Source organism: Cucumis melo, chromosome 1 (genome assembly GCF_025177605.1).
Source record: "Cucumis melo cultivar AY chromosome 1, USDA_Cmelo_AY_1.0, whole genome shotgun sequence".
Lineage (NCBI taxonomy): Eukaryota > Viridiplantae > Streptophyta > Magnoliopsida > Cucurbitales > Cucurbitaceae > Cucumis > Cucumis melo.
This window is the reverse complement of record NC_066857.1, coordinates 16,422,658-16,477,805: the sequence shown is the minus strand read 5'-3', so window position 1 is coordinate 16,477,805 and position 55,148 is coordinate 16,422,658. Positions and strand designations below refer to the sequence as shown.

Sequence of the window (55,148 nt, the reverse complement as noted above, 5' to 3'; positions counted from 1 at the left end):
TAATAACTCTCTATATTTATAATTATGTGACGTGAGACTTTAATTTTCTATGTTTGTAGAAAAGAAAAAAAATATTGTAACGGGAACTTATATTATCCCTTTTTTCTTTCTTTTTAATAGAGTGCACCTAATATAGAAAGTTAAAGAATCCTTCTTCATTCATGATTCTATAATATCTCATGATGAGATACCATTATATATTCTAAAACTATGATTACATAAAATTGATATTTGTATTCTATCCCAACTATTTTGTATGAGCAAATAAAGATGCTATTTTTCTTAATTACTAGTTCATCCAAGAGTCTTTTTAATTTACTTAATTAACAAATTAAATGTAGATTATATCATTTTAAGCATCAATTATCTATCTCCTTGGTTAGAAAATGATAACTTTATTGAAGACAGGTAGATTTCAATCTTTTGAAAAGGCCCAAAAGACTCTTGTTGGGCCTTCATAAAACAAATGTGGCCCAATTATTGTCTAAGTTAGCCATGTATTTCCCTATCCCAAATATCAGATAATCTTTATTATCATAAGGAAACTTAGAATAAATATGAGTTAACACATCACAAAAATATTTAAATAGATAAATGCAAAAAAATAAAAATAAAACATTTTAACTATTAATAATAATTAACTTTAGTTTAGTAACCTAACGATAATCAAGACTTGTTTAATCTAAAGTAATGCTTATCATTTACCAAATGTTTATACCTAATACATATATGATCAATTCTTACATTTTCTTTTTCTAATTTAGTTGACACACTTTCTTTTAAACTATTTATATATAGTAATGCCGTGTATTTTTGAAATAAAAACTAAAAGCCAAAAGTTAAGAACTTGTATGCATCCATTCTCCAAAACAAATTCTAATACTGTTTCAAGTTTTCTCTCTTTTAAATGAAAATATTTTATTTTGTTACAAGTAAATTTCTCTATTTTAAATGATCAACGATTGAACATCTTAATCCTGTTAAGAAGTATATTATTGAAGTGGGTGTCAAGTTCAAACCCTCTTCTCTTGTAGTATTATGTTGATAGAGCTGACATATACACTTTGATGTCGAAATTAGAATACATAGTATTTAGTTAGACTCTGAAACTTTTTTTTAGTCTTTGAAGTTAATTATGTAGGAGCTGTACTTATGATTATTCTTGGACCATCACTTGGAATATGTACAATACCCAGAATTAGGTATAGCCATTGAGTTAGTTGTAGAATGTTGATCAAACCAAAACTTGAGGATTTGACTTTTTCTGTGAGATGCGTGAAATATCATGCCGTCTCCGAGACACTTTTTTGACTTGAATATCTTACGTGGACAACCCGTGACAAGCTACTACAATTAGAAAAACAATGAATAGATTTAAATGGTAGAAGAAAAACGAGGAAAAGTAGCTAATTTCATGCAATGGCTTTTTGACTTCTTTCAGTAAAGTGAGGGTTGCGTAAATGGCATCCATGCATGCCGGAGGAATCTACTCCGTCACCGGAACTGCCGTATGTGATATATATATATATATATATATATATATATATATATATATATATAAAATTCCGAAACGGGCACTTTGACCTAATGAGTGAGTGGTGGGTCAACATTCAAAAAAAGGTTTTGTTTGTTATATATTATTGGAAATCCGGTCGGGCAGCATGTCGGTTTTCAACTTCTCAGAAAACTACAATTCATGCTGTAAACTTAAACCGACCAATACCCCATTTTCCACTCTTTGACAATGGGATTCCATCCTCCATCATTATTTAACTCCAAATTAACCTTAGAAGTTAGAAGGAATTTCAATATATGTCGATGTGGATAATACAAATGTTCTGAAAATACAAATATATATGCATATGTTTGTACTTTACCGTAATGTTATGAAATTAAGGAGAGAAAAAAAGGAAGTGGTTGAGGACCTGAGGTTGAAGATAAGGATGAAAAGGGAAGGAGGAAGGTGAGAAGAAAATGCATATGCGCTTGTGGATACCATTTATTTATTACTATCACAGACCAAAACCCAAAAATCAATGCAAAGAGAAAATAGCAAGTGTGTTTGTGTTTCTTTTATCATTAATTTTGTGTAGTAAAAAAGAAAAAAGATGAAATTTTGGTACAAGAGTTGCGTGCGTGTGTGGGTCTCCAATGTTGAATGGGAAAGGCAAAGTTTTTTCTTTTCTTTTCTTTTTTTTTGGTGACTTGAAAAAGTATGTTTTGATTTTTGTAATATCAAATCTCTTTCGTCCTGTTTTTGGGGGCTCACTCTCTTCCTAGCTACCATTCCTCCTCTTCATTCTCTTTTTCGCATCTTTTTCTTTTCAAACCCATATATCAATAATCAATTATCTAACCCTTTTTCCTTCGACTTGGTAAACGCGTCTTTATCTTTATCTTTATCATCATTTGTATCATATTTTCTACTTATTCGTAACACTAAAGGTCAATTATTGGTTATGACTTGTCAAATCTAAGTAATGTGTGTCGCTTAACTATGGTTTAATTTCTCTTTTATATATCGTTGTTGAAGAAAAAACTTAAAGAGATAACTTGTTTTGAATCTAAGGTCTCATTCTCATAATAATGCATGTGAGGGTGAGATATGCTTAATTTGAATCTAAATATAAGTTTCTTAGAATTTGAACATTAAAATATGAAATAGATTGAATATTTTAATTGAGAATCAATTGTAAGTCTTTTGGTGAACGTGGGATTTGTGAGTCCACAAAAACTTATATAGTTAAAATCAAAAGGTTAGGTTTTGACAAAATATTAAAAGAATAATTGTTTGATGTTAGAAACTTCGATAGAATGATGAAGTATAATTTTAAAAAACAATTATGACTTTAATTTTGAATCAACAAAATTATAAATAAGGTAGGGTTGTTTGGACACCCAAATGGATGAAATATAATCGTTTTATATGATAGCCAAATCAACATTTCAAATACATCTTAAATTTGTATTAGTTCTAGCTTTGTATTTTTTTTAGTTCGGGAGTAAAACTAAATTGTGTGAATGGAATAAAACTTCGAGAGAGAACTTTTTTTTTTTTCTTTATTATTCCACACAAACAGCCATTTTCTCTTGCAATTGTGTGTGGAAAAAAAGAGATGAATGATAAATGAAAATGTAGCTTAAGAAATATTTTTGTGATGTAATGTATTTAAACAAATTATAATAATGAAAGAAATAAGAGAGAGTTGTAGCTTTTTGACCATGCAAGAACAAATCAATTGACCCCAAAAACCACTCTATCTCTCTCTTTCTCATTAACTTCCTAAGGGTTCAATCAATATTGGTCTAATAATAATAACCCTAAATAAATTTTTTGAGAAAGAGAATCCTAAGATGTGTTCACACTTAAGAGTCAATCTTATAGTAATCATTATCTCCAAATAATAATAATAATAATAGTAATAGTAATAAGCAACTTTAGAAAAAGTAATTAAGCATAAAAATTTCCGTTTTAAAATTGTTATGTATAATCAAATACACTGTAGTGTAGTAATTTTCTTTTTTCATAGAAGAATATGTAAAAAATGATAAATTGGAACTAAATATTGAAACTTTGGTAATAAAAGAATGGATAATAATAATAATAGGTTTGTGGGTTTGTGGGTTTGTGGGTTTGTGGGTTTGTGGGTTTGTGTCATTATCATAATTGACTAAGCTAAGGCATATTATAAATATGTGACAATTATGTCACCCCAACTTTAGGACTGATCATATGGGGGCTGCATATAATGGACAAACTAAAACATCAAATCAAATCAAATTTATTAATGTGTGTGTGTGTGTGTGACTATAAACAAACACTACCCCTGTCACTTTATACTATCAATTAATTTAATTAATTACTAGGTATACATATATAGTTTTATTATATTAAACATATTGTTTCATCTAATTAATTATTTTAAAATGATGTGTGTTATAATTACTTATTGCATTTATTAGGGGTTTTATTTCCTTCCCATGAATAAGGTTTGATTGAGAAGGAACTATCTTAATTGGTGGAGACTCAATCTACCTAACTATACATATATGTGTGTGTGAAAGTTCTCTTCCTAATTAAGTTGGGTTAATTAATTCTATATATTATCCCCATAATAATATTTTAAATATATAATTGAGGTAATTTACAATCATGAATGGATTACATAAACATTATGAGTATCATCAAGACACATGATAATATAGATAAAGTGTGGAGGACATCAATAATAATATTTATAATATCAATAAGATTTCAAATATAGGTGACTATCGAATAGTCGAAAGAAATTACCAATAAAACACGAAAGATGCATTCATAAAATGAAAAACAAAAAACCCTCAAAATGCTAATACTTCATCGCAAAACTTATTGAAATAACTGTAAACTAGCAAAATAATTTCAATATTATTGAAATAGATCGTTCCATATTATACTTAGGTTCGATGTTACATTTGTCGTGTATTTTGAAGATCATCATTTTTAGTGACTATGAAATCCGTTACATGTTTATCAAATTATGTATAAGTAAATAATATTCAATGAATTTTGTAAAATACATGTCGGTAAAATTTTCATATAAATTAGAGGAGTTTGTACATAATATTTTAATTTCTTATTGATTTTAATATTATATTTTTTCGATTCATGTTTGAATAAATATAGCATATTTGATTAAATAAAACAAAAGCTTTTTAATTAAATAAGGGTACGATAAAGATAAAGACAATGGGTTAACTAATAACAAATACCTTTAAATTTACTCGTAGATTTTCATTTTTATAAACATTCCAAAATGACTAGTAGAATAGAAATCATAAAAATTTTAAATATTTAAATTGTATTTTGATAATCTAAAATGATGTGGTGATCCAAATTTTCATCTTAAATTATCAACATCAAAAAATAATATTTCAAACTTTTCTTAAAGTAAAGCAGTACTTTTTAAACAGAAAGTACTTATGATTTAATTAACCTAATACATATACTCAATCCTTTCATCATATCTAACACATAATTTGTTAGTTATCTTTTTGTTTGTGAAATACATATTAAATAGAATTTACATCACCAAATCACATATATATATATATATATATATATATATGACTCTTTTCATTCTTATCTAAGTATATACATATACTCTTCTTTTTTCAATCAAGGTAGATTTGGACGGTGAAGAGTGGATTAATTAAAGTAAAGCCAAAATGATTAATAGACTAATGAATTAATCACCGACACATTAAAATGGGTGTGACTTCCCATTAAATCAATTTCCACAAAATTTAATTATAACCCAAAGTATTAAGTTTGTGTGGTTAATGATATCAATTTTGATTAAATTTTAGTTTAATAATGGGCTTTAGGTTCACCTAAAAAGATGATTTTAGTGGGAAAATGAAAGCATATGGAAACTTCCCCATCCCTAACTTTCTTTTTCCTCCAAACTATTTTAGAATATAATTAATGTAATTTGATTATTGATTGTAAAGTTAACTTATTATAATTTGTTCATTTCAAAAACTTCTTTTAACATTGGAAAAATTATCGTTTTAATTCTCAAGTTTTCGAGAAACATATGGTTTGGGTCTCTTAGTTTTAAAAATATTTTTTTTCGAGTTTATAATAACTTATCTATCTTTTAGTCACCAAGGTTTTAAAAAATATGTTTAGAAAGTCGAGTCTAATAGACCTATTTTTGTAAATTTAGAGATTAAAAAGATAGTTTTTCTTATATATACTATTGGCACGAACAACTTACATGCGCATTTATGGGTCGTTCAAGGACTTGTCTTCCAACTTGTTTTTCCATACTAATCTTGTTCCTCAAGTTGGCTCATTCGAGAGTTACTCACACTTAATTTCTTTTGGAACACAAGTCTTTTTTCTTTTTTCGTATTTTAGATTCTTACCTAAAACAAAAATCTTAATAAATACAAATTTGTAATTGTTTCATCTTGATTCAATGACATATATAATGTTTCTTTATCTAGATAAATTAGTAATGTAATATTTTCTATGGATCGGTAAGTTTAAATTTTTACTTTTATTTGGATTATATCGTTCTTATAAATCAATATTCATACGATGAATATACACATACTTTTTTAAAAAAAAAAAAACGATTTGACATCAATCAATCAATAAAAGAATTAGACGTGTTTTGATCAAATAGATAAAATAAGTTGGTAAATAGGGTGTTGTAAGTCAACTTTTTAAGTTGTATGAAAAAAGCAAATTAAAGGTATAGAAAAATCATGAGGATTTTGAAAAGGAAATGGAATGGTGAAAAAGAGCATTAAATGGGCAAAAAAATGGAATGCAAAGTCTTTTGTATAATATGTGTGTGTGTGTGGGGTTGCTCCCCCCTCTCCTATCATTGGAATGAAAGTCCCAACTCTACTCTACAAATATTTTGGTTTTTCTTTCTTTTTCTTTTTTCTTTTTTATCTCTTAAAAGTATAAGCTATACACCTAATTGTTAATGCTACCTCACATTATTTGTTTTAATGATATGATAGCAAACATATTGATGGGATGCTCGTATTTATTAGGCCTCCGATTATAATTTTGTGCTTATTGCATCCACTTTGTGACCCAGTATTCCATCATATGGTCTAAAATAATTTCTTTTCTGATTTTTTTAGAATATATATTTCTTAAAGACGTAAAAAGAAAGTAATTATTTTTTTTTTGGATCAAACAACACCTTCATTTCAACTATTTCTTTGGAAATATTATTTATAAGGTGAAGAAGTTGATTAAATTAATTGGTCCAAACACAAATTTAGACTAATTTAAAACAAACTTGGTAATCTATTTAAGCTTGATGGATCCAAATTATACAAAATAACAAAAAAAAAAATTGATTAAATTAATTAAGGAAACAGTTAGGCCTAAAACATAATTAATTAATTAATTAATTGGAAGAAGAAGAAGAAGATGTAGGCATAGAATAGGTTTAATTTATTATGGAAAACAAATCAAACAATGGGATATGAATAAATAAATGAATCGATGAAAAGCTACCAAACAAAAAGAAAAGAGAGTGAAATGGGAGGAAGTAGTTGAGAAGGTTCAAGAGACACAGAAAATGACACTTCAAATTGTAACCAAGCTTTATTTTTCTAAGAAAAAGCAACAAAATTAATAGTCCCATTTAAAAGTAGACCGTGGTAAATAGTTTAATAAAAATAGAAACTAAAATTCAATTTATCCATACTATACTTACAACCTAAATATAAATGAAAGTAATTAAAAGATATGATATGGTTTCATAAAAGGGTTGGATGAGGAGATGTACGGTACACGTGAAAATAAATAAATAGGAAGAAAGTGATAGGGAGGGGTGCGTGGGGGGGTGCAGGTGTGGCACATGGGTCCATGGGCTCCGCCGGCCTTTGGTCCATTCTTTTCTGAATCACTTTCATTACACAGAGCCACACAGGCACTGCCTCACACTCATAGGGAACCCAAATTTCAACCCTAAATTATTGACTTCCAAACGACTTCTCTTCATACTAATAATAATAAATAATAGTAATAGTAATAATGCTCAACACACACACATACTCAGATTGAATCTCTGTGTATTTTCCCTCATTCATTATCCTTTTCTGTAGACTTTCAACGTAAAATTTTATTGAAATTTAAAGAGTGATTTATAAAAGCTTAAAGATTTAATTAATACACTACAGACAATTAATTGTTATAAAAAAGTTAGTTTCACCCCTTTGATTGAACAGAAAAAATAAACAATAAGAAAAACATTTTTTTTTTTAATGAAAAGTAAATAAGAGAAATCCAAGAGTAATCATCATTTTCTTAGTGAATCCCTTCTAATTATAATTTTACCATTTAACCTAAAAAAATAAGATTTTAATATATATCCATTGACACCAAACTTATATTCTTTTACGTTAGAATTAGTACGTAAAGTGAACTAAACAAATAAAATTTCATTTATCTAAAAGTTTAATATTTCAATTCATGCAAAATATGTTTACATGGATAAGAGAAATCTAGGATGTAACAGATCTCACTTTATCCCATGAAAAATAGGCTTATGATGCAGTAAAAAACGAATTGTTGTCTCTTGTTCCAACACATCATCTAAATATCGTACTCTTGCTAATCCTACTTATGAGGTGATCGTATATCTTTGATGGCTGCTGGTTGACATGGGGCTCCCAACACTCTACTACTATTCTCCATTATAACAATTATAATTGTATTCAGATTGCTCGTAATGATGTTTTTTTATGAAGAGACAAAGCACGTTGAGAATGACTATCACTTTATCTACCACCATTTCTAAAGTTCCACTATCCGACTTCAACCTATATCTACGTTCAAACAACTAATAGGCATGTATTCTCACCAATGTGCGCTCCTCTACTCGCTTCAGTCAATTGCATTGCGAACTAAAGCTGACTTCTACTCTCTCAAGTCTCACCTTCAATTTGAAGGGAGGTATTATTGTATTTAATTTTTGTATTTGTTATTTAGGTTGTCTAGATCTCGTATTATTTTTAGGCTATATCTTATATGTATTTGTACCCTTGTATTCACGTATAAACCACCCTAAAATTTATAACCTAAATTACAAATTGTTATAACTCGTCTACTTCAAAGATTCTCTTCAAAACAAAAGTTGAAATTGGTCTAAAAGAAAAATACAATCAAACTTTTATTCTCTAAATCTTAATACTCCAAAATAAAAAAAAAAAAAAAAAATGAAGTCAAGCAGAAGTACCAAATATTTCCACATAAGGTTAAAAAAATATAGGAAATTGTGTATATATATATATATGTATTAAATATTTGAAAATAAGATTAAAAAAAAAATTAAACATTTATAGTGTTTAATAATGGGGGAAATGCCAATTTAATTATTTAATTGGTCAGCTTAATTGAAAAAGTAGGTGAGGTCTAGTTTTTAAGAGAGTTTTAATGTGTGGGAGAAATTGGAAACTTACACAACATGAAACAGAATATTGAGTACACTTGATTACCAACTTATTACTATTATTATTCTTTATTATATTATATTATATTATATTATGAAATTTAGTAGAAGCTAAGCTACACTACTACAGGGTCCAAAATCCCCTACTAACATAATTCTATAACTTTTAAGCTTACTTAGGCCAACATATTAATTACACCATCAGTCCCTCTTTTTTCACATATCAAAAACTCAATAGTTCTAAAACAAAATTCTAATAAATTATCTAGCTCGTTCATACATCAATAAAATTAAAATTAATTTTCGTAAATGATACGATATCCAACTAATATAACTTATACTATATTTTTTTTAAAATGTAAGATCGATCTTCTGTTATCATTTTAGAAAGAAAAAACATAATTATAGATATAGTTAAATTAATGTAAAAAAAAAAAAAAGAAATTGAAATGGGGAAATGTTAGAGATTGAAGTTTGGATGAGAAAATGGATAAAGTTAAAGAGAAAAATAAGTAAAAAAGAAAAGGAAAAGATAAGAGGAGGATAATTGGTGGTGTTGTGTTTTAGGTAAAAAGTTTTGACATTGAAATGACAGAAACTTAGAGATGGGGAACATTTTTTAGATTGGAAATAATAGAAAAAAGAAAGTAATTACTCAACCAAATATCACGTAAAAGTACTTTAAGCTGCAGCAGCACCAACTTACACACTTTTTCATGTGTCTCATTTTTTTCTTCCCCCAAAATGTTGTTTTCTGTGTATCTATATATATATAATATATATGAATTGATTTGAATGTAATAAATAATTTTGGTTAAGAAAATATAGGTTTTATATGATTAAGAAAACAAAGGAAAAAGGAATGCACAATGGAGGGTCTCAGCCTCAGGTCTTGAATATTGACTCCTTTTCAAAACATTATTATATAAAATTCAATTTCATTTCTTTTTATTTATTTTTCTTATGAATTTTGCCGACAAAATAGTGGCCTTTCCATAATTGCTCTCTTCTTTTTCTTAATTTTGTTTTTAGGTCAACCATATAATAAGAACACCATTTTTAACAAACTCTTTATGCTTTTTGTTTCCATTTCAATACAAATCATTTCAACTACAATGATCATTCATCCCAATCTAATTGAGCACAAACAAAATTACAGGATGAAAGAAAATGAAATGTAATGGAGATTTGTTATTACTATTACTGTAATTTTGTTTGTGCTCAATTAGATTGGGATGAATGATCACTGTAATCCTGTTGTTTTCATATTTATATGTAATTAAATTGAATTATCAACCAAATTGTTACAATGTTTAAAAATATTGGTTTCTAAAATCTAAATACTTTAATTAATTTGAAATATAAAAGAATTGCTCTTCCACATGATCCTCTAATTTATAACAAGTCAAAGATTCAACACCTTATTAATCAATTTTGCTTTTGTCCCCCTAAGTTCCCAACAAACACTATTAAATATTCTTCAATTTTTCAATTTGAAACCCAACCTTTTCTTTTTCTTTTCTTTTTCTTTTTTAAAAAAATCTTAGTATACTTCCTATTTCGTCTCGATAATTTTAAATTTTCCATTTTAATTTAGCTAAGTTCCAAATAATTCTTTCATAAACTTTCTTCTACACATCCAATTAAATAATGCAATTAACCAAATACATAATTAACCAAATACATAAAATGTGTCCATATATTTTATTCAAAACTCTTCAAAGAAAGTTTTTGTCTAGTAAATTTTTTATACTTTCAATTTTACGTCGATAAATACATACATTTAAAATGTATAATTAAATAAAAAATAAATAAATCTAAAGCAAATTAAAAGATTATTGAAAAAAAAATAAAATGAATAATCAAATAGATATGAACAAATCAAAACTCTTTAACGAATATCCTAGATTCTCATGGAGTAAACATGGCCAGACATTTTAAGATTTTTGGATATCCTAAGATGCATTTTTGGAAAATGAATCTCAATATTTCTCGCATCCCCATTTTACATTTGTTATTTGTAAATCGATTTTGACTTGCATTATATAATTAAAATAAGTAAAAAACCACATATAAGTATGTTATATCATAATTCTTATTATACTTTTTATTTGGTCTCAATAATTTTAAAATGTTCAAATAAGTTAAAAAAAGGGGGGGAATGAAATTTAAGAAAAGCTTAAAAAGGGGAAACAATCACATAATAAAAAAAGAATCCATCAAAGGGATTACACAAAATGGAACTTTCTTAACCCATAAAAAATGGTTGGATAAAAAGGAGAAGAAATGGACAAAATAAAGAGAGAGAAATTAGGAGTTTAGTCTAATTTTGAGACTTCTTCTTATTATTATTGTTGTGTTTTGAATAAAAAGAAGAAGAAGAAGAAGAAGAAGAAGAACTAAAAAAAAAACAAACAAATCCAGAGATTCTCCCTCCCCTCCTCTTAAATTGAATTATATATACACATTATTATTTATGATCATGATCATGATCATCATCGATCACCAAATTCAATACTGACTCAGTCCCCTCTTTCTCTCTCAATCCTCCATTTTTTCTCTCTTTTTAAGCTTTCTCTCTCTGAGATCTCTGACCCCTATACTTTAGTCACCAAATCTGCATCTCTGATCTCTCTCTCTCTCTCTCTCTCTCTACCCTTCCCTATAATCCCTCTTTCTCTTTCATCCATCATTAAAAATTACCCCTACCATCCATAATCCATTTGCTATTAATTATATCGTTACAATCTAACTCTATTGTAACAATAGAACCATCAATTTTACATGATGATAGAAAAGGTAAATGTAAGATGTTTAGTTAAAGCCAAATGTTCATAAGAAATACAAATATAAGAGAATGAAAAAGAAGAAAACTACTAGATAAGAGATATAGTGTGTATCAAAAAAGGAAGTTAGAGGGAGAAAAGAAAAGAAAAGAAAAGGAAAAATAGTATTATAGTATCGTAGGCGCTGTTCCCTTTCCTTTCCCCAACTTCTCCTATTAAATCTCTTTTTCTCTTTCTCTGTTTTCTTGTCAACCTCTTCCCCTTTGCTTTGCCCTTCCCAAAAAAAGATTTTTTTTCTTTTTGGTTTTTCTTTTTCACCACTTATTAATTTTTTATCTCTTTGCAAATACAAAATTTCATTAAAAAAAAAAAAAAAAAAAAATCACTTCTTTTTCCAATGCATATATAAATAATATAATTCATTCATTTCTCTTAAAAGCTCCCCATTTTCACACCTCTCCTCTACCCCTTTCTTTCTTCATTTCCTTGAGAATCTCAATCCAACTTCTTCTCCCATTTCTCTTTAAACCCTTCCATTCCCTTTCTTATCCCTCCTTCCGAATCCATGGCGGTTCACGCTCAGTTCTACCCTGAAAACCTCGTCTTCCCCTTCCCCGGCAACTCACCACCCGATTCCCTCTCTCAATTTTGCTTCCAGAAACCGCCGCTCATTTCACCAACCGAGTTTTTCTCTGTCTCTAGCGTCGGCGACGGTGGCGATGTGGGCTCTGTTTTGAACTTCACCAAGAATCCTCACCGGACGGCCGCTGCAACGGCGGGGTTTTCTCAATGTGTGAGTGCACATGTTGAGAAGCAGAGACAAGAGATCGACCATTACATTAGATTGCAGGTTCGAATCAAAATCCATTTTAGGATATTGAATTCTTTTTTATGTTTTCTTTTAGAATGATGTTTGTTTTAATATTTTGAATCTTTTTTCTTTTTTCTTTTTTATTTAGAATGAGAGCTTGAGAATAGCGTTGAGAGAGCAAGGGAAGCAACAAATTGTAGCATTAATGAAGAAAATCGAATTGAAAACAGCGATTATGTTGAGACAAAAAGAAGAAGAAATAGCCAAAGCTGCTAAAAAAACAATGGAACTTGAAACTTTCTTGAGAAAATTAGAAACAGAGAATCAACTTTGGCAAAGAATTGCTCAAGAAAACGAAGCCATGGCTATGTCTCTCAACAACACATTGGATCAAATGAGAGAAAGAGTTTCCAATTCCTTCGACGATGCAGAATCTTGCTGTGACATGAACTCCGCCACCGCCGACGAACAAATTCCGGCGAGAAACAGAGGAACAGAGTGCTGCTCTGTTTCAGAACAAGGGAAAATGAAGAACAAGAAAATGATTTGTAGAAGCTGCAATTGTAGGAATTCCTCAATGATTTTCTTGCCATGTCGACATCTTTGTTGTTGTAAAGATTGTGAAACTGTTCTTGATTCATGTCCGGTTTGCAATACGGGGAAGAAAGCAAGCATAGAAGCTTTGATTTTCTAAGGAAAGAACACAAAAAAAAAAAAAAGAGAAGACACCCAGAATTTTCTTTTCCGGGAAACTGAGAGAAAATCATCAGATAGAAAATGATGAAGATGATGAACAGAAAAAAAAAAATTGTCAATAGAAGAAGGCACTGTTCTTCAATGTTTGTTTTCTTCTTATTATTATTATTATTATTATTTTTTACTGTTTCTTCTGATTTTGGATTGGAAAATTGTACTTTGAAACTACCAAAATGAAGTGGACAGATTATTACAAGACAGAGCATCTTTTTCTTTTTCCAAATCCTTTGATTCTAATAAAACTTTTTTAGGTTTTAAAAGATTGATTTTGATTATGTAATGGCAGTTTTTAGTGACCCATTTTGGGGATTCATTGTCAGAAGTCAATTTGCAAAATTTGAAAGGGAAAAAGATTTGTCAGATTGGCTCAGTGCTCTGTTTGGCTCCATTTGTTCATCATATAAAAATTGGTATATTCTCATCTTTCCATCAATATATTTTTTTCTAAATTAATTTATTGAAATATGACATTTTTACATTTTTTTTTTTAGTCAATCGATCCATCAAATCGATTTGACCAATTTAGATTTGTTGGACATTTTTGCTTATTGAAAAATTAGTTGTCAATTTTCATTTCGATTTCGATTTCGATTCTATGCTATTATTACCTTTTTTTTTTTTAAGTTAAAAGTTATTTTGTTTGATTATTACAGAATCCTAATTAGGTCTTATGTTACTGTTTTACTAACTTTAATGGATATGAGTTTGATTTCAAATTTTGTGTTTTAAAAATTAACATGGGAAATAGTACTTATTTTTTTTAATTCAATTGCTTATTTTAAATTTTGCATTATCATAATTCATACAAAAAAAGAAAAAAGAAAGAAGAATACTATATAGCATTCTCCTCAACACTAGTCTCATTTGACTTTAGTATATATATTATGAATAAAACCTTAAAATCGGTATCCACCAGTAGTTAAATATTTGATATCTATTACTCATTTTCTTATTGCTACTAACAATGTCATTTCTTACATTAAAAATAGTAAATAGTACTTCACCAACTTCAAACTAATTATTATAGTATTGACTATCTTTAACCTCCTACACTAAATTTTGAACATTTATAAAGTATAATAACAAAATAAAAATCAAATCTTTTAGTTTTGTAATTCACACATTAGATGGTGCAAGCATACACATGGGAATAAGAAAATACTATTTCAAAAAAGGAGCAGAATTCAAATTTGAGATATATAATAATAATAATAATAATAATAATAATAATAATAATAATAATAAGAATTAATATTATTTATTTGAATTACTATAATTGATGAACACAAAAATGAGAGAAAGAAAAATGGTTGGGGGTAAGATGCCACATATGGGCACCACAATATTATTTAATAAAAATGAAAGTGTAAGATTATGGAGTATGTTTAGTGAAATGTGTGCACAAATTAATTAAGATCCACCAAACACATATCCCCCATTTTTGGTCACTAGTTTTGTTTTTAATTTACATTATTATTTCATTATTTAACCAAACTAAACTATAGCTTTAATTATAATGAATCTTAATTCAAAGTTTAAAAGAAAAGAAAAAAGGAAAGGAAATTATTGGAAAATAGGGTTTAATTGGGCAGTTGGATATCATTCCGACATGTCGTTCAACAAATATGATCCGGTGCTACGCAACCATGTTGTACTTCTTTTTGTAGGCCAGGTGGCGAGATCTGATTGGCTTTGTTTTTTTTTAAAAAAATTTCAAATTTCAATTTCACTCTCCCAGAATCGTGGGGAGCGGACGACACTAATTTCTAATTTTTCCCCATTTCATTGGGAACTTTGATATATAAGTTTAGATGTGTGTTTGTGTGTATAGATATACAATTTTGGTCCTTTATTTTTCACAACTTTGGAAACTAGGGATATCAAATCTTCATACTTCAAAATCTAATGTACTTAAATTGGGCTCGTTTTGACGATTCTTTTAAATTCATTTGGGTATATCCTTTTTGAAATATTCCTTTTTCATCATCTATTATAACCTTTAATGTTCGTCTATGTCCTTATACTTTGAAAAATAACAACTTTTTTTTTATCTGTTCGTTTTGATTTTTGGTGGATAAAATCTGTTTTTTTTTTTTTTTTTTTTTTAAGATTATGTACCAAAACGAATGAAAGTTGAAAATATAAGGATCAAATACTTTAAGAGGTGTAGTTCTAGCAACATAGGATGGTGGAGTGATTTATTTCTCTAAAAAGAGGACAAATGAATTGAGTTTTTTTCTTCTAAAGAAACTAATTCAACAAGTGGACATCGCTTTGTTACATTTTTCTTTTGTTGTTTACTAGTGTTCTGTAATTGTAGTCAAATGTAAGTCCCACTATAAAATACGTAATCGACAAAATATAATTCTATAATGGAGAAGAAAATCATCAATGTATAAATTGAGTTCGGGAGATCGGAAGTTTGGACCTTTTGATCTTCAATATATGCCAAAAACAGTTTAGTTAGACTTTTGTTGGTATTAACCATGTATTTAGTAATTTGGAGTGTTTCAATTAATTAAAAATATAAAAAGAACATTACAATAGCAACCTACATTTATTAAGTTCGCCTTCGTAAGTAAACAACACTGACTTTTTTTTAACTATGATTATATCAGTTTGTAGTAAACACAACCGAAAGAGTTTTATCCTATTTACGATTTGGATCCATTACGATTGGTATATGAACGTAAATCTATTTCGATGGAAGAATTTTGATCGTGAATTAATAAACTCGAGGATCTTTAAAAGGTTTTATGATAAAAGTGGAGTGGAGGGGCATTTAGAGTATTTTGACCAAAGAAGAAAAAAGAGGAATATTGGGAATGGGGAATGAATGACCACATTATCCTTTGCTTTTGCTTACACATTTCAAGTTTGGTGTTCTAATTGTTACAAACAAATCAATATAGGATGGACCTACTAAACCTAAACCTATCTCTATATCTTGGATTTCTCAAGGGTTCTTCACTAAATTAGCCCTTTAAATATTTTGTTTTGGATAAATGAAAAAAAAAAAGGATTTTTGGACCTTTTTTTTTAAAAAAAAATCATCTTCCAAGTCTTTTTTGTTTTTTTATATCTATATGAGTTGGAATATAGATGTAGTCAATTTTCGTTATCCTACAATGTAATAGATGATTTGGATGGTATGTTCGAGAGAAGTTTTGTTGATTGAGATAAGAATAAGTTCTTCCTAGGTTTCAAAAGTCGATTGATGAAAGTTCATTCAAGAGGAGTACGAATCTCGAATATAGCTTCATGTCAAGAAGAAGACATTTTAGGAATATAGATTATGTTTTAAAAGTCATTTTAAATAGTTAAAACTTTTTTTTTTTTTGAATAATAGTTCGAGATATTCGTGCAATAAATTAAAATCAATTTTTATTTAGATATTGCATTTAAAACTTCAAAATCGAACATTAAATTTATCTTGAATGTTTAAAACGATGTGTTTTCCATTATTTTGAACATAACATTTGTAATGCTAGACATTTCAAAATTACTAAAAGGACGTGCTAAATACGTTCAACACGTTTGCAGTATGACTTTAAACTACCAAAAAGTACACTTAAATTTTGCTATTAGTTGAAAAAAAATACTCCTATTCTTTTAAAAGTTTCAAAACTACTATTGAACTCTATAAACATTACAAAACTATATTGGAAATAAAAAATCAAAATTCTGAACGAAAATTAGTACACAAAGCAATGTGCCAGTGGCCTGCAACAACATCAAGCATTGTATGTTATTGTTAGATCATTTCAAGCCTCAATTCTTTTTAAGAATTTTTATTTCAAAGTTAATTTTGAAACATGTAAGAATTGCCCAAAAAAAAAAAAAAAAAAAAAAGAAATTGGCAAATCTCAAGGACTGTACTTAAAATGTTGATACAATTAAATCCATCAAGTTTAGGGTGTGATTTAACAAAAGTAAAATTAAGAGACAAAATACCATTTTGATTCCACATTTAAATCGATTTTGATCTCATTCAAAGTAGCGACTCTCTTCATTCCATTCTTATCTCCATTAAAGTAAACAGAGCATTAAATTTTTTATTAATGTTTGAAAAATCAGATTGGAGGAACATTGTTCAGTTCATCCATTAATAGGCTTGGGAAAATTCCAAGTCCTCTTTCTCCGTTCCATTAGTCAATCCAAGTCACATCACATCACAATTACATACTATATATTCTTTCTTTATTCCCCCTTTTTTCTTTCAATGAAATCACCAAAATACATTGCTCAAACTTCAAGATAAGAGAAAAAAGAAAACAAACAAAGAAATAAAATAAACAAACAATCTGACTTTGGAAAAGAAGAATGAAAGTTTGCAAGGATTACTATTATTATCTTTTTAGTACAGAATACACCCTGTCCCATGTCATGAACCTATACAGAAAATGAAGCCATCTCACAAATATCAATCAAATCTTAGCCATTTTGAACAGAAAAATGTCAAATATAAACTATTCAGAATATCATTTCTTGACAAACATTTTATACAATTTTGAGATCCATAGAGTACAAACAAGATCCAAAGCAGGAAAAGATAAAGTAAGAAAGAAACAAATTGCGTGGGAGAAAATTTTGGTTACTCCTCTATACTTTTTAACTTTTATATCTGGCAATGATAATGGAGTATTTTGGGTAAATGAATCAGTAGAGACTATAACCAAGAAACTGGCTAATGATAATGGCAAGTCCAAGAGCAATGGCTACAAAAGAAGCAACCCAAGTCAGTCTTTCAGTTATTCTAGGCACTCTATCTTTCAATGCCTCGCTAAACGTGCCTATAAAAGCAGTATAGCTTCCCATTGAAATAACTGTTCCAACTAAAAACATAAGAAGAAATGCAGCGCCGGCTACACGGGAAGGTAAAGCAAGGGCAGGCAAAACTATCATAAGTGCATCAGGTTGTAGACCATGAACAACTCCAGTGGCAAAAGTAGCAAAACCTAACTTTTTACTCTTCTTATTGCCTACAACCATTGGTTTCTCTAGTGTTTCATAGATGCCGACATCACATTCACCATTATCTAGAGCTACTACAAATGGGGTACGAATTTCTGAAGCTTCCCTTATACCCATAATACCTATAACAAATAGGGTTACACCTACTATTATTGTGCCCCAGGTTCTGAGAATTTCAATGTGAAGCTTATCTTTTAGCAGTAGAAATAGTAAACCAAAAATGACCTGACCTGCATCATGACCACAACCCCAAAGTGCTCCAACTGCAGCACTTTCCATGCGGCTACACCCAATTGAAAGGGGTGCAAGAGCAGCGAGGTGATCTGGTCCTGATAATGTGTGTAAGCAACCAGCGAAGAAACCAGTCCAAGCACTATTTAATAGTTCACTTTGGATCAGACGTCGCCCAACTGCTACAGCTGCAGGACCTCCAGTTTTAGCTGCATTTTGAAAAGATGCAAAAGCTGCTGGTGCAAAGACTGGTTGAATCAGGATCAGAGCAAGAGCAGAGAGAACAAAGAGTGAACTTTTGACCTATGCAATTTAACAACGAATGAAAAATTTTATCAGTTCTAACTTCTAAGAAGAAAATACATAACTACAGACTAAAGCAAAGATATTTAGTATCACAGCCAAAAGGGTCTTTGTTATTCATAATATGAAGGCATGTTTTCTCCAGACCTGTGGCTATCCATTCTGCTAATCCTTAAACTAGTTATGCATTAGGTTTAAATAGATAAACCCAAACGAAAAATGTAAAACTAATTGGAGATGTGAGATTTCATCGGTTTTAACTTCTAAGAAGAAAATAAATAACTACATACTAAAGCAAAGACATCAAAGAATCAGAGAGCGAAAAGGGTTTTTTTGTTGTTCAACATTTATACCAAGTTAATAGCTATAAACAATATCAACACTTTTTTTCTCAAGACCGACGGCTATGGCTGTCAACTTTGCTAATCCATAAACTTGTTATGCATTAGATTTAAAAGGATAACCCCAACTGAAAAATGTAAATTAAACTAACTAGTGATGTGTACGTTTCTACAGTCAATAATTTAGATTGTAAATCATTCACTAATTCCATTATATTGCTTCGTAAATGTCAGCGATGCTTGAACATTTGAACAGGGCTGGGATTTTCGTGGTGTCCAAAGAGTCAGAAAAAGATAAGGCGACAGAAAATAAAATCGTAAGTTATAGTCTGTATCTGTTTTTGAGTGTGCGACCACATAGAAATAAATAAACAAATGGAAAAATTCAACCTTCATGAGTACCGCTAACAATAAAAGAAGAATGCCACATTAAACAGAAATTTCTCTGACCATACCCAATGTTCTACATTAAGGTCGTTTTCAAGATTTAATCCACAACAAGTAAAATCTCACTCAACGGTCAAGACAACTGAAACATGATCCAAAAATTTGGATTGGTGTAATGCTAGAGCATACATATGAAGTTGTTGCCGATAATTGTAATTCATGAGAGACATTCCTCGTAGAATCAGGTGACTGGAATGTACATGACTCGTATAAACAGAAATTATACAATAAGTTCTAACTGGAATCCACATCACTCGTATAATCAGGTGAAACTCAAGCCATAAAATTCAACAAAAATGACCTAAAATTCGATAATTAAGTCAAACTGAAAGAGTTATAAATCAAACGAATCCCTATATTCCAAAAATCGCCTAAAAACAAATAAAACGCGTTTGACCAACGGAATTCACAAATATAAAAGAAAGGAATTACTTTCCAATACCTTCTCCTTTCGGGCGAAAGGTTTCAGGAAATCAGGTTTAGGAGAGTCGGGTGGAGAATCGGACTGGAAAATGGAATCAGCGGAGGAATTGGGCGATGAAAAACAAGGAATGGAAGAAAAAGAAGGCTTGTCATTCTTAAAGGAGAGGAAACCAAGGGGGTGAAATCCATGGCGGGTGGGGAGGGGGAAATTGGGCCTAAGGGAGTGAATAATGCGAGCAAAGCGAGGAAGAACAAGAGATGAATTAGGGTTAATGTTGAGGGAAGTGGGAGAAGAAGAATAGAGAAGAAGTCTTTCCATAGAGGATGTTGGCCGTCGACTTGGGCGGCGGCGGCGGCGAGGAGGAGGAGGAGAAATGAGGCTTCCCTGGGTTGGTGGAGTTTGGAACTTGGAAGATAGAGAGAGAGAGAAGAGTCCAAGTAAGACAGTTGGAACTGAAAATTGAAATACCCAATTTTCTTTTTTTTTTTTTTTTTAAATATTGTTTTTTTTTTTTTGTGTCCCGTCCAATGAGATTAACGTGGACTCACCTATTCCATACTTAATTTAATTATTTTGTTTCAAACACAAAAATAATTATGAATATTAAACTAACCCAAAATCACTCTTCACCAATTTCATAATCAATTTTAATTTAAATTTACTTTTCAAATTTCAGTATGCTATTTTAAAATAAAACATATAAATTAAGGAAGGAGGGAAATTATTTTTTAATTATTGTTTTTAATTTAAAATCTCAACTACCATTTTCTAATGTTATTAATAATAGTAATTAATCATAAACATATTCAACTGTGCAATAAAATTTTGAAACTTTAATCCGGAGAGAGTAAATTTATTTCGTAAAACTAAAGTGACTATATAATTTATGGACAAAACATTTTACTGATTTTTGGAATCAATATTTTTAAATATAATAAAATAAATCGAAATAATATTTACATTATTGTGAAATTGTGTTATATTTTTTAAAATATTTTGTCAATATTGTTATTCTTGAGTCTCGTCGACGCAATAAGGTGAAATTTGTGGTGAAATTATAGAACAACACTTTACCATCGAAGCACCTTGTTCATCCATGCACTTTAGGTGGGAGATATCCAAAACTTAATAAGTGAATATTTTGACTTGGTCTACAATTCATATTTTTGGCAATTTTTATATTAATTAAATAGTTCAAAATTAATATATTTTATTTTAATTAAACAATTTAAAGCAGTAATTGATTAATTAATATTTAATATCAAATATTAAATTATTGTTCTAGTTATCGACCAGGATGGATTCGATTGAACTAATTCGAATCTTAATACAAATTTTTTATACTCAAATCTTATTTAAATATCATTTATCTCCTAGTAATTATTAATTATATTGTATATTATTAATGAATTATCCTCTAAATGATTAGAATGATTCTAACTTCCTCAATAAAAATGTTCTAAGTTTAATTTCGTAATGAGCTAGTGGAGGGACCTAGGACCTACCGATCATGAGCTTCAACAATCTGATATTAACTAACTAAACTCTTTAACCCAATTAATCATCATTCCTTAATTATTAGACTATTTAATATAACTCTTAACTGCACTCTCCTCACTGTCGATATATGTGTCTATTTAATATAACCATGATTAGTTAGTCAACCCTTCATGAGTTGTTCATTAAGTTTTGCTGATCCTCAAATGATCAATTGGTCTATAGTCTAACTATTTAAGTCAAGTCCCTTTTCGGCTAGTGAGAGTGTGGAGTCCATTGTTCAAGTCTTGGAGTCAACACTTAGGGAACAACTTCTCTACTATCTCTAGATGCGTGTACGCTTGAATGTTGTCTTGCATTCTATGACCACGACTATATCTATCCAGTCTAACCTTGAAATGGGAGGTCTATAAGCATATCTAATAGGGGTTAAGAATAACCCGACAACCTGGACTACCCAACCCATATTATATGGGATGGGTTGAAAATTTTGATTTTTTTCGGGTTAGGTTGGAAGGTTGAAAATTTCGGGTCAACCCAACCTGAATTAATATATATATATATATATATATATATATATATATATATGTATGTATGTATGTATGTATGTATATATTACATTTTTTTATTTATCAAAAGTTAAACAATCTTATGAATTCTGAAATTTTTTTGTTGCTTAACTTGACATGAAACATATTTAATTTATACTTGATAATTTTCATTTACAAACATTAAAAATTTAAAAACGAAATAATAGTAATAATAATACAACCCAACCCATATTTTACGGGTTGGGTTCTAAACATAGTTTGGGTTATTCGGGTTAGCAACCCGAACAACCCGAAAATATGGGTTGAGTTGATAATGTCTCCCAATCCGACCCATTTATACCCCTAATATTTAAAGATAATTTCACGTAAACATGGATTCATAGTTATCTCAGGGTTGAGGCCAAGTTACCTAAGTCGTCAAAGTTGGAGTAGTCAGTTTTAAACTATAAATAGTCTTATGATTAAAAATGTCTGTTTCACGATCTCATTTGATGCAAACTTTTTACATTGGATGCTCCCAATCACATGTCTCAACATGAATGATTCAAAGTAACATCATCTGTACTAAATACAAAATGGACAACATCCACATTGTCTTTTGAATAAGGTACCCAACCCCCTATTTATATATAATTATAGACCATTCAAATGTTCAATTTGATCCACTCTAATGTTACTAAATAAAGTTCAAGTATTCATGTTATAATTAAAAAATCTTAGTTTACTGAATTTTGAGTTTATAACAAGCAAATCACTTATTCAATAACGATTTATCTAACAATACCCCTACAACAACTTTATTGAACAATAAAATACTTTAGTATTCCCAACTCATGAGTTTTAAAATATAAAACCTCAATATTTTAATCATAATCCGTTTTAATAATAAATCAAACTTCACTTAAATTTTTAATTTAGTCACATTCAATACTAAGCAGAATATTTTGTGACATTAATAAATCGTTATTTTAGCCCATCAAAACTGCTTTTAAAAGCTTTCATATTATTTTATAGACAACAATATATTTTTAACCCATGCGTTTTAGGTCTAGATTCTATTTAGTTCATAAGTTTCAAAATATTGCACATTTGGTCTTTAAGTTTTGAGTTTGATTTCGTTTTAATCATTACATTTCAGAATACTACAGTCTTAGTTATTGTTACATTTGAATTCTATTTCAATTTTGTTCTCATATTCCATTATTACATTTTCAACCTCAAATTTTCACTAAACATTCATTTTTCATCTTAGTTTAATGAATTTAATAAATATAAAAAATAATTTAATGAATTATTATTTTTATGTTTTCATAATATTTACATTTTAAATTTCAAAATTTAGAAAGGATTATATTAAATAAAGACAAAAAAAAAAAAAAAGATTTAATGTTATAAATTCAATCCATCTTTTACATCAAATAAGTGTTGAACATTTATAACTTGTTTGGTTCATCAACTTAAGAATTCAACTGTGAAGTACTGTTGATTTATGGAGTAAGTTGATATGTTCATTTTCATACACATTCCATATAGATAATGATGAAGAAACTCAACCATTCTTTAAAGCCCGGACTTGTTTAACTCCACGGGTCCAAACAAATTCCCAGAAGGCTGAACGATTCAGGAGTATTTTCGTCATTTAAAGTAATAAGGATAGAAGGTACTAACGTGGCGTTTATCTAAAAGGGGGCAATATCGTGATTATCTATTTTCACCGAAACGAGAGGTCCAACAACTCCCATCCTGAAGCAAAAGCACAGACACAAATCCATCCTCTAATAATCCACTACAACGCAAACTCATCAAATCCAATAGTCAAACAACCAAATATGTCAACACTCAAAACTTACCGAAATTCTATTGGACAACCACTACTCCCCTCCATCCCTTGCACCCCCACCTGATTATACTCGAAATTTTTAAAAACCAACCGAAATGAAAAATGCCTTCAGCAAATCGCTCACTTCAGTGGTGGAGAAAACAGCTTTGAAGGTTTGAGCTCCAATGGCGAAACCGGTTCAAATCGAAGTATGGAATCCTAATGGAAAGTACAGAGTTGTGAGCACTAAGCCTATGCCTGGAACTCGCTGGATCAATCTCTTGATCCAGCAAGATTGCCGAGTCGAAGTAATTCTTCTCTCTGTTTTCTTTTTTTCGTTTGTTTCTGCTTCTTGGCGGAAATTTTGATGTTTATTGAACATTTTCCCATTCGTTTTCGCGTTCTAGATTTGTACTGAGAAAAAGACGATACTCTCGGTTGAGGATATTCTTGCTCTCATCGGCGATAAGTGCGACGGCGTCATTGGACAGGTATCTCAACTCAATCCTACTAGATTTGTTAATCAGAAATGTTTTTATGTATTTTATCGAATGAATTATAGATTTATAGAGGAATAAGAGAAGGAAACTTAATCTCTATGTAAAAACTAGTAAATAGTTGGAAAATCGTTTGGTTGTTGAACGGTTTACTAATTAGATTTTTCTGATTGGTTGTTTCAGTTGACTGAAGATTGGGGAGAGGTGCTGTTTTCTGCGTTAAGCAGAGCGGGAGGGAAAGCTTTTAGTAATATGGCTGTTGGTTACAATAATGTAGATGTTAATGCTGCTAATAAGTACGGTGTTGCTGTAGGAAACACTCCCGTAAGTTTGAATTTAATTCTCTGTTACCTTACATATTTGATTCTGCATATACTGAGATACAGACAGGGATTTGTAACATTCAATTCTTACTTGTTTAGGGAGTACTTACAGAAACTACAGCAGAGTTGGCAGCTTCACTTTCTCTTGCAGCTGCAAGAAGGATAGTTGAAGCAGATGAGTTCATGAGGGCAGGTCGATATGATGGATGGCTTCCAAATTTGTATGTTTATCTGTCATGATTTGAATTGTTTTTTTTTTTTTTTTGTAAGAAAATTAGGCAACCAAAACGGCCCAATAAATTTGAAGTAATTTCTCATCGATAGGTTTGTTGGAAACTTGCTGAAAGGACAGACTGTTGGTGTGATTGGAGCTGGTCGTATTGGATCTGCTTATGCAAGAATGATGGTACTTTTCCTAACTCAATTGATTATGGTTTAATTATAATAGTTTCAATCTAATCTTCTTTTGTTTTGAAATTGGATTTCAAACCAAAAAGTGTTGTCATTGATATTTGATTTTGATTAAATGTTATAGTGCGTGTTTTTCATTGTTGATGATTTATTGTTATATTCTTGCAGGTAGAAGGGTTTAAGATGAACCTGATCTACTTTGATCTTTACCAGTCGACTAGACTCGAAAAGTTCGTTACAGGCATGTCTTGACCTAACATTCTTAAAAGCATTGAGTTTGAGTTCCTTTAACTGAAGTGCTTGTTTTAATTGCAGCCTATGGTGAGTTCCTGAAAGCCAACGGGGAGGCTCCTGTGACATGGAGAAGAGCATCATCAATGGATGAGGTGCTTCGAGAAGCAGATGTGGTATGACTTTGATACGATTCATCAACATGCTTCTGAAGTCCTCGATGTTCCTTATGTGATTAGCTGTTGTGTTTTCCTTTGAATTTACAGATAAGTCTTCATCCAGTACTGGATAAAACTACCTTCCATCTTGTGAACAAAGAAAGTCTTAAAGCCATGAAGAAGGTGAAGCTTGCTAAGCTCTTTTCTCTCTTCAATTATTGTCTTGATCAACCCAATCCCATGAAAGGGGTTACATTTAAACTTACGTTTCTTTAAACTATGTTATAATGGCAGGATGCAATCCTCATTAACTGCAGTAGGGGACCTGTGATCGATGAAGCAGCCCTTGTCGATCATTTGAGAGAGAATCCCATGTTTCGAGTTGGCCTTGACGTTTTTGAGGTATTTATACTCATATTTCACTCACTTTCTCATCTTAAAATTGATTTAGTTACAAGGATATGATCATTCCCAAGTGAATGCATGACTAGTGTTGGAATACTGGCTTTGTACCGAATTCTCACTATATGAAAAATATGATTTTGACTCTTAGAATTTATTTTGCTTTCTTTATTTGTCAATTCCATAACTGCTTGTTTTGTCACTCTTAGGATGAACCATACATGAAACCTGGACTTGCTGATATGAAGAACGCGATCATTGTTCCTCACATTGCTTCTGCTTCCAAGGTAAATCTATGCCTATATTGAGAGTGAAATGAAGATTTCCTCGCAGAAGCATTGACCCTCTTTCATAACCATCATGTAGTGGACTCGCGAAGGAATGGCAACACTGGCTGCTCTTAATGTCTTGGTATGCAACCTATAACTGTGTACTAAATAAAAAAAGTGCTGTTTACATTCTGAGCTTAAAACACTTGCTTCTTTAACCACAGGGAAAGATTAAAGGATATCCTGTTTGGTCCGATCCAAACCGAGTAGAACCGTTCCTCGACGAGAACGTTTCACCTCCAGCTGCATCTCCTAGCATTGTGAATGCCAAAGCCTTGGGTAACGCCTAACAGAAACCTCCCTAACTGAAAAGGTTTAAATACTAGTTTGGTCCATTTACTTTTGGCTTCGGTTCATTTTGGTCTCTCTACTTTCAACATGTTCATTTTGATCGATGTACTTTTAAAAAAGGATGATTTTAGTCCTTCACTTTCGTTCCTATATTATACTTTTATAAATATTAACTTTACACTTCATTCATTTAATTTTTTTTTTAAATGTAATCATAAATTAGTATTAAAAAACTTCTTCCCTTGTTTTAAAAATTTTTATAAACAATTTGAAATGATCCCTCCATAAAATTCCATAGACCAAGATGGATATTTTGAAACTACAATGACAAAAATGAACGTTTTAAAATTATACAACTTAAACAAAAGTGAAAGTATAGAGACCAAAGTAGTATTTAAGATTAAGGACAAATATCAATTTACATCCATAAACTAATAATTATATCAATTTAAATTCAGAGTTTCACAAGTGTATTCATTTACATATCACTAATACCTTGTGAAACTTATTATTTGAGTCAATTAGGGAACAATGACAAATAGTTTAAATTGTTCTTTTTATAGAAGCTAGAGGTTTAATTTATACATATGTAAGTTTCGTGCTAAGTTTCTCCCAACAAAAGAAGTTCATGTCTTTAGATTCAATACAATTATTAGTTCAATTCTCATTCATAATTTATGGTTCTTTTTTTCTTTTTTTTTTCTTTTTTTTCCTTTGCAGAATTGCCTACTTCAAAGCTGTGAAGCAGGAGGGTATGGCTAAAAAATGTTTGAGCAGAAATTGGAAGCATTATAGATATGGGGGTTAATGGAGGTTGTATTTCATGAATGTACAACTCTGGTCAATTGATTATAATGTGTATCTATCTTCTTCGTTGAATGCAAGTCCGTTACTTGGTTTATCCACAAATCGAATATATTAATTAGTTTGAATTATCTGTGTTTTTGTCCGTGGTTTCGACATCAATTCTAGTCGTCTATTTTATTAGAACTTTTACACATTCTAAATATAATCTTAGTAAATGGTTTTAGTCACTTGTTCCTAACAATTTAGAAGTTTAAATGAAACAATATTTGTGCATGATACTTTTTCTACTTAGTTTGAGATGTAAATTGATAAGTGTAGGTAAATTCGATGTCTAAATTGATAGAATATTTTATTCAAATTTAAATGGATACAACTTCAAAATTTAGAACTATGAATTGAAGTCTTTCATATATATATATATATATATATATTGAAAATGTCTTATCAAGTACAATTTGAAGGCGAGAGATTTGAATCTCTTGATTTAAGGATACATAAATGTCAGATAGTTAAGTTCATCCTGACAAGTTTTTCATATATTTATTTTTTTTTTTTAAAAAGATACATTGTTAGAAGTTGGGATTAGTGTCTCTTATCAAGTTTTTGAGTTCAATTTAGATTTTAAAGTAGTATATTCTTATTTCAATATATGAAGTTTTGAGATATACCATTGTAATTAAAAGTTTAAATCAAGTTAGTGAAATTATAACAAATTCAAAATAAATTGAAAACTTAAAAACAAGTATGTATAATATAGTAAAATGTATTTTCTTTTCCCTGAAATATAGTGTTTCCATAATTTAAATTTGTTGCGCTTAATGTCAATAGGAAATAGGAAGGTGTGGAATCACTCTATCCCTTAGAATTTGGATGAATCTCAACCCCCTTGAAAAAACGACAATAAATGAAATAAATATAACTCTTAGTGAATAAAAATGATAAGAGGGCATGCCATCACATTAAAATTGAAGTTTTAATATTAACTAAAATATCATTTTAGTTTCTATTTTTTTAGTTTATTAAATTAAAAATTAATTTGAGTGTCTAAATTTAAGATCTCTTACAACTATGACTATTAAAATTGGAGATTTTGAAAGAATTTTTTAATCTTTAATAACTAAAATTAAATATGTAAAAATAGAAAAATTAAAATTAAAGACTCAAAATAGTAATTTTAAGGGAAACAAAAGGCGAATTCTAATGGAAAAATCATTAAACAAACAATGAAACGTCATCGTTTCGTAAGAGAAAAAGGAAAAAAAGAAAGGAAAGGAAAGAAAATCGATTATATAAAGGGATCGGTCAGTGTTCAATTCCTCATTTTTCACTTTTTGAATCTTTCGAATCGTCGCTTGTCAGTTAGGGTTTCTTCATATTCCCCGAATCGGGAACAACCCATCGACCAAATTCTCTCAACACAATGTCGTCCTCTAAGAAGATCGTTCTCAGGAGTTCCGACGGCGAAACCTTTGACGTCGATGAAATCGTCGCAGTCGAGTCTCAGACCATCAAGCACATGATCGAAGACGATTGTGTTGACACTGTTATTCCCTTGCCTAATGTTACCAGTGCCATTCTTTCTAAGGTAGTTGAGTATTGTAAGATGCATGTTGAGACCGATGATAAAGATTCTAAAGTCATTGATGATACTCTCAAAACCTGGGATGCTGAATTTGTTAAGGTTGATCAAAATACTCTTTTTGATCTCATCTTGGTGAGTTCTTTTTTTCCTCTCTCTGGAATTATGAAAATTCATGGTGTTTCTCAGTGAATTTGATTTTTCTTGTTTCTCCGTTTTACTCTGTCGATAATTTGGGGTTCTGGATTGTCATTTGATGATGTTTTTTCTTGCTATGTCCTTCTCTCATTTCTTCTACGAATTGGCTTCTTTGCGATTTCTTTTGTTGATTGGATGATCGGATATATCCTTCGAATGATCTTGCTTCCTTGTTTTAGAAAGAACCCTGGAATTGAAGAGTACTCTCAATCAATGAATCACTTAGGCCCGTTTGGTAAACCTTATTGGTTTTTGGAAACTAAGCCTATTTCGTCTCGTTTTCGTACATTTGCATCTTTAGTGGTGAATTCTGGGCCAAATTCCAGTTTTTTTTTTTAAAAAAAACTTTTTTTTGTAGTGTTCAAAATTTGACTTGGTTTTTGAAACAATCAAGAAATTTAGAGGTGTAAAAAGTGTTGAGAAAATTATAAACAAAAGACTTAGTTCATCATGTTTCTTTGGGATGGTATGTTTGGTTGATTATTCTAACATGATTTAGGAGGCCAAACTTCAAAGGGTTCCCCTTTTGCTGTATTTTATTGGATTAAGCAACAATCATCAAATTGGTTTAAGCCCATTAAACCTTTTCCCTCAAAATTTTTAGTGATTAGGACGAGGTAGCAAAGGATGCTTCTATCAAAACTGGAATTCCTCAGTTACAAATCATATCAATTTGGTTATTTAATGTCTCCACAGCATTGTTTATGAGATTTATTCACAACACAAGTAATATTTGTTGTATAAATTCTCTATGCATGGGTCTTTTTTATTTTCAATACTGGCTATGGCTTATAATGGGTGTTTTTCTTTTGTTTTGTTTTGTTTTTTTTTATTTTTTGGTGCTCCCAAAAATCAGGCTGCTAACTACCTGAACATCAAGAGTCTGCTGGATCTAACATGCCAGACAGTGGCAGATATGATCAAAGGAAAGACACCAGAGGAAATTCGAAAGACATTCAACATCAAGAATGATTTTACTCCAGAGGAGGAAGAGGAGGTTCGAAGGGAGAATCAATGGGCCTTCGAGTAGTAATATAATACAGTCATTTTTAATTTGATTATATAATAGTAATTAATCAATGTCTTTGTAATGTCTATAAGATTTTAGGGAAGTTAGACTCTTTTCATTTCACTTTCTGGGATGCTCTAAGTTGTAACTTCTCTCTCTTTTTATCGAAGATCAATATCTAGTTTTTGTGGATTTCATATACTTTTCTGTGGAAGCCAATGTCTCAACGTTATCATCTTTAACCTTACGAATACTGTATTTTTTAAAATTCGTGTGCATTATTTTATAAATTTGCTCAAAAGTCAATGTTTGAATCTTTATAAAATAAGATCAAGGTTTGTTAATATAATTACTCATTAAATATTATAGGTTTATTACAAGTTTTTGTATAATTATTAAATTGTCGTATCATGTAATTTCTAATATTATTAACTTATATTCATTTGACATAAATAATCGAGCTATTTAGATGAAATAATAAATTTGTTAATGCTCTCACTTTTTTTTTTTAAAAAATATAAATCTGTAATTCAAAATTTTCATATTGAAAACCAATTTGGAGATGAAATAATAGTTTTTGGAATTTGGTGTGGTAGTTGAGCTAATTGGCTGTCATTTCCTTCCTAGAACTAACAATGGAAATTGGTATTAGAATAATCGTTAATTTGAAATATGAAATATGAAAATATGAAATGTGGTCTTTTACTAATAGCACCATAATTTGACTTTGAAAACCACTTGGGTGTTGCGATTCAGAAATTTCCTCAATGCTTGATGATATATGTTGAGACACAGGTGAGCTGATTTTCATTTGGCCTTTTCCTTTATACAATTCTAATTATTGCACACAAATTTCCTAATTCCAACAATTGTGCACATAACCTTAAAAATATATATATATATATAGTTATTTCTGAAAGGGGCAATGAATGAGGTGTTTTCATGTCTGCAAGATAAAAGAGTGTTATCTTTGAAGATAATTTACAAATTATCCCCAAGGAAAAAACAAAACAGAGGATGACAGTCCTCTCATCTCCTCCTCCTCCCCTTTGCACTTCTTCTTCTTCTTCTTCTTCTTCTTCTTCCATTTCAAAGCTTTCATTCTTTTCTTCCAACTCTTTCTCTTGCCTTAGAACTAAACCCTCTGTTCCTTCAACCTCCTCTTGCTTTCTCAATCGTTCATCCATTAGAATCTCAAATCTTTTCACCAATCAACAACAAACCATCACTCTTCACAATTCTAATTTTAGGGTTTCTGAAGGTACCTCCCATGATGAGTTATGGGCTGCTGCTTCCCTCCGCGTCCGCACTTTCAATCAATTCCCCCCCGATTCCTTTGCCATCCATGTGAGTCTTCTACATTCCTTTTTCTTTCTTTTTTTCTTGTCGTACGTTTATGCGCAATCTATTTATTCAACTGTTTGGAGAAATTGGAAGTTTCATTCTTGATACCCCATTCTCATTTCGGTAATTTATATGAAATAAACTTACTCCATAGTTTAACAGTTTTTGTTTATAAAGTAAACTTGACTAACTCATTATCCACAACTTTATTATTCTTGTTTCACTGTTGTCATCTGTAATTTTCTGAGAAGTGGGAACTAATATAAGTTTCTTGAAGTGTGCTTTTAATTTTTGGTTACCATTGGTTCGTTATTCACGAATTACAAATATTGTTTACTTTGAAAGTACATTTGCATACTTCTATTTCTTTTTAAAAAAAGCAACAACTTTAATTGAGAATAAATGAAAAAATACAAGGACAAAAAAAAAAAAAAAAAAAGTCTTCCATAACACCCCACTAAAGGAAGATGTTTCAATTGAGTAAAATGTTTCCAAGAGAATAATTACAAATGGTCATTGCAACCGAACCCCAAACAGACACATGAAATCTAGCCAAGGACAAAACCTCACTATGGTTCCAACCCTTACTTCTAAAGACCCTATCATTCCTCGCCCCCCAAATGTCCCAAAGCACAACATACACTAGCCAACCGCAAAAAACGATCTTTCTCTCTGAAAGGCGAATGTCGTCCTGCGAACAGTCCTCTGGCTAGCCAAACTGACGATAAGCTCCTGTAGAAAAAAAATTTCACACATACTAACAATCTCAAAGAAGATGATCAAGGTCTTTCCCCTGAGAATTGAGGTTCTCCTCCTAACAAGCCTATCCACAATGTTCACACGATTGAGCAACAATTGCCAAGTAAATAACCTAATTTTCTTAGGAACCTTTATCCTTCAAACCACCTTTAAATGACGAGTGAAATGAGAGAAATCTAGGAGCTCAAAATAAATGTCTTTCTACGGTGTGTGCCTTTCAACCTTTCTCCACCCAATCAAAAAGACGAATGCGATGCTTACTCATAGTGATCTACACCATAAAGATTCGAGCTCGAGGGCAAAGTGCCAAAATCACTTGGCCAACAAAGATTTGTTACGAATCCTTAGATTACCAATCTCTAAACCCTCCCTGGTTTATCAGACGACTGACCGCCTCCCAACTAACCATGCTTTTACAAACTGAACTAGTTGCTCAAAAAAGGGAAAAGTAATACACAGGAATGCCACTAAGGATGGATCAGGGTTAATCTCCCAGCCTTAGAGAAGAACCCTTTCTTCCACCCTGCCAGTCTCCTCCAAACCTTTTCACAAACAGGATTCCAAAATATTGTAGCTCTTGGGTTTTTCCCCAATGGAAGTCCCATGTAGTAAGAAGGAAGCAAACCAACCTCACAACTAAACACCTCCGCGCAATTCCTAAGCTTCACAAGATTGTTATTAATACCCAATATTTTCCATTTGTTCCTGTTAATTTTGAGGCCTGACATGTCTTCAAAGAAGCCCACTATATGATTAAGGATAAACAAGGACTCCTCTTTCCCCAAGCAAAACAACATTGTATCATATGCAAACTGAAGGTCCGATAAGGCCACCTCATTCGCCCCAATTCTAAAAGACTAAATTATATCACCCTCCACACCCTTTAAGATGAGCAGACTTAAAACATCGACCACCAGCAAATACAAGAAAAGGGGCAAAGGATCTCCTTGTCTTAGCCCTCTGGAAGCTTGAATGTCAACCCTTTGGAGACCCTTTTAGAAAAATAGAGTATTTCAAATTCCTAACACAATCCCAAGTCAACATCCTCCACTTATATCCAAAACCTTTCTTCATCATCACCTTATCCAAAAAATTTCAACCAATGTGGTCGTAAGCCTTTTCAAAGTCGAGTTTAAGCATCACCCCTTTCTTAGATCGATAATCCTCAATGGCTTCATTGGCTATAACCTCTTTCTCCTTCTTCGAAATCCTTCACCATACTTCTATTAGTAGTGTGGATCCAATTTTGTTGGGTATATATCTTTTAATGGAATTTCACACATCTTTAATGTTCACGCATTGAAAAGATGGAGGCGTCTCTTTATGAAGTACATGAGTTACTTCTCTCATTGCTAATTGGTTTAGATATTGAACTTCGTGTTTATCTGATATTATATCAAAGCATATGAAACCTAAATGGGTAAACAAAAGAGGCACCACATTGAGGATTCCACATTGGAAAGAATGAAGAGACCTTACAATTTATAAGATACATGTAATATCTTGTGGTAGAAAGACGATAGTTATAAATAAAGGAAGATAAACATGGAAAAATGAACTGTTAGCGCTTCTTACTTAAATCCTCCTTTTTCTGATCTCTTGTGATTTAGACTTCACTTTGCATGTAGAATTTTTCTTGCTCTCTGTATGCTATACTGATGTTGTTCCTTTTTCTTCAAGTTATATTAGGATCATAAGAAGTACTTGGCTGAGCACGAATTTGAAGCAATGAAAGAACGTATTGCGGGAAAAAGGGTTGGGTTTAAAAGAGTATCTTGCATAAATGCTACTCTTCCATTATCAGAAATATCAACCTTAGCTGAAGATTTATGTTCAACATGTAAGGTCTGTTTATCTCTTCATTGTTTCAATATGAATATGGTATGCTATGGACTCCATTCCTAGATTAACTTTTCATCCTATTAAAATGAGAACGTGAATGTTGTATTTGAAGGAAAAGTGAGGCTTGTGTTTAACGAGGCTGCCTCACCTCACATGAAGTGAGTTGCCTCTTTTGTGCTAGGCATGTTAAAACAATGTAATTGTTTGTTGTTTGAAACAATACTAATCTTATGCCTAACAAATGATGTCGGTCTTCTCCCGAAAAAGGTGAAGTTCTTATGGTCACTCGCTTATAGAAGTCTTAACACTCATGAGAAGCTTCAAAAAAAGAAAAACAAATCACACCGTGCTCAATCCTTCAATGTGCTGCCTTTGTTTCAATGACAAGGAGACCTTGGACCACTTGTTTTTGCATTCAATGAAAGCTTGGAATATTTTGTTCAGAATTTTTAGTCTCGAGTTTTGTCTTTCTAGTAAGGTTGATGGTTAGATGCTTGAAAGGCTCAATAGGAGAGGTTTTAGTTCATAGGGCAACATTTTGTGGAAATGTGCTATCCGTTCCCTTTTATGGTGCATTTGGAAAGAGAGGAATAGTAGAATTTTTAAGACAACTATAATTCTTTTGATTTTTTTTGGACTGTGTTTCAACACACAACTTCTTGGTAGAGTACGAACTATACCAAACACTTTTGTAATTACAGTCTTTCCATGATTTTAAAAAATTGGAAGGCCCTTGTTTTACGGTCTTTCTCGAGGAGGGCCCTCTTGTCCCTTGCTCTTAGGTTGTTCTCTTTTTTTCTTCTAATATATCTGTTTCTTATAAAAAAAAACAAATGATGTTGGTCTTAACAAAAGCATATTCAGAAGATGGGGAAAGAACTAACCATATTCTTGCTATTTTTCCCTCATTATGTAAGTGTAGGTAATTATAGTGCAGAAAAGTTAGAATGTGACTGTAATGTGATAGGCCCCAATTACGATGGTGTATACACACGTAGGAAAGGTAGGAAAGTAGTGAGTGAAGCAGAAATTACACTTATAGGCGGTCATGATGTTTGTATTAGTTAGAGTGGGTTATATGGTTGGTTGCTATGAGGCACAATCACTCCATTTTTTGGGAATTGTCCATGTCAGACTGTCGGAGATGGCACATTTGATCACATGTCTGACATGCAAATTTTTGTGTCGTTTTTATTTTCTATTTTTAAATTTTTGACACGTTTGGGATACTTCCTGTACACGCCTGGAGAACTTTTTTAAAGATAATGGTCCAACCTTTTATGTTGGACCCAAATATATAGCACAAATCAATTATACATTAAACTAAGATTTAAAAAAAACCAAAACCAAAACATAACAAAAAAAAAAGGAAAGTCCATTTTCTTAACCAAAGATTAAAAAGATAATATTAAAAAACTGAAGTTAGAAGCCTATATGTTTCATCTCCTAGAATTGTTAATTAACTTGACATTTTATGTCTTTTAAGCGGAGTGCATTTAGTACTTTATGTCAAATTTATATACATCCTAAAAAAACAATGATATAAAAAATCTGTCCTAGTTTTTTACATGAGCGGTTGCTGTGTCCTGTCGTATCATGTCAAGTCCATGTTCGTGCTAGGTTATATAGATGGCTGGTTGTTTAGTGAGGGTATCTTTTTGCTTCATTTTGGTAACGAGGTAGAAAGCTTTCTAGTCTTTCTTGATACCTTTGCTATCTGATCATGAATAAATTTGTTGTTGAGCAAGGCCTATCGGAATGCTCTGGCCATGTTTTTCCCTTTCTTCCTACTGTTGGTTTTGAGTTGAAGCAGATTTTGCACGACCTTACTTGAACAGGATCTGTTCTATAGGTTGTACATTTGTGTCCTTGAGTTCTAAGGAGAGTTGAAGCAGATTTTGCGACCTTATATGTCTTCTCCTGAGCTCTGACTGTATTAATTCTACAAAGTTTTTACTTTGTTCTGATCTACAATTTTACTATCATTTTCAATTTTAGTTTTCTGATAGTGGAGGAGACAGAGTTGTTGTTGGGTCACTTGACCTTAATCAATGTGTAAGGCTTCCAGACGAAATAACAGGAATGAAACCTGAGGTAAATGGTCATTTTCTTTATTTTTTTTTATAACATTTTTGAATTCTGTTTTACATTCTTCTGATAATAAATAATGAACATGTCTCATTATTATTTATGAGCATCGGTGTTACTCTTTGGCTAAATCCCTTTTCAACCTGGAAATTATGATTCCAAATTGGCTATTAGTTTGTTAAGCTAGAACCAGTACTTAATAGCTCTTGATTTTTGAGATCTGAATTTGATAGTCAACATGAGTTTTCCATGATTTTTTTTAAGAAAGTGTAGTATTGTGTAAGTGAGAAAAAAACGAAAACTATGCCCACAAAAATCCCACTAGAAAAGGGACCAAACCAAGTAAGTAAAATATTGCCTAAAGAATGACTACAAAAAGTTTTCAATTTTGTCTTTGAAATGAAAGCTCAATCAAAAGGATGTGCCAGATTTTACCCAGGACCAAACGTCACTAATTTTTTCCCTCTCCATACTTCCAAAAACTCTATTATTTCTTTCACATCGAAGGTCCCGTTACAAAGTTCACACTCTGGCAAACCACGTAAAACGACCATTTTCTTTGAAAGGCAAAGGTAGGAGGGTCTTTGATCGAACTAATGAGTCATTGGCATCGCTTTAGTGATTGTTTAAGTTCTGTTTACATAATAGAAACTAGAGAAATATTTGGCTATTCCATGTTGGGAACAATATAATTTGTCTTATTGATGAACTGTTTGTGCAACAACTGTGAAAAAGGTAAACCTCCCCATAAGGAAATATCTTAATAACACGAAGAATTATTCTGATTTGCTAACCTTATCTTCAAACCCAATAGTGAACTACTGATTCCAAAGCCATATTAGGATTAAGCCATATCAATGGTGACGGAAATGTGTCGATGTGGATGAAAATTCTTCAAGAGAATAGAAGAAACAACATTTAGTGGCCAATTAAAATGCCTATTAATTTGTACTATATTTACGTTAATAACATTTTGTTGTTTATTAGTTATTTTTCATTAACACAATGAAAATTTCAGATGGACTCCTTGTGCCAGTACTAACCATTAACACAATGAAAATTTCAGATGGACTCCTTGTGCCAGTACTAACCTCATAGACATGTAGAAATATCAATAGAACTCCCGATATTTAATTGAGATTTAGATAAATGAGTTGAATTGTCACGATATCTAAAACATGTATATTTTTTTTCCATCAGGGAATTGGGGCTGATTTTGCAAGGGCATACCTGAGTAATGTATGTGTTGCCAAGGAACTGCAAAGGAATGGGTTGGGTTATGCACTTATTGCCGAGGCAAAAACAATTGCACAAGATTGGGGTAATTCTAACCATCTCTTCACACTTATGTTTACACCGTTGAGAATCCCACGTTAAGGGACCTTACTTTCTAATGAGTTACTTCTTCCGTTACCAATTGATTTGAGATAGAACCTCGTACTATCTAATATACCCAATTTCATTCATATCTATTATGTGGACGGTTGAACTTTATTTATTTATTTATGATAAGTAAATGAATATAATATGTGTGTTTATGTTACAGGAATAAGCGATCTATACGTGCATGTAGCTTTCAACAACGAAGGTGGAAAGAAGCTTTACATGAAGAGTGGTTTTGTTTATGAAAGCGATGAACCAAGTTGGCAAGCCAGGTTTCTCGATCGTCCTCGTAGGATTCTCTTTTGGACTCCTCTCTCTCAGTTTCCTCTATGATCATTTTCCACCACTTTTTTCACCCAATTTACTTTAAGTTCCATTCAATGTAAATTTGTATGTAATGGAGTTTACTCTATATAAAAAAAGAAGAAGAATTGAACGTTCAGAGACTTGTAATACATTTTTTTTCATTCATCAACGCTCGTGTGTGTATTACATACGTAAATATAACACATATATACATTTTTAGATTTATTTACAAACTCTTGAATCCATTTCAATTGAGAATTCTTTCGTATTGCAATAATACCATTTTCTCATTGTTCATATTATAGATAAATAAAATAGAGTACGGAAAATTCCTGTGAAAAATGATAAATTCTTCATCTTCTTGAACAGGGAAGTCTGATTTTGGTCCTGCAGTTAACATGATCCTGGAATATTATTAATTTTGATAAATTTCAAGGCTTTCTGTTTCTGATGACCTTTCTCTCTCTCTCTCTCTCTCTGTTTTCTCATTGCTAGCTATGATATTTGAAACAATACAATGAACCAATAACCATAAATCTGAACTAAATGGGGATCTAAAGTTCTAAATAGCAAACATCAATCTTTAGTACAAAAATGTTATTATCCTTTCCATTAAAAAGATTAAGTTGGTAGATTATAATAAACTAAAGGAAATTTTACTTTTTTCTTTTTAGTCTAAGTTTGAATGAATACGTACATTTAGATCCCAAATTTATGTACCATAAGTTTTCAAAATGTACAATTTTAGTCCATAAAATTTTAAAAATAGGTTTACAATGTTATATAAATATATTTTGTTTGATTTTTTTAAAATAATTATATGATATTTATGATTTTTAGAAATTATTACTCTCATATAATTATTTAAAATAAAAAATATAAAGTTTATTTGAGAAATCTTTTTAATCGAACGACTAAAAATATAATTTTAAAAACTAGGAAACCAAATAGGAACAAAATATACATATTTTTTAAAATTTAGAGATTAAAAGAAATTAGTTCTCCTCAAATTTAATATTAACTAAAGGGGGAAATTAAAATTAGTACTTAATCAACGTTGTAAAAAATAAATTTGTTGATCAATTAGTTATCATTGAGGAACCAATGTGATTTCTTTTGATATAAATATGTGATCATCTCACGTCAACTTCTGTTAATTAATTGGTATGGATTTTTAAAGCTAGATTAAATTAATTTATGTCGATAAATTCTCTTATTTTATTATTTATTTACAAGAGAAATACATTTTTAAAGGTTTTTTTTTTTCAAAAATATAACAATTCAATAAAATATTTGTATTCTAATAGAATAATTTCGATAACAGAAAAAGTTCATAGCTCCACAATAAAAAATACTAAAAATACCAAAAATACCTCAATCAACACTAGATCAATCGGCCACATGTACACATGAGTTAGGATACACCATTGTGTACTACAATTTCAACGAATGATATACGATCTTTTAAGTCATAATAGTGTAGTTCTTTTTAACGATTGGGAAAAGACTTCAATTTTAAATGATTGTATTGACCATGTTAAACGATCATGTTAACTATAGTAATCAGTCATTTAGATCATATCCACGCGATTGTGTAATTCTTTTAAATGATATGAAAAGGGCTTCAAATCTAAACGATTGGGTTGATCATGCTAAACGATCGTTATTGACTTAAGTGACCATTTATATCATATCAACACGATCATGTAGTTCTTTTTAAACGATGAAAAAATGACTTCAAATTTAAACTAGGGGTGAGCATCGGGCGGTCGGGGTCGGTTTTCCGACCAAACTGCCCCGAATCGACTACAAGTCGGCACGGAAGTTGGAAAACTGGCCTCGACCGTCGGTTCTAACAAAACCGGCCGGTCCAACCGGCGGTTGGGTCGGGTCGGTTTTCCTTTTTTTTTTCCCCTCTCCTTCTTTCTTTCTTTCCTGTTTCTTCTCCTCCTCCTTCTTTTTTTATGTTTCTTGCTTTCTTTTTTATAAACAAACGATTTTAAAAACTAAGAATGACGTTATTATGTTTTATTTCACTTTTTAATTTCAATAGAAAAGTCTACGATATATATTCTATATTGTCTTAAAATCATATAATTGTGATTAAAAAATAAAATCAAGTTCTATTAATTTCAATGCTTAGTTCATAGGTATTACACAAATTAATAAAATAAACAACATAAAAATAAGAATCTAAACATACTACCAAAATGAAATATATATCAAATATTATAGGGTTAGAAACATTCAAGTTCAATTCACTTCACCACATTACTATCAAGAGTCACAAATACAACCAAAGTATGAAACAAAAACACTATGATAATCTAGTCAATAGAAATATTACAAGTCTTGGATCAGAATTAGTTAATAATTTCTTAATCGGTAATTGACAACTTATCAAAATCTGGAAGGTCTTGAAACTCCTTTTCATTCTCCATAATCACCCGAAATCCTACATAATCAATATGAAGAGTTTACTAAATAATTTAAGATTTCACTAAAGTTACACATTACAACTACATAAGATATCATGTAAAGATTTGAAAATACCTTCTTCAAATTTTGAAGCCTCTTCCAATTCATGTTGAAATTGAAGATGTATTGGATCAGAATTTAGCCAATTTTGAGTACATATGAAAGCCTCCACTGTTTTAGGAGCCAATGAGCAGCGTGATGAGTCAACAACATGTCCTCCAGTACTAAAAGCCGACTCAGACGCTACAGTAGAAACTGGAATAGCCAAAATATCTCTAGCCATATGACCAAGAACCTCAAATTGATCACTGTTCATCTTCCACCACTGTAGTATGTCAAAATCACCTTCGGTCCTAACATTGGCTTCCAACAAATAGATATCAATCTCCGATGATCCCTGTTTGAAAGGTGTAGTAGAATCATCTTTAAATTCCTCAACAATCGTGTCGTAGACAAAATCTTCACCCACATTTTCATTTTAATCAAAATCAATATTAGAATCCAAGCCTGAAACAGTTTGTGTACTAGTTGTACTAGTACTACTACATCCTTGTCTACTCCCACTCCGAGTAGTACTATACTTATGAAAGAGACGTCTACAACATTGTTCCGCTACATTTTCCATGGATTCAGCAACCTCGGGATCAAAAACATTTTTCAAACAAAAAGATACAAATCTTAATTTCTTTCGAGGATCCAACACAATAGCAACATACAACAACAAATTATTCTTTTCATTGTTTCCCCAATATTTCTCAAATTTTGCCTTCATGTTATTAGCCATTCCAACTGACAATGCATTTGCACTACCCGCATTCAAACGTATACAATTCAGAACCACTGTAATCTGATGGAAAACCAAGTTCGAAGTAGTATACAAAGAACCCGAAATCTTTAATGTGACATCATAAAATACTTTTAAAAATCGTATTAACATCCTAGCATTTGTCCAATCTTCCTTATTCGGTGACATATCATGTCTATACGAGGCATCTTCATCTTCTAATCTATCAAAAGCTTTTTCAAACTTAACAGCAGCTTCAAGCATCATATATGTGGAGTTCCATCTTGTAGGAACATCAAGACACACATAACTCTTACAAGCAATTTTTTCAAGTTCAATGCACTTTTTAAATTTCAAAAAACGAGCAGGAGAAGACCTTATAAATCGCACAGCATATCAAATCCTATCAATACAATCATTATGTTCCTTAAAAGCATCAGTTACTATAAGATTCAATATATGGGCACAACAACGAACATGCAGAAATTCCCCACCAAACAATAATCCTTTATTGAATCAATGAAATGGGCTGTTAGGACCATGTAATTAATATTTTGTCCTGATGTCCAACAATCAGTGGTGAGAGAAACTCTATACTTATTTTTTACAAACATGCCTCTCAAACGATTCTTCTCATTAACATACAACTTAAGCACATCTCTAGCCACAGGAAATCGAGATGGAACAACAAATCTAGTATGATTTCCACATGTTAATTTATCCACAAACTTCTTAAATCCCTTATCCTCCACAAACTTAAAGGGCAATTCATCAACTATTATCATCTCAACCAAAGCATCCCGACAACCATCTAAACTAAATGATTCACATACAAGTTGTGAAGAATTATCTCCAACTTTGTCTTTAGGTTTAAAAGCTAATGTCATTTGAGTTTGGTCTCTCTTTTTTTGGTAAGGGTACTTTTTGCAATTTTCTAAATGATGCTTCATAGTTCCAGTACCATTACGTTTAGAATGACATGCACAAACAACTCCACAATATTTACATTTAGCACAAGGGTCATTAGGATCACCTTTAAGCCTCTCAAAGTGGTCCCAAACCATTGATTGTTTGACATTCTGACATTCTTCCTTATTTTTGGGGGATTTGGAACATCTTCTCTCCCATATGAATCAAGATCAACATCAATGATTTTACGCTTGCCATCCGTATCTTCGTCCCTTACGATTTTTGAAGTTTCACAACTCCCATCACACTCTAACTCCATATCCGTTGAATCCATTTGATTTAACTGTAACGAGAGTAAAAAAAAGATATTCCATTTTAGTGTGTGTGGGAAGAATAAAAGAAACCCAAAGCTTAAAATAACAAATCCATCTATTGTTAATTTTTTTTTCATTATATATAAAATCCAATACATATCTCTAATTATTTCACAAAAAAATAAAATTCAACTAAGACAATAGCTCATGAAATCGTATATAGAGGTGAAATTGAATCTTTAAATGGACTGAGACATAATGAAAATAAATTTGAAAAATTATAGCATTATACATTTTCATTAAAAATTGACATGTATCTATGACTATAGATTTTTTTTCTCATTGATGCAATCTCAAACCTTCAAGATTACGAGCTAAAATAAACTAAAATATTTATTAAATATAATCTCAAACTAAAAATCGAGGCCCATATAACAAACTGTCCTAATGATGTAAATCAATTAATTCTAGCATCTTAGCCATCGAATTTAAGGGACAAAAGTTCCAATTAATCACAAGAATTTCAAAACAATTACTAAACCATTACAACCTTGCTATCATCTTTAGATTTAGTTAAATTATCATACAAAGAAGCATTGCATAAAGCAGTTTGTTTGTGTATGATAGTTCACCTAGAGAGAGTGCACTGACGATTGACGAATATCGTGAAGGACAACATGAAGATAATTAAAGATGCTGTCCAACAAATGCAGCTACGGTGGCCACAATGGTGAAGTAAAGAGCTGTGCAAAAAATTTACAGCCTTGCTCAGTTAATCGATAGACTGGAAACTTTGGAGAAATGAGAAAAGGAAATTTCTCTTTTACATTTTCGTATACACATATATTCAAAAAGAAAAGAAAAAAAAACCTAATGGTGTCGGGTTGGGCGTGACGGCGGCTGAGCGAACGGGTGTCAGGTTGGGCGTGCGGACTGCGGCTGATGGCGAACGGGTTGGGCGTGACGGCGATTGCGATTGAGGGGGAAAAGGAGTCACCGACGGCGGCGATTGCGACGGCCAATTGAGGGGGAAAAGGAGAGAGATCTGTGCGACTGTGCGTGTGGATGTGGAATGGGTCGATTGCGATTGCGACGTCCAACTTCGAGCGTGAGGAACTGACGACGGCCCGCGAGGAACTGACGAAGAAAGAAACCTAAATTTAGAAATATATATATATATATATATATTTAAGAGGGAGTCGGTTCGGTCGGTTTACCAGACTGACCGACCTCATAGCTTGAACCGACCGATTCAAACTCGGTTTTTAAATTATAAAGCCCGAAACCCGACCGCCCATACTATTTTCCGCCCGCCCGACATCGGTTCGTTCGGTTTCGGTCGGTCGTTTCGATTTTTCGGCCCACCATGCTCACCCCTAATTTAAATAATTGTTTTGACCATGGTAAACAATCGTGTTGATAATGGCAAACGATCGTGCAGACAGTGATAAATGATCGTTTAGATCATGTCAAAATGATATTTAAACGATCTTGATATTCTCAAATATGTGGAAGATGAAGTTGCTTCAAAGAATCTTGTCAAGAACGTTGAAGATGAAATAGAAGATTTAAACAGAAAAATAAATCGTTTAAAAATAGAAGAAAGAAAATTTAGAAGAGGAGATGAAGAAAGAAAAATGACAAATCGTCACAATACTCAAGGATAAATCTAAAAATTAAGAAAATATTATAGGACTTTATGAGATTTTACCTTTTACTATATTAGCCATAAATATTGGTGTGTATCATTACATTTATGAAAATTAACATTTTAAAAATATAATTAAAGTGAGAGATGAAATTAGCAAAATTTTCATTTTAAAATATGTATCGGTGCCTTTCATTTGAACCTTCTTTTTTGTGATTTCCGAGGGCCCAAAAAACAAAAACAAAATGAAAATTTTATTTATTTATTTAATAATATCACTCTGGCTTTAAAAGAAAGATGTGGACAATTCGTGGGACCCACTTATTACCGTTAGCCTTTTCTTTCTTTTCTTTTCTTTCCGGTCGTTTCGTTTTCGGCCACAAAACGACGGCGTAATCAATGATATGACCGTTGGCTCACCGTCTTTCTGCCGTTTTTCCCAACGGTTCCACACCTTTCCCTTTTCAAATATTACACTTTTCTTTCTTTCTTTCTTTTCTTATGGTTATTGAGATTTATTTATAAAACCAATTTCAAACGCAAAAAAGATTCCTAAAATTCAACTCAAAATTTACTTCTTTATTTATTTATTTTTATATTTTGAAACATATATATCAAATCCAAATACGATATTTTCTCGATCCATAAAAATGTTAACCTTTTCTTGTGTGTGTTTTTTACTTTAGATATAAATTCTTGAAGTTTTTCTTTTGGTTGCGTTTATAAGATTTTATATTATTGAAGATAATTGTCATCACTTTATGTACCATATCATCTTCCATATTTAGCGAACAAAAAATTTTGGTTGTACTATCAGTTACAAACTAAGCTCAACAAGCCTTACACGTTACTTAGGATGTTTGTTATTATTATTTTTTTCTTTTCTTTTTAAGTTGAGTTGGTAATTACTATAGTATGGAGTCATTTGAAAAGTTTACACAAATAATAAAATGAGAAATATGAGTTAATACAAATAACAGTTTAACACTAATAAAAATTTGAGAATTGGAAAGTAATTATTTAAAGGGATGAGTAATTAAATATTTTGTTTTACCCACCCAGCTCAACTCAAGTTTAGCGTCGCTCTCTTGACGATAAATTGTTTAGTCTACAAATATTGTAGTATTGATATTAAACTTATTAGTGGTAATAAAATAGTTGAGTTTACTCCTTCCAAACTATCTAACAATCAATAAAAAAAGAATTACTTATGTTAAAGGTTTAAATTTATTAATTCAAATGAGTCCTAAATTAAAAGTTTAAAATAAAAGCTAACGTAACAAAAAAAAATTAATATTCAAATTGTTGTTGAGATAATCATCGATTCCATCACTCTCAAAGAAAATAGCAAAGAAGAAAAAAAGTTAAAGTCTAGTTTTCTGTAAAAGGTAAGTTGTAATTTTCTTTTCAAACTGTAATGAACTTTGCTTGTAAGGAGTGAGTTTGATGTTAACCTTTCACCCATTTCTAAATGCTTACTCATCATATATACTATCTTAACATCAAAGTTTTAATTGTGTAGTACACAAATTTAACTTTGTAAGAAAGTCTCATCATAAAAGCTTACTTAGTTATAATTAACCAAAAAATAAATAAAGTTAAAAGAGAATAGTGATTAAACCACTGATCCAATAATAATTGCAGCAGAATATATTGAATGATATGATTATTAATAATTGAATATATATATATAATATATATATTGTGCAATTTTATCTTTTTTAATTAACAATAGGGTTTGGTGGTTCAATTTGAATTATAGGTAAAGATGTTGACAATTTCCTATTTTCATCTTCTCCCTAAACAGTTACCACAAATATTACCCTTTAATGAATTCCAAATATACCAAAAAAACATATCTCTTTTGTCTACATCCATACATTAATCTTTGGCAATACCTTATATTTCCTAACATTTTAGACATAATTATTAAATTTGCAATTGCACCAACAGAGTAAAGGAATTTTTTCAAAAATATATAAAAAAAGTTGACAAATTATTTACACTCCATGTAATAAAACTACTAAAAAAATTGTTACACTTGATTTTTCTATAAAATATATATAAATATTTTGTTAAAGGACTATTTTTAACAATTTTCCTAAGTTACTTTAAAAGAAGTATAAGGATTTTTTAGAAAATATTTTCAAATAAAGTAAAAGAAACCAAAATATGGGTACTGATTTAAATGTGTACAGATAATAAAATTTTGTTTAAATTTGAAAATAATATTCATAGTTTCATAAATTAAAATAATAATTCGAAGCACATATGTATTAATTCCGTAATCCAATAATTTAATTTGGTTCGTTGAAAATAAAGAAAATAAAGAAATGGTGGAAGCTCTCCGGCTTATATCCATTTGTTGGTAAGTGGCGGCTGATTGGATTGGAGAATTTCAAATCAGATGTTTGAAGCACTATCATCCTCCATACTTATTATCCCACCTCATACTTTCTCTCTCCTTTTCTAATTTATTTTCTTTATTCCTTCTCTCTCTCTCTCTCTCTCTCTATATATATATATATTCTCTTAAAATAATGACAAACCAATCAAAGCAATGCCAGCCTTGGAACCATATCTTCTGCTCATTCAAGGTTCAAAAATATATATATATATATACACACATACATAATAAAAAGCTTCCTTTTAAAAAGCCCAAATACCCTTACTCTCTCTCTCTTTTAATCATGATCTTGGAGTTTTTCGGTTCCATTTTTGTTGGCTCAAGAAAGGCTCTTACAGTATTGTGTTGATGAGGTTATCAGAGCTTACTTAACAGCAAATGTTTGTAAACAACACTTTGAACGTATATAATATTTTTCTAATAGACACGAAAAGAATTTAAAATTCCTTTGGAGAGTCACTTATATGCATCTTCTTAAAGATGTTATAACGCTTTTTATAAGGTAGTTTCTCTTACTCGTTTAAATATTGATAGTACTAGAGTGATTGTGGATCTTGAGGTTGTAAAGCGTTAATGCAACTTGATAAAATTTTCCATTATGGTAGTGTATATATTCAATGTGCTCGGTTGTGCAACTCAAAACCTAATTAAGGGACTTTGATAATTTCTTTTATTATTTTTAACAATATAGGTAATTTATTAATTAACTGTATCCTTTATACATTGGAATGCAAAAGAAAACAAATGAATAAATGTTATGTTAGATAGCCAGAATTATAATATAAAGTTGAGTTACCCCTTCTGATTATAATAATATATAGTTAAATTTGATAATGATGATGGGGTCATCAAAGCAATAGAAAAATGGCATGTAATTAATAATTAAATGAGTTTTTTTGTTGTTAATTTGGAAAAAGAAAATTGTTTTTTGGAATCCATATTATACCCATCATTGCTTCTCTGAATAAAGGGGTTCTACATTTGTCTTAGTTTCAATAATTCACTTAGACCTATAAAATTATAATTAATAAATTTCACATTTTTCGAAAGTGCTTTTTTTTTTTCCTTCTCTCTTTTGTCAATTATAATAATAATCACACTTTACAAGTCATTCCTATCTTTAATATAATTATATTATCCATATTATTTATTTTAAATTTAAGTTTATCTTTCAAAAAATAATTCAACAATACTTTTACTCAAAAATACTTTAATATTAGCGTTATAATTTCTCAAGAAAAATGACAATATAAATTGAAAATTTAAGAACGTGTTGAACATTCAAAAACTTACCAAACATGAAATTAAATGTTCAAAACTACTCGATATAAATCTAAAAATTGGGATGACATTGGTAATTTTTTTCGTATCTCATTCATTTTCCTTTACCCTAATCGAGTTGGAGCATGGTGGATGTAAGATTTCATATTTTGGATTAACTCATCTTGTTTTGGACAAGTGAATTTATAAGTGATATACTTTTTTCTTCTTCTTAAATTTCAATTGTCATTCTACATTTTAAATGTGTAAGATGATTAAAATTTTACATCTATTTCGATATATATCCCAACTTTCAAAAAGTTCCATTTTAACGTCTGAAATCTGAGTTTGTATAAAAAATAATAATAACAAGCATAGGTTTTTACCATTTAAATCTAAAAAGGAAAGGGTTGGTATTTACTTTCTTAACAAAAATCTAAATAAATATATTAAAAAATTAAAACATGCAACATATCTATCTATCTACGTCATACAAATCCAAAATCAATTCTTCCTAACCATGCTTGAGAAAATTCAACTTACACTTGAAAGAGGATGTCAAAATGATGATAGAATCACGAGTCGCTTTATTCTTTATTGCAAAGACAGTGACAAAAACACGTTATATCAACAAAGTTTCCAATACATAAAATATCCTCAACAAGGACACCAATCTCAGCGTAAAGAATATACAGTTTCTATTGAGATAAGTATGGTGACATCCAATGCATCAAGCTCCACCTCCAACGGGGGAACAAGAACCCGACCACTCTCCTTCAACCATTCTCTCAACCCCTCAAAATGGTTTTAGCTTCCAATATGCCATGCAATGCCCTTTAGAAATGAATTTAACGACCTCCCGCAATAATGTATTCATCATACAACACATCTCTAAACTATACATGTTACAGTTTAACCATAAATTTAAATTAACAACAGTTCATTGTCAACTAAATCTTAGTGGATAAGCAAGATTAGTTTTATGATTTATAAATATATAGTATGAAACATATTTTAAAAAAACTAGAGTTCAAATTTTTAATCGACCAACAAATACATACGCGAAAACGTAAAATACAACTTTATGTTTTTATTAAAAGACTTGTCTTCAAATTTTTGTTTTAGAATTTCTACCGAACAAATCCTAGAACTGTGAAATATGGTTAAAAGAAAAAACAAAAGGTAAAAAATAATAATATATAAAGAAAAGTAAAAGAGTTGGGGGGAGGTGTGATAGAGTGGAATCTTTCATCTTTGGAATCCAAAGAGAGTCACCAAACATAAAGAAAATAAAATTTATATAAAATGTTAGAAAGAGAGAGGTGACATATGACACACCATCTCCATAAAACTTGATTCTAATTTGTACCCCAATTCAAACTAAAATCAAAATTAAATAATACTAAGTATTATAACTAACTAAATTTAACAATTTTTTTGTTTGTCACTTTTAAGTATTTACTATAAAATTATAACCTTTTGAATTAATGAATTATCATGTGCAGCTTAAGAGATATGTCATAAATAATAAAATAGTAACATTTTGAACTTATCAATTATCTAATTTAATATGTTTATTGTTTATTTTTTACGTTTGTCAATTCTAGATTCTATAAACACAATCTAATTGTACAACTAATAGTGATCAATACAATTGTGTTTGATAATTACGAAGATGAGATACTATTATTACAGTGTGAAAATTATGAACTTTCGTTAATTTTTTGTTAATAGTAGAGATTGACCGTAAGTGATAATGGTGAGAAGGAAATGATATCGAACAATGCAAGGTAAACAACCTCAATCATATAATCAAAGACTCTTCAACATGTCTAAGTTAATGTATTTAAAAGTAATAAAATTAATTTAGTGATTAAGACTCATCACAATTGATCGATTCATCAAGATAAACACGAATAAGACCAAAATGTAATCATAATAGGTTTTCATTTATTAATAAATTGTAACAAGCTTGAATCACAAAGGTAATTAGATTGTTTTTGGTCTTGTTTACTTAAAAATGATGTAATTAAATTGTTTTTGATTATGTTAGTTTAAAATTATGAATTTTGTCAAATTTACTGTTATTTTTTACTTCTACTTCTACCTTGAAGGTCAAGTGATAACAAGTAACAATAAAGATGCTAAAATTAATAACCTTTTTGAACTGTAACAAATAACAACAATGGTAGCAGCGACGATAACAAAAAGGCAATGGAATTGAATTGAGGAGTATGAATTTATGAAAGATGTAGTAATTTTAATTGGTTTAAAACAATAAAAGAAGAAAAAGAAAAGGAAAGAAAATAGAAAGGAAAAAGAAAAGGTGTGAGAAAAAGACAGGATGTAACCGTTATGGGGGAGAGTGAGTGAGTGAGTGAGTGGGTGGGAGAGGTTGAGTTGGATGCCAGGCTGCACCCCTTCTGCCCTCTTCCTCCCCCCTCCCATTCTTTCCTCTCTTTCTTTATCATCATTACACTCACATGGTCTTGCTGTACTCAATCCCTACTTCCTCTACTCTCTCTCTCTCTCTCTCTCTCTCTCTACAATCTCATTCCTTTTCTTTTTCTTTTATATTTATTAAAAAAAAATATATCCAAAAATATATAACATAATTAAATAACATAATTGCAAAATGGCTTTAGGAAAGTTTAAGTTTGAAATTAGTATAATTATTAATTGATTTTTTTAAAAAAAAATTTTTTAATAAAGAAGCTTAAAATCCCAAAAATACCCCTAGGGGGTATTTGGCCTTATCCATAAAAAGCAACCATTTCCCATTTCCTCACCTTGCTACCAAACTACCTTTACACACTAACCAACGCAACAAAAAACCTCCCTCTCGAATTTCCGCCGTTCCCTCGCCGGGATTTCATAACAATGTCCAAAGAAGTGACGGAAGAGGGACAGTCCGGCCTCAGAAAGGACTACGTCGACCCACCCCCGGCTCCACTCATCGACGTCGCCGAACTCACCCTCTGGTCCTTCTACAGAGCCCTTATCGCTGAGTTCATCGCCACTCTCCTCTTTCTCTACGTCACAATCGCCACCGTCATCGGCAACAACAAACAGACCAAAATGTGTGATGGCGTTGGAATCCTCGGAATCGCCTGGGCCTTCGGTGGCATGATCTTCGTCCTCGTCTACTGCACCGCCGGAATCTCCGGTAAGTTCATTAAAACAATAATGCCTCATTTCCCCTTCCTCTTGCCTTTTGGGTTTTGGATTTAGGGTTTTTGTTTTCTTGTAGGTGGTCATATTAATCCAGCGGTGACATTCGGGTTGTTCCTTGCGAGGAAAGTGTCGCTGATCAGAGCGTTTGGGTACATGGTGGCGCAGTGCGCCGGAGCCATTGTTGGCGTTGGGTTAGTCAAGGCTTTCATGAAGCATGATTATAACAACAACGGCGGCGGAGCCAACGCCGTTAATTCTGGTTACAGTAGAGGAACAGCTCTTGGTGCTGAGATTATTGGAACTTTCGTTCTTGTTTACACTGTCTTCTCCGCTACTGATCCCAAGAGGAGCGCGCGTGATTCTCACATTCCTGTAAGTTTCTTCTTCTCCCCTTCTTAAATCGCCATGAGTTTCTTCTTCTTTCAACTTCCAAGCTTATTTTTTGTCCGTATATTTTGAACCTCTAACCTCAAATGTACAAGTAAGTGTTAGTTATCGCTCGGTTACGCTCACTTTATGAAAGTTCTTGAACAATGTGACAGGTTTTAGCTCCATTGCCAATTGGGTTCGCCGTGTTCATGGTTCATTTAGCAACCATTCCCATTACAGGAACCGGAATCAACCCGGCCAGAAGCTTCGGCGCCGCCGTCATCTACAACCGTGAAAAACCCTGGAATGACCACGTAAGTCATCCCCAGCGAGAGAAATTTTCAACTAATTATTTTATTGTCCGATCAATTTTTTTTTTAACCCTTTTGTTGGAATTTTACAGTGGATCTTCTGGGTGGGTCCGTTCGTCGGAGCATTAGCGGCGGCAGCGTACCACCAGTACATTCTCCGGGCAGCCGCCATTAAAGCTTTGGGATCATTCCGCAGCAACCCCACAAACTGAGAAGGAAGAAGATGATGGTAGAAGTGGAGCATGTTTTTAGAATTATTCATTATTAATTTGTGTGGTTATGTGTGATGATGAATGAGATTATGAGGAGGATGAAGGGAAGGGATTGTCTTTGAATGTTTTAATTTTATTTAATTTTTATAATCTTTTGTTTGTTTAGTTTATTTTTGGCTGTGTAATATTATGATTATCTCTTTCCTTTTGTTCATTATAAGACAATTTGGCCTTCAATTTTCTTATCTCTCATCCTTGCTCTCTTATGCTTTTATGAGTGAAGTGGTAAACAACTTTTTAACCCTAACTTTTGAAAACTTAAAAAGAAAAAACAAAACAAAGTTACAGTCTCTTTGGAATTTGGTGAGTAATAGAAGTGTTTTGGTTGAAAACCACTTTTGAATTTTGAAGGGATGTTAAACTTTCTTGGAATTAAGGAGGAGCTATAATTCAAATTTATAATAATCCTCCATTCCACTTTGGTTCTTGTATTTTTACCCTTTGGCAACTTTTTTTTTTTTTTTTTTTTTTTAAGTTTTTATTGTGAAAATTATTAGGAAGGTTTTACATGTGTATTAAAAACGGGTCCACAATTGAAATCTGTAAAGAACCTTACACGATAGGAACCAAATTGGTTAGGATTAAATTGTGTTATAAAGTTTAAGGACTAATTAATGTTATTTTCTAATCAAACGTTTTACAAGATTACTGTACTGTTTTTAATGCTAATAGAATTGGAGTTTTTAACACTTATAATAGAATATTATTAAAAAAAGTTGAATTTGTATAAACTAATCTTATCTTATGTATTTAACAATATAAGCTACTATTTTAATCTCTTCTAAACTTTTGTAAGTGTAATGACATCATACTATTTTAGGTTTTATTTTCATTAAAATTATAGCGTTTAAACTCCTTTCTCAATCCTCCTCGAATATATATTATCATAATCTTTTTTCTAAATACATAGTATCATAATTTTTTTTTTCTAAATGCATATTATAATAACAACACTACGTATCGCGATCTTCTCCCTCCAAATGGATACTTGAAGGTTTTAATAATGAAATGAATTGATATTAAAAATAGAGAGAGAAGTTTTGAAAGCAGGAGGGAGAAAAGGAAGTAGTAAGTTAGAAAATGATATAAGTTAGGATAGGATGGGTTTCATTAGAATCCATGGAGTAAAACAAAGGGCCACGTGTCAAAGAGAGGGTAAAAAGGAAGGGAGAGCTATAGCTACAAAAACTACAGACGTATTTGTGGGGTATAGTGACAGACCAGCTTTTTTTTTTTTCTTTTTTCTTTTTATATATATATATATATTATAATGAAAAAAGGTAAATAATTAAAAGAAAAAAAAAGGAAAAGATGTGTTGGGTCAATCTTGGACTAAACTCCAACGACAGAGTTATAATAAAAATAATAAAAATCGATTTTCATGAGCTTATTATATTAAAGAAAATTAAAAAAAAAAATAATAAAATAAAGAAAGAAAAATAAGAAAGGAAGTGGGGCCCAGACACGAACACAAACACAAAAGAAATGTTTTTAGTTTTTATAGAGGGGGTGGGGGGTCGGTCACGGCAGCACATGGGGGGAGGTGTGGGTCCCTTACTCTCTCAAAATACGCTGTTTCCTTTGTCGTCTTGTGGTTTGGTTTCTTTTTATGTTTCTGCTTTTTTAAGATTTTAAAAATTGGTTCTCCACAATGATTTCCATTATACACACACACACACACACACACACACACTAATTTCTAAGTTTATTATCATCCTCTAATCCCCTTTTTAAAACCTATCTATATTATTATTATTATTATTTCAATTTTACTGTTTCCTCCAAATTATAAATCTTTACTTTTTTCCTTTTTTATATATAATTATTATTATTTTACGGTATATTAATTAACAACAACATCAAAAATATACCTTTTAAAATCAAAGTACTAAATCAAAACAAAACTCAAACTTCCAAGTTAATTAGTGATATTTCAAAACCAAAAACTAAATTAAAATCAAACTTAAAACTTAGCAACTAAATAAAAAATACATTTAGAAATAAACAAAAAAAAAAAACATATTAATTTTACAAAGTAACTTCTATAAATCATGAAATTCAGAAACAAAACATTATCCAACTAGAAAATAACTAAAATTTGCCACTATGTTGCAAGTAATAATTTTGTTTTACATTTCTAAACTATTTCATTTTCATCCAAGAAAAATACATGAGAACAATCTTAGAGTAGTTTATATCAAATAAGTTAAGATAAGCATCATTAACTTAGAGTATAGTTTAATCCATTTAGCCTTTTTATTATTATTATTATTCATTCATTCATTCATTCTTTTCTTTAAAAGTAGCAATAAGATATACTATAAGCTGGAGGTAGATTTGGGCTATGTCTTATATGTGAACAGCCTATTTCTTTGTTGAGGGGAATAAAACGGGACCCATAGAAAGGGTAAATTGGTTTTTAGAAAAGTTAATAGTTGAGCATGAAGGACATGAGTCAGGCAAACCCTTAGCTCTCACAAACAATCATGCAAACAAAAGTGAAGAGCACATTTGTTTTCAAACAGTAACAACAAATGATAGGGGAGCCAAGCTGATTAATTCCGTTTTTCAATCTGTTTGTTTGTTTCTTTTTTTTTTTTTTTTTATACATAATTTTTCCTTGCACCTCTATGGAATGCTGCTTCCACCAAATTAAAAAAACTTAATATATATATCATATGACCATTAACAGAAACCATCAACATATACCACTAAATTTTAACATTTGTTTTTAAAAATACTCCATTCTTTCAAAAATTGCAATATTAACATTGATCTGACATAAACAGAACAAACTATGCTTCCATGAATCAGTAGCAGTTATAGCTTGAAATATTCTATGTTGTAATATTAGAAATTACATAAGATTAAAAAGAAAAACTAAAAAAAAAAAAATAAGAAAAGGACTCCAATAACAAAGAAGTCCTTCAAAAGAAAAAGAAAAAGAAAAGAACAAAAGATATTAGAAAAGGTGTTGTACAATTTGACATATTTATTGGCTCTCTGTCTTGTTTTTAAAATCTCTCTTTTCTCTTGGGGGTGGTGGTAGTGCTAAGAGTCATCCAATGGATGGCAGACAGAGAGTGAAATGTCACTTCATTTGAAAGTAGACAGACAGACAGAGAGCCTCAGCAACACAGTGGTCCTCAATGGGTCAAACCCACATAACCACGGTTGTCTCATTGCCCCACCCACCACTCACAAGTTTTCCTTTAAATACCCTTAAAAGTTCTTTTTTTTTTTTTTTTTTTTTTTTTTTTTTTCAGTTGAATTCGAGTCTATGGGGTTTGGAGTGCATAAATGTTTAGTAGAGTTAGAGAAAGATAAACAAGGTTCAACATTGAGACCTCCCGTTT

General features: G+C 30.9%; 7 protein-coding genes across 7 annotated transcripts; 5 read left to right on the top strand and 2 right to left on the bottom strand.

The window, feature by feature from the left end:
• Positions 1-11,830: 11,830 nt before the first annotated feature.
• LOC103490285 (probable BOI-related E3 ubiquitin-protein ligase 2) lies at positions 11,831-13,522 on the top strand. Its single transcript, XM_008449734.3, has 2 exons — positions 11,831-12,605; positions 12,715-13,522. Exons 1-2 carry the CDS (start codon positions 12,321-12,323, stop codon positions 13,258-13,260), a joined length of 831 nt encoding a protein of 276 aa, XP_008447956.1. The 5' UTR covers positions 11,831-12,320; the 3' UTR covers positions 13,261-13,522.
• Positions 13,523-17,778: 4,256 nt separating this feature from the next.
• LOC103490284 (uncharacterized) lies at positions 17,779-20,507 on the bottom strand. The gene is made up of 2 exons (XM_008449732.3): positions 20,061-20,507; positions 17,779-18,830 (listed from the first exon to the last, which is right to left on the bottom strand). Exons 1-2 carry the CDS (start codon positions 20,358-20,360, stop codon positions 17,982-17,984), a joined length of 1,149 nt encoding a protein of 382 aa, XP_008447954.1. The 5' UTR covers positions 20,361-20,507; the 3' UTR covers positions 17,779-17,981.
• A 3,473-nt stretch (positions 20,508-23,980) lies between these two features.
• On the top strand, positions 23,981-27,486 carry LOC103490283 (glycerate dehydrogenase). The gene is made up of 13 exons (XM_008449729.3): positions 23,981-24,217; positions 24,317-24,400; positions 24,590-24,730; positions 24,829-24,950; positions 25,054-25,135; positions 25,309-25,381; positions 25,456-25,547; positions 25,638-25,712; positions 25,824-25,931; positions 26,141-26,218; positions 26,298-26,342; positions 26,425-26,539; positions 27,272-27,486. The coding sequence occupies exons 1-13, from the start codon at positions 24,095-24,097 to the stop codon at positions 27,292-27,294; spliced, it is 1,161 nt and encodes a 386-aa protein (XP_008447951.1). The 5' UTR covers positions 23,981-24,094; the 3' UTR covers positions 27,295-27,486.
• A 1,102-nt stretch (positions 27,487-28,588) lies between these two features.
• LOC103490282 (SKP1-like protein 1B) lies at positions 28,589-30,341 on the top strand. The gene is made up of 2 exons (XM_008449728.2): positions 28,589-29,072; positions 29,992-30,341. Exons 1-2 carry the CDS (start codon positions 28,779-28,781, stop codon positions 30,163-30,165), a joined length of 468 nt encoding a protein of 155 aa, XP_008447950.1. The 5' UTR covers positions 28,589-28,778; the 3' UTR covers positions 30,166-30,341.
• A 621-nt stretch (positions 30,342-30,962) lies between these two features.
• LOC103490280 (uncharacterized) lies at positions 30,963-38,099 on the top strand. The gene is made up of 5 exons (XM_008449726.3): positions 30,963-31,491; positions 33,937-34,092; positions 36,088-36,183; positions 37,378-37,498; positions 37,724-38,099. Exons 1-5 carry the CDS (start codon positions 31,162-31,164, stop codon positions 37,891-37,893), a joined length of 873 nt encoding a protein of 290 aa, XP_008447948.2. The 5' UTR covers positions 30,963-31,161; the 3' UTR covers positions 37,894-38,099.
• Positions 38,100-40,182: 2,083 nt separating this feature from the next.
• On the bottom strand, positions 40,183-43,469 carry LOC107990917 (uncharacterized). Its single transcript, XM_051090326.1, has 5 exons — positions 43,222-43,469; positions 42,984-43,094; positions 42,162-42,380; positions 40,420-40,741; positions 40,183-40,321 (listed from the first exon to the last, which is right to left on the bottom strand). The coding sequence occupies exons 3-5, from the start codon at positions 42,369-42,371 to the stop codon at positions 40,245-40,247; spliced, it is 609 nt and encodes a 202-aa protein (XP_050946283.1). The 5' UTR covers positions 42,372-42,380; positions 42,984-43,094; positions 43,222-43,469; the 3' UTR covers positions 40,183-40,244.
• A 6,966-nt stretch (positions 43,470-50,435) lies between these two features.
• Positions 50,436-51,977, top strand: PIP2-10 (aquaporin PIP2-10). Its single transcript, NM_001393787.1, has 4 exons — positions 50,436-50,832; positions 50,917-51,212; positions 51,383-51,523; positions 51,613-51,977. The coding sequence occupies exons 1-4, from the start codon at positions 50,547-50,549 to the stop codon at positions 51,730-51,732; spliced, it is 843 nt and encodes a 280-aa protein (NP_001380716.1). The 5' UTR covers positions 50,436-50,546; the 3' UTR covers positions 51,733-51,977.
• Positions 51,978-55,148: the final 3,171 nt, after the last annotated feature.

Coding starts and splice junctions, on each gene's coding strand:
- LOC103490285 (XM_008449734.3), top strand. CDS start 12,321: ATGGCGGTTCACGCTCAGTTCTACCCTGAAAACCTCGTCTTCCCCTTC. Junction 12,606..12,714: donor ACCATTACATTAGATTGCAG/GTTCGAATCAAA, acceptor TTTTTTATTTAG/AATGAGAGCTTGAGAATAGC.
- LOC103490284 (XM_008449732.3), bottom strand. CDS start 20,360: ATGGAAAGACTTCTTCTCTATTCTTCTTCTCCCACTTCCCTCAACATT. Junction 18,831..20,060: donor CTTTCGCCCGAAAGGAGAAG/GTATTGGAAAGT, acceptor TAAATTGCATAG/GTCAAAAGTTCACTCTTTGT.
- LOC103490283 (XM_008449729.3), top strand. CDS start 24,095: ATGGCGAAACCGGTTCAAATCGAAGTATGGAATCCTAATGGAAAGTAC. Junction 24,731..24,828: donor TTGCTGTAGGAAACACTCCC/GTAAGTTTGAAT, acceptor TTACTTGTTTAG/GGAGTACTTACAGAAACTAC. Junction 26,219..26,297: donor ACATTGCTTCTGCTTCCAAG/GTAAATCTATGC, acceptor ACCATCATGTAG/TGGACTCGCGAAGGAATGGC.
- LOC103490282 (XM_008449728.2), top strand. CDS start 28,779: ATGTCGTCCTCTAAGAAGATCGTTCTCAGGAGTTCCGACGGCGAAACC. Junction 29,073..29,991: donor CTCTTTTTGATCTCATCTTG/GTGAGTTCTTTT, acceptor CCCAAAAATCAG/GCTGCTAACTACCTGAACAT.
- LOC103490280 (XM_008449726.3), top strand. CDS start 31,162: ATGACAGTCCTCTCATCTCCTCCTCCTCCCCTTTGCACTTCTTCTTCT. Junction 31,492..33,936: donor CCGATTCCTTTGCCATCCAT/GTGAGTCTTCTA, acceptor AAGTTATATTAG/GATCATAAGAAGTACTTGGC. Junction 34,093..36,087: donor ATTTATGTTCAACATGTAAG/GTCTGTTTATCT, acceptor TTTCAATTTTAG/TTTTCTGATAGTGGAGGAGA.
- LOC107990917 (XM_051090326.1), bottom strand. CDS start 42,371: ATGGATTCAACGGATATGGAGTTAGAGTGTGATGGGAGTTGTGAAACT. Junction 40,742..42,161: donor CCACTTTGAGAGGCTTAAAG/GTGATCCTAATG, acceptor CCTTTCAAACAG/GGATCATCGGAGATTGATAT. Junction 40,322..40,419: donor GGCTTCAAAATTTGAAGAAG/GTATTTTCAAAT, acceptor TTGATTATGTAG/GATTTCGGGTGATTATGGAG.
- PIP2-10 (NM_001393787.1), top strand. CDS start 50,547: ATGTCCAAAGAAGTGACGGAAGAGGGACAGTCCGGCCTCAGAAAGGAC. Junction 50,833..50,916: donor CTGCACCGCCGGAATCTCCG/GTAAGTTCATTA, acceptor GTTTTCTTGTAG/GTGGTCATATTAATCCAGCG. Junction 51,524..51,612: donor AAAAACCCTGGAATGACCAC/GTAAGTCATCCC, acceptor GGAATTTTACAG/TGGATCTTCTGGGTGGGTCC.